Here is a 70,259-nt window from a genome sequence, read left to right as displayed (position 1 = left end):
TGTATGAGCTGATTGAAGTACTATTGAGAAACAAAAAGAAAAGGGAAGGGGAACTAATACATAATAAGCAGATATATCTGATTTGAAAAATTAAGAACATTTTTTTTATTTTTTTTGAAATTTACTATTGGGGATGTAAGATGCGGTTGAACTTAACTTTGTATTGCCCATATGCAGCTCCATAAATCATATGTTATGGCTTCTTCAAAGTAAAGATGGCCTAATATGTCTACTTAAAGTAAGTATTTCGATTTTACTTGATGAATGGCTTCTGAATTGTGGCCTTCTGTGGCAAGTCTAATATCTCCAACCCTCTCTTTATATCTCTTTCCTTGCCCTCATAGATTATATGCCAATATTGCCATCAATATTCATTTGGCTCATCTTTTTGCAACCTTTCTAGAGTTTGATTTATTTTTGCAAACCTTTTGTACCCTTATAAGTGCAGTAGCAGAGTTTTGGTGGTGCTACTGTGAGCTAATTAATATATGTAGAGAAATGATATCAAAGGTTTGTTCAGTGGTTTGTCTACAGTACAGTATATGGATTTTAATCAGATGTCTCCATTTTTAAGTTGTTTAAGGGTAGAATAGTCTTTTTGTCTACTCCGTTATCTTTTCCTCACAACACCCTTACGTTTCTTTTGCCTCCAATCTCTTTCTCGCCGCTCCCTCTCTAAGCCCCTCCACTCTCTAAAACCCTAGGTCCTCTGCGCCACCTCTCTTCTGCTCCGACCCCACCCTCTCCACTCCGACTTGACACTCTCCTTCACAAATCGCTACTCTCCCTCAAATCACTCTCTCCACGCAGGGCACTACCGCATCGCAACAGATAGAAGTGCCTTCTTTTACTCACATGGATGCAAACGCAGGTTTATCTGCTCTCTCTTGTCTCTTATTCTCGATTTTACTAACCTAAGTCTCAATTCTTTTTTATTTGTATTTTTCAGATTTTGATGAAATTGATATGAGGGAACTAAGTCCTTGCACTGAACTGAGAAAACCAAAGCTTAGTCTCAATTTAATGTCTACTTTCACTCGATCTCCCCCAAACTGCATTTCTGGTATATCCAAATCAAAAAATTTGAGTCCCGCTAGTATAATTCAAGTCAAGTTGGTACAAGTATGATGTCTTGTGCTTTGTTTTAAATCAAACTTTTAAGCCTCTAATTATATTGGTCCCAGTAATGGATTTGAAAAATTAAAGAACAATATAGGTCCCACAATTCATGGAATTCATGGAAAAGAAAATGAAAAAAATTCAATGATTTATTACACCAGCAAAAGAGCAAAAATCTGTCAAATGTTCCTGCAATGTGGATTGGGTCAATTAAAACTTCTTGTACTGTTCATTTCTGTTTTGTGACGTACCAGTAAATTTTGAGCCTTAGCATATACTGGTAAATAGAGAGAATGTCAGAGGCACAACAACAATGCTACCAATTCACCCATCATTGTTCGCTATTCAGAGGCATAGAAGGACATAATACAGAAGTCCTGGGATGAATACTTGAATGTCTAGTGCATAATGTGCTCTGCATCCAGGTATGGTTTCAACTAGTTTGTAATTCAACTGCAGAACTTGGGAGTAATTTGAACTAAATGTGATGGTGCTCATTGAAGAACATTGCACAATTCAACTTTAGTTTGAGCAAAATCAGGTCACAACTGCACAGTTGTAGGTATATGGCGCTTGATTGCATAAATGATGCACAATTAGGAGGGTAATTTGAGCTATTGTGAAGAATAATTATGACAAATAAAGTCCAAATGGAGTGTCACAACTGACAAGTTATGAAGTACTGCACAACTTGAATGATAATTTAAGGTTTAAGAAAACCTATGTTTGATGGAAACTTATTTGCACAATTGAAGAATAAATGGGGTTTAATAGCATAAGAGATGCTAAGTGTTAGTACCACTGCAGAAAGCGAACTGGTGCCCTACAATACTTTTTATTGCTTGCTAATTATCAGTTATTTGTCAGGAAATTATTGCAAACTCCGGAAAATTTACAAAAGAAGCTGAAGCAGCTGACTTAATTCAACGCAGACAGCGGTCAGAATTCCAATGTATGTCCTTTAGGCCCTGTTTGGCCGTGTTACTGTTCCCGTGGGAAAAAAAAATTCAGTTCGGGCGTGTTCGGCCGACAAATGGGAATGGGCGCAGGCGCGGGATTTGAACTGAAAAACACTGTTCCCGTGGGAAAAAAAAAATTCAGTTGAACTGAATTTTTTTTTTCCCACGTGAATAGTGTTCGGGCCGAACACGCCCTTCAACTGAATTTTTTTTTCTCACGGGAACAATACTTTTCAGTTCAATTCCTGTGCCCATGCCCATTCCCAATTGGAGGCCGAACAGGCCCTTAAAGTTAAGATATTATTTTAGTGTTGATTATTGAAAGAGTGTGACATGCCAAAGGTTGATCATAGAATTTACTGGGTTCTAACTTATATTGAACCATATTAATTCAAACTCGGGGGCAAATTTTCTACATTTTATTTCCTTTTTTGGTCTCTAATAAAAGATAAGCTTTAATTGGTCATCTTTTTGCGCAGCCAGCATTAAAGACACCCTTTACAAGGCCATCAGAGTAAGAAATTAGTGTATTATTATCTGTTTAACGAGATATGCAATTTCTTTGTTTCTCTCTAATCTAAGCTCCTAATCATCTGTAGGCAAGTCCTGATCTTGTCCCATCTATTCTAAAACTATCACTAAATGATGCTATGGCATATGACAAGGTGACATACTGAATGCTATTCTGAGATAATATATCTTTTTATTACTTCTGTCAAAATTGACTCTATTAAATTATGATTTAGGCCATAAAATCTGGCGGACCAAATGGATCAATAAGGCTACGGTAGAATTTTTCTTTTTCTTTTTTCATGTGTATATATTTCAAATACAACAATACAAAATGTTGGATTTTGATGCCATGCCAATCATTTTGTTTCTGTTATCTGCCGCCTTACCAAAATAAACATGAAAACCTAGTATGCAGTATGCTTGAATCATTTCTCTAACGTAATAGAGGTGGAATATCTGGTAAGCTTACTATAATCATGTAAGACCCACTACTGTGAAATGGGGTGTTACTGTAGTCCTTAATTATATCTGGCTGAATTTTTTTATATTGTCTTTTTATTTTTGGTAAAATATTAGCTTTTAATTTTTGAAGGAATGGGAAGGGAGAATGAATGTAGGAAAGTCCAATTCGGTTACAACTGAAATAAGAGCTAGTTAAAGGGATGGCAATCGGAAAAATTAAGAATACTGAGAAAGCTGACCGAGCCACTGTTGAGCAGGTATGTGGTAGTAAAAGCCTCACCTTTTTACATGTTTCTGTTTCTTCTTTTTGACAATAACAAACAGTTTGATTCCTTACAATTGTTGCAATGTAATTAAGGAGCTATTTATTACTGGTATAATCCCACTATTATTAAGCATTAAACCATTCCAAACTGTCTTCCTCTTTGCCAGCACTTAGATTTGAGGTGACTCTGAATTGAATGAATTAAATAACAAATAAGCTGGTACCAGATCAGGTACGACTTTGATTTCAATATGAAATCGGTGGTATATACCACTATTATTCAAAAAAACAAAAAACAAATAAGCTATAGGAAAGAAATGAAGAACTTAGAGGAAAGAAATGAAGAACTTCTAAGGTAACCCAACTTATTGGTTTCTTTCTGCCTGATGATACCAAGTTAGTTTATATAATAATCATGCTTGACAACATTCATCTTGTAGGCTATTGACCCAAGAGCATGAATGGTTCTATTTAAGATGCTAAACCGTGGTGTTTTCAATGACATCAATGGTTGTATTTCTACCGGGAAAGACCGAAAGAGGTACTTTGTTACCTTTTTTATTTAATATACAAATGAGATATGAGGTCCTTACTGGGTAATTTTTGTTGTTCATGCCTGCTGGAGCATCAAAAACTAATGTATTAGTTTGTACTTATCCAGCTTGACCCTTTTCTTAGGCATTAATGATCAAATGCAATTTTTCTGACTAGATGTTCCTGATCATCCTGTACAAGAGCATACTCTTATTTCATCTCCTATGCCTGCCGTAGGCTCATAATTAAATAATTGTTTGTGTACAGGCTAATGTTTATCATGCCACAAAAACTGATGGTCAGGAGCTAGCTATGAAAATCTACAAGACATCTGTTCTGGTCTTCAAGTATTTATTTTATATTTGTCTGTTTATTTTTCATGTTACTTGCCAGTTTTTTAGTTCTTTTCTGTTAATTTGGAATGGTCTAATAAAGTTTAATAGGACAATTTGTCACCTGAAAAGGTAGTATGGAGAATAATTATATGCAGTTGGGTAGTTTAAAATCTGTTGTTTGCTCTTGCATTAGGCAGGGTTTTTATGAGCATTGTAGCAGTAGAATATTCTTTTTCTCCTTTCTATGTCATTTTAAAATTTTGTTCTACCGGTCCTGGTTAGGCTTTGTTGGGAATTTTTGGCCCTTAAGCCCTCTATCAGTTACAGGATTTTGTTGTCATGCCTGCCCTGGTCTGAACTTGTGTTGATGAATTTAGCTATTCAGAACATAACAAAGGGTATAATATTTTTATTGGTTTTCAGGGATAGAGAACGGCATGTCCAGGGAGATTACTGTTTCAGGCATGGATACTGCAAGCACAATCCCCGCAAAATGGTCAAAATTTGGGCTGGGAAAGAAATGCAAAACCTTTTGCGGTAAGGAATCCCATAAATATTATGTTAATGGAATTTCTTGTCATTATCATTTTTTTGTTTCTTTTTTTCATTAATGCATGTCCTTGCTTTAGAATGAAAGCTGCTGCTGGAATAAGATGCCCGACACCTCTTCTGTTAAGGATGCATTTTTTGGTGGAGTTTATTGGTAAGTTAATTTTTTTCTCTTAGCTTTAGCTGATATATCCAAAGTTGTCTTGGTTTTGATCTTAACTTATTTATTTAAAAAGCAAATGAAATGTTACATATGGAGTTGCTAATAATTATAAAAAACTTATCAGGAAAAGGAGGATGGGCTGCCATGCCTCAAGGATGTGAATTTATCTGAAGAGAAGTTGCGTGAGAGTTATGTTGAGGTACTTCTGCACCATTCTTTCTTGCATGTGTGTCTGTGGTGGGGGTAGGGTTTGAGGAGGGGGGGCATTCTATACTATCAGTTTTGGTACCATCCTTGTGGATTGGTGCTCGATTGTATAGTTTTAGGGAATATTTGGGCTTCTTGTTGCTATAACGGATAGTTGTGCATTTTAAAATTGGGTATTTTTTGGGTCTGATCTATGCAGTGTGGGGCGTGTAATAAAACTTCTGGGGCATTTGAGCTGTTGTTGCTGAGTAAATAGTTTTGGTGCAGTTTGTACAATTAATATGATAATGCAGTATTTTCTTTTATTTAATTCTATTTGTTCTTTTTTTGTAGATTATCACAGCAATGAGGACACTATATCAGAAGTGCAAGCTGGTACATGGAGATTTGAGCGAATACAGCATTCTTTATCACGAGGTAGAACTACAATCTTCAGACAAATAAAAATAAAAAATTGAATATGTTTGTTCTCAATTATATTATGACTGTATGACATGACTCTTTTACAGTTGTACCCCGCAAAGAAGCTTACAATATTTCTTGCATCCCTAATATACTCTCTTTCCCAATTTCAAACCTGATATTTGCAAGCAGGAACTGATACCTCATCCAATACAGTAGAATCGGCAATCACTCTTCTATTAAACAATCCTGACATACTAAAGAGGGCATCAGCTGAAATCGATGCACATGTTGGTACCAAGCGGCTCGTTCAAGAATCTGATACGCCCAACCTGCCATATCTTCATTGCATCCTCAATGAGGTGCTCCGCCTCTATCCCGGTGGCCCGCTTCTCGTACCGCATGAATCTCGGGAAAGTATTTCTATCGGAGGGTACAAAATTCTGCAAGGTACAATGCTTTTGGTAAACACTTATCACATTCACAGAGACCCGAGTCTGTGGGACGAGCCAACCAAGTTATGCCTGAGAGATTTGAAGGCGATAATGCAGATGCCAAGAAGATGCTACCGTTTGGAATAGGACGGAGGAGGTGCCGGGGTGAAGGCCTAGCGATACGCGAAGTCGGACTTATGTTAGGGACCTTCATTCAGTGCTTTGATTGGAAAAGGATTGGAGATGAACTCATAGACACAAGTGAGGGTTCTGGTTTGACTCTTCCAAAGGCTGTTCCACTTGAAGCCATGTATCGTCCACGCCAAGTCATGATGGATGTTCTCTCCACCCTATAATTAAAATTAAATGTGGCAGTTAAAGTCGATCTACTTGGTTTATTCCGTTTTTTGTTTGCTTATCTTTAATTATTGTAAGGATTGTGTTGTAATTTGTTTAAGTGTTAGGTTACTTTATTTTTGTTATGCTTGTGTGCAATAACCAGGTCAATCTAGCTACTTACGTTGTTTTGATCTGAGAGATTAATTTGTTTGATCTAGAATGCATTGCATATTTGTAGTTTGTTGGTATTTAAATATTATAATGTAAGTTTTATTAGTAAACTCGATATTTTTTGTGTTTGCTGTGATCAGTATTTGGTTTTTTATTGTAATTATTTCTGACATTTACTTTTTTGCTAGTATTTTTAATACATCTAAATTATAAAATATTTTATCTATTTTATTTGATATTCTTTTTAGGTTATTCAAATTGTAGTTTCTCCATTTATTTTTAAAAATTAAATAAAATAAAACCCGAGCTGAATTGTCATTTCAGCACATAGGAAAAACACAGCCAAATTGCTGTTTCGACACGTATGTGTTACGACAAACAAATTCAGTGGTCCTATCAGTTACGAGATTCATGAAGAAAGGCCTAATATAGAGTAGTACCTGATATATATTCTTACATGCCAACACAAGACGATCATTCTGAAAAGTGAGCCTATGTCCTTGGTCTAGCTACATTTTAATTTCAAAATCCGTGAAATATCTTGGACCAATTTGGCTAATTGGCACCAAAAAAAAAAAAATCGGACCAAAATGATATTTCAATACTTGTATTTTTTATAAAAATCAAAATAATCAAGTTAGTTTGGTAAATTATTTTTCTTTATTTATGGTTTCTAAAAACAATCCCACACTTGAATCCCTCTGTCAATTGCGGTCTTAATTAATACCCTCCAACAATGTTATTGCCAGAAGTCCATACTCCATTCTCCGGCGATTTTTATTAATATCCCTAAAACAAATCAAAATTTTAAAAATGTCCCTGCTCCCAATTTTTTTTTAAAAATGCCCTGACCGCCTGGGCTTCGGGCGGCCCAAAAAAGCCTGTGAGGCGCCACCCCCTGGGGCGGCCCAAAGCACAAGTGAGGCGCCACACAGCAGGGCGCCTCATGTGTGTGTGTGTGTTTTTTTTTTTTTTTTTTTTTAAGAGAAATGTTAGTATTTTGATTTGAATAATTTTGTGAAGAAAAACGGATTAAAATTCATAATAAATCCAGGAATTTAAAATTCAAATACATTACTAAATAATACAGTACCGTCGAGTCCATAGAATAAGGTAACATAAAATTCATACAACAACAACCAGTTCAAATATCAATTATACAAACCGTTACAGTTAAAACATAAAATACTACAACAACATACAATTGGGGTCTAAGCCTTACGAGACGAGGAGCTTGCTCCCTTTTTTTCCTCAGCCCGACGGACGCACGCAGGACACTCCCACGTAGTGAGACGAGCGTCGTTCAGCAGATCTGCATGCGGGTCCATGCAATTGGGATGAACAGCTTTGCCACATTTATAACAGAAGAACATATCCACCATATCTCCGTTCAGCTCACATAAGCAGCACTGTCCCCATCCAGGTGGAGGGACCCTGTCCACCCAGCCTTCCATCAGCATTTTTCTAATTGATGGATCAAGAGTGCTCAGAAATTCTTCATTATTTTTGGGTGAAAACAATCTTTCCAAATTCCTCATCGCGTAGGCTTCAGCCGTCCAAAAATTATTAATGAGTGCTCTTTTTGCTTCGCGTTCGGTTTCAGTTCTTCCTCTATTTTTTCCAACTTTGGGTGCCATTATAACTAGGGTTTCAAGTGACAGCAATTGATTAGGAAGGCTAATTATGTGCGTAATTAAATACTAACTGTACAGTAATCAACGGCTAATTAGAAAATAATTAGAAAATATATAAAAAATAATTGAAATAAATATTTTAAAAATAATTAAAAGAAATATTTAAAAAATAATTACAAAAAATATTTAAAAAAATATTAAAAAATTATTTAAATTACCTGTAGCTGTAGTCGCCCAGAAAATCGCCCGAAATCGCCTTGAGCGCTTTCTCCCTTCTTTCTGCCTTTGAGGTGGAAGGTAGACTGATGTTGGAGTGAGAAGAGAGAGAGAGAAAAAACGAATAAATAGGCATCCCTAGTGGACCGCCCGTGGCCCAGGCGGTCAGGACCCTAGCAAACCGCCCCTGTCACAGGCGGTCTGCTGGGAGTGTGGGTCGCAAATAGTGAAGAAATTGTAATTACTTGAATATAATTTCTTAGTTTGAATGTAATTACTTGAAGTATACATGTGCTGCTTTTAATTATATTGTTGAACTTTAATTGTATTGTTGAACTTTAATTGTATTGTTGAACTTTAATTGTATTGTTGAACTGTGTTATAATAATGAAATGTAAAGTGCAAACAACATAATACCAACATGAACATAATACCAACATGAACATAATACCCATGTGCTGCTCAGATGGGGGGGTTATAGATGGGCAGTGGGGCGCCAGATGGGGGGGCGCCTCACTTGGCTTATGGGGCGCCAGATAGGGGGGCGCCTCACTGGTGTTGTGGGCCGCCATTTGGGCCGGCGTCTCACAGGCTTTTTTGGGCCGCCCGAAGCCCAGGCGGTCAGGGCATTTTTAAAAAAAAATTGGGAGCAGGGGCATTTTTAAAATTTTGATTTGTTTTAGGGATATTAATAAAAATAGCCGTCCATACTCCATAGGAATATGAGATATCTATTCTCTTATCTGCTGATAATTAATCTGGTTTTTGGACAGGCTCTCTCGAGTTTTTTGGGCTGAGTTACATGCATTCTTGTATAATAAGAAACTGTTCTTTCAAGATATGATCAGCTAGCTGTTTACAATTTCTCCCAACTTCTTGTAAATTAGCATCTCTCTGTTTTTTTTTTTTTTTTTCCATTTCAACTCTCGTGTCAATGGCTGAATTTTTGGTTTCTTCTGTCAATTTAACCACGAGTGGGTTAAGGTATGAAAGGACAAGAAATAATGGACATGTCAGACATTTCATCTTCTAATAAACAGTAAAGGATACGTAAAATCTAAAGTTTGTAATTTAAAAATCAATAAATGGAGAAATAAGAAAGACTTAAATTTTAAATAGAAAAATAAGATATCTTATTTTTACAGAAATATTATTTTTTGAATGGAAAAGAAACACTGTTATATCGTTCAATTTTATCTTTACATTGGATGTGTACTAAGACAAAATGTAGCTTATTTGAATTTGTTCTGGAATCATTCTGAGAAAATGAAATACTTGCTCTTGTAATTTCATTATTTTAAGAAAAAAAATGTTGATTATATTGTATGCTACTAAAAAAATTTACTCATTTTACTGGAATAAATATTTTTTGAGGGTAGGGGGCAACTTACCATCCTACATTTTGATTAATAAGAAAGTTTTTTACAGAAGTCCAAGTGAACTTATAGTAATAGAATTATATAGATTACTTACAATCACTGTAACAGTCCTATTGTATAGAAGTAAAAAATGAACAATTATTAAAATGCAATATGCAATTCAGCAGTGACTCGCCCACCGTTGAATTTCCATAGCGCCTCGTTACAAAGGATGTGAATGGATTTTGATTTATCATTGAAGATTCTATTGTTCCTTTCTCTCCAGATTGTCCACAACCCCGCTGCCCATGCTATTTCCCATGTTCGTATACCCAGTATCTCAGTTACTATTTGCCTAAACCTCCATAGTTGGATGTGGTTGTTTATCTGCCGTACAGGCATGGTGCCTTCTAATCTAATTATAAGCGAGATCCAGAATTGTGCCGTAAATGGACATGACCAAAGGTGCACATCCGTCTCTGTCGTATTTGTATCACAGAGTGCACAACCGTGTGGCACCTGACATCCCCTTCTCCTCAGAACCGCCCTCGTAAGTAACCTGTTCTGTAACATTACCCAAATGAAGAATCTCACCTTCGGCGGAACCTTCAATTTCCACAGTTTCCTGTGGTGTCTCCAATTAACTCCGTTTCTCTGAATCATTTTATAGGCTGATGAGATCGAGAACTGCCCATTTTCCTCCCATCTCCATCTCGGCTGTACCTCATTTTGTTGTGTAACCGCGAATGCCTCGTAGAACGGTTTTAAACTCTTAAGGTCCTTTAGGAAGAAGGACTGACCTTGAGAGCTTCCCAAACTCTCTATGTCCTCTATCTTGTAGAGTAATTTCAGTGTCTGTGTCTAGTTGCTTAGAGGTCTGGACTGTAGTATCCAAATACATTTAGTCAGCAGGACGTCATTTTGGGTATGCAGCTGGATAATCCCTAACCCTCCTTCCTCCTTCAGTGCACATGTCATTTCCCAGTTGACTAGACAGTTGATCGGTTTGCATGGTTGGTGGCCTTTTCATAGGAAGTTCCGTCTAATCCTGTCTATGTGGCTAAAAACCCATTTGGGAATTTTAATAGCCTGCATGTAGTGTATTGGGATTGCGGAGAGTACCGATTTAACCAGGATGAGTCTTCCTCCGAATGATAGCATTGCCGACTTCCAACTTGCCACTCTTCTCTCCACTGCCGCAATAAGCGGTAAGTAGTCGGTCTTTCTGAGTTTCTTTGCTGATAGTGGTAATCCTAGGTAAGTGATTGGCAAGTCTGACCTGGGGCATCCTAGGATTGTTTCAATCACTCCAACTAGGTCCGGCCTGATTGCCACCGGCACAAAGAAACTCTTGGCCCTGTTAATTGTTTATTGTGAAAATCAAATATTATTCAAACAAATAATATCCTATTGTTTCAATCACTACTGGAATAAATATTATTCAAACAAATAATATCCTCTTTAATTCCGGCGTCTATTGTTGTTTATGTTTAATTGTTTATTGTGAAAATCGAGCATTCACATTTATTCCGATCAGACCTTGTACTCTGCTCTCTTTTAACATGTCAACCAACCAATATGAAATACATCCATTTTTATTCCAAGGCAAAGTCATACCTAGTAATTAAATCTAAAATGAATTTTCCCAATTGCTTAATAACGCCAGAAAGTACACCGAAAGGCAACAAAAGCTTTAGATTGGAGAGGAATCTTTGTAATGGAAGTTTGGTTTGCTGATAGCGAACCAAAGATGAAAGATGTCACTTTCAACAAATGTTTTTCCTAAAGGAAAATAATTTTTTTCACATTGGTTCCATTTTCCAAAGGAAAAATAACATGCTTGAACGAATGTGATAACAGGTGATAGTGTGAAGAATCAGTCTTTGATTATTAGTAATATCAAAATTCCTTTATAAATATTAAATAAAAATTAATAAACTAGACCTTCATCTTTTTATGTAAAAAAAATAAAAAATTATGACACTCCATTGCTGACAACGTTCATTATTTGCCGACTTGCAGAGGAAAAGAATTGAACCAAGGAGTTGGGGGCGATCCAATGTTCGATCAGGGCCGTCGGATTTATATCAAAACTCGAACGCATTTAATCTGTATAAATCATAAAATTAACCATGTGAATCTTTTTTTTAAAGGTTTCTGTTACATCGCAGTATTTCTAACAGGCTAAAAATCATGTTTGCAACCTCTAATTTATTCTTCAATTTCTTTTCTTTGAAAACTACACTTTTGTAATGCTCATCTCTCGTGAGTAGGGGTGTTCAAACGGTCGGTTCGGTTAAAACCGAACTAATTTTTACAAACCAAAGTTTTATTCGGTTTTGAAAAATAGAACCGAACCGACCGAACTAAACTTTCAAACCGAATTACAACCGAACCGAATAAACCAAAGTAAATTTCGGTTTGTTCGGTTGAACCGAAATTTGATAGACTCAATCAAAATATTAAAAGATTAGACAAAAATCAGACAAAAAATTGAAATACACAGCCTTCAAATTCTTCGATGCTTCCTGCTTTTCTCGTGCATTGCACAAATTACACAAAAATTACAAAATGAAAGAAAGAGAGGAGAGAAAAGACAAAATTTTGATTAAAAAAACCTTGAAATCGGATGGGAGGCAGAGATAGTGAAAATAGGGTGGCATTGATTAGATGTTCGTTGAGCATAGAAAAGGAGGTGGATTTCTTTGATTTTGTTTCCTAGGGAGATTCAAATGGAGGTGGCAATAGGAGCTCAGATGAGACAAAGGGGAAAAGAAGAAAAATGAGTTGGGAGGGCGTGAAAATGAAGCGAACCCAACAGAAGCGATGCGATTTCATCAAAGAATTTGGTCGGTTCGGTTCAACCGATTTAAAAAATTTCTAAACCGAACCAAACAGCAAAAACCGAACAACTCTAAAAATAAAACCGAACCGAACCAATTAAATCAAAAAACCGAACCAATTAAACCAAATTTTTCCAGTTCGGTTAAAAACCAAATAAACCGAACCATTTGAACACCCCTACTCGTGAGTCGTGACCCATACTTTTAGTTTTTACTCTGAAAAAAGGTTCTTAAATTGACATTGTTTACCTTGTTTACATGAGGTGGTGACCACCACCTTCTCCACGTGGTGCATTTCATCTTCAACTTGAAGTTGATATTTTTGGAAATATTCGATAAAATTTAGAATGCCGTACATTTCTGAAAATAATATAATTCGTCGAATTCGAATCATGACAGAAAAAATAATGAATGGGCATCCACAAGATCTAGGAGACTGCTCCATTAACACAATGGCAATTTGCATCAATGTGGACCAGTACTTTTTAGAAAAAGATGTGGTTTATAAAAATTGATTTTGGATCCTTCTAAACCATGAAAAATGGTACATAGTAAAACAGGGTTTATCTTGTCGGGCATTCATTGGCAGACAGCGAAATTGATGAAGTAAGATTCGTGCCACATCTTATAATAGAAGGTGCAGATTTCTCGTTCTACAACGTAGGACACCCGTTGTAGAAATACCGAAATTTTTAAAAATACCATTTTTCCAAAAATGATAAACCAAAAGACCACGATTCTGTGAAATATCAAAAAATCGCATGGCCGTATCTAGAAAATGCGGCCAATTTTTTGGTGGCCGCATCTAGGGGATGCGGCCACCTTTTTTTTTTTTTTTGCCTTCTCGTGCGGCAGTTCAATCTGAAGAGAAAAAAAAAAAGTTGGCCGCATTTAGGGGATGCGGCCATGCAATTTTTCGAAATTTCACAGCATCGTGGTCTTTTGGTTTATTATTTTTGGAAAAATGATATTTTTAAAAATTTCGGGTACAAATAGAATACCCTGCTGAATCTGAATTTTGAAATTGAGAGGGAGGGGCGAACTCAAATCAAATCTAGATGCTAAATTAACTCAAAGTTTGAGTTCGAATCCGGACCATTCAAAGAAAATTAAATTTTATCACAAACTAAATTGGTTTGAATTTGAATTCAAATCCAAATCCAAATTTCAAGTTACTTTGGAGGATCCAGACCCACTTAGATCTCACGCGGATGTCATTATTTAATATTAAATTTAAATTGTCCGTTATATAAGTTTACATGAATTTTAAAACATATTGTTCTGTATTAATATGTTACATAAGTTTCAATCAGGTACGATTTTTTTAATTTATCTGATTTTGAACAAATTTATAATCTTTGGTACCTCGTCTTAATAGTCAAAAGCAATATTTTTAAATACAGTTTCTATGTGATATGCGAAAGATCATTGCATACCATATATATAGTATGTGACCACATATATATGCAAAATTTTATGTAGATTTTAAATGAGAATTCATGCAAAAAAAATTCATTCGTATATAATTGTAACATCTCTATTTTTAGGGTAGCAAATTTAGAGCAGAGGAGAAGCAACTATTTTACTTGGAACATTAATTCTTGAAACACCATTTTGAATTCAATTTTTATTGTGATAGATGTATTAGTGTTGTATCGGATACGACCACAAAGACATATCCTACAATAATACGCCGTATTTTTTTTTTTTTTATGAATAATGCGCCGTAACTTTAGAAGTGTCCATGCTAAATAACTAATCAGCAAGTGTATCTTTCTGAATGAATCTTAAATTCTTCAAAAGGATTAATATTTTAATTTGAGTGAGGCTATGTTACTATGCATAGTATATATTTGGACCGCATTATAGACATAAATTTTCGATTTAAAAGTTATCTGAATCGTTCAACATAATATCTATATAAATATTGAATATGTACTTGTAAACTAAATTTTACTATTTTTTAAATAGGTACAAAATTACTTGATATGAAAATTCATAACCATTCAAGAACCCTAATTTTCTGCCCATCTAAACAAATACATAAATTTAAAAAAAAACTTCAATTTTTCTAAATTGGATGTCCATCAATTATTTTTATTTTTGGTAAGAAACTGAATTGGCTTGTAACACGTGTGTACTTGTGACGTGTCTTTTTCTTTATCCAAACTTCGGTAAAAAAAAAAACGTTAAAATGGAATTCTCATGAATTCGTGATTATTTGCTTTATTTTTTTTTTATAAAGATGTTAAAAAGAAAAAATTTGACACTTTTAATTTACAAGTATATATTCATATGGATATCATGTTGAACGGTTCGAATTGATAATTAGAATTTTATTAATTCTAACATTATTTTTTTAAGAAAATAATTAAATATTATTTTTATTATTTTATATTCATATTCTTGCCCCCACCTCTCACTGTCGTAATTATGACTTTGTTCCTGTGTGTGTTGTGTCTTTAATATGCTTTGTAGATTTACAATATGGGCATGTTCGGCTGCTCCCCACAAAATACTATTCACGAATGAATTTTTTTTTTCCACGTGAACAGTAAATTTCAGTTAAAAAATTTCCTATTTCTATTCTCATTCCCATTGTGCAGCCAAACAGGCCCTAAAATTAATAATCGATTGTACTCTGTCGTTATTTACAAATTTTATCACCAAAAAAATCCAGAATTCTTGTGCATCGATTTGAGCATGTACATTAACCAAATAGAAACCAAACCTACTCATGGATATTGCCTTCAATGGAGCTTTTTCTTTGATATTTTTTTAGGCTGTGTTAATTTTGTTGCAATGTTAGTTTTTGTACAGGTTTCATTTTGTCAATGAAAAAACAAAATGTGTGATATAACCAAACAATCTTTGAGAGGGCATCCATACTTCCAGCACTGGTGTTTGTAATTTCAAAATAGATTGCTCTCTCCTCTCTCCTCCCTTCTTCATACCTCTCTATTTCGGAATGAGATCCAGTGCTTTTATTTCCATGCTATTCCCGTGCTCTTCTCTCTATCTCTCTCCTCTTACTTTGGGACCCACGTGATTCACTTTCTCTTCTCTTCTTTGAAGAAAGATATAGAGAGCAAATGGATAGCAGCCAGCTGCTTTTCTACTAAGAAAAGCAGCGGATATGGATCCCTCTATTTCACTCTTTCCATTCTTTCTAATCATTATCTCTGACATAGCAATATTGTCTCTTCTCTCTCATTTCTATCTCCGCTAGCGGAGAGGAGAATGAGAAAGAAAGAAGGGAGCCGAGTCAACCGGAACCAATCGAAGCTGAAAGTGTGGTATCATCAGAGCTCGAAGCGTAGAGTCTTTATCTTCATCTTGATCAGTACGGCGGTGAACAAATCTGATCGTCAGAACGCAACTGCTATCAAATGAAATCAGATTCGGTCGTGAAAAGAGATTGATAAATTGAAGAAGTAATGGGTATTTAGGAATGTAAATAAGTAGGATTAATTGATTATGGTAATTTATAATATTTTATGAGAATGAGTTCAGATCTAAGAAGGAAAATCATTTTACTCGTTGTAACATGTTTTTTTATCAATGAAATTATTAGTAAATATTTAAAGTCACTTATTTAAAAAAAAAAAAGAGTTAATAATATAAATTTGAAATTCCAATTTACACTTTTTTTTCTCCAATCGCACAAAATATTGTACGCTAACGCACCCTTCAACTTTCAAGAAATTCAGTATAACCTTTAATATACGCCTATTTTACATCCAGTCCTATAATCAATTACTACAGCTGTTCTATGACAATTTACTTATGCTAATTTGGTAACTAGTAATTGTTCAAAAATTAAAATTTGGTCTACAAATTATCACAAATAACTAAGAACTATAATTTATCATATAGATGTTTACTAATTGAAAAATTGTGCACCGTTGAGTAATGCGGACTAGGTACGATGAGCATTGGATCTACTTTAGGTTTGATGGGTTTCAAAACCGTCCGATTCATTTTTAAGATCTGTGTGTTTTGTTTTAATATGTGTGCAAGTCTGTTTCAATTTTCGTGTATACAGATCTTAAGACGAAACAATCAGTCTTGGAATCCAAGCGCATACAAATCATAATTGATATGCTACAATTCTTTATGTTCCCATAAAAAGGTCAATATAGATCAAATCCGAGCGTATAAAAATCATTAATATTTTTTTTTACAAATGCAAATATATTTGAGGAAAAAAATTATTAAAGAATTGGAATCCTCAATTTTCAAATTTTTGCTTTCTAGAGGAAGGGTGTTCAGTTCTACAACAAAGAGTTGGAAGCAAATCAAGTGATCCAAAATTGAAGCAAAGTTTGGATATGATATCTTTCTACATTTTCTATCTTGTTTTCTAATCTGGTAAGGATATATTCAGGTCGGTGACATGGTTACAAACTTACAATCTCAAATCCATGTCGACACGGCACATAACCACTGCCTGTCTACATCACATTTCTTTGCTTAGTATCAGTCTTGGATGTCATCTTTCGGCCCCATATACTTAATTTGATGCATGTTTCCATGTCGATATGTACAGTGCTGTGATTATTTGGCAGAAATTAGTGTGTAATTATTATTATTATTTTAAATTCAAAGAAATATATCAAGAATTACGTATTGAAATTCAAAATTGTTTAAAATCATTTTTTTTTTTCAAAACTTGCCAATAAATTTCGACCTAATCGATCACCTCTCTAACCTCCCCGACGTGTTGCTCATCACAATCATCTCCTTCTTTTCCTTCCAGACAATCAGAAAACTAAAACTAATTATTATCTACGGTTCTAAAATATATGATATTGTGGGCTACAGTTTTAAAATACATGATATTGTGAGCCAGGATTCTGAAAAACATGATATAGAGTTCATAAAAAACTACAAAAAATGATATTGTGAGGTTATGGTGATTTTGAGAGGGAGGAGAGAGAAACATGGTTTTTATAGTGTCAAATAAAAAATTAAATCCCAAACCGTAATATTTTGTTGTGGTTTGGGTATTTTTAATAAAAATTTAAAAACTTAATTATTTGTAATAAAATATATTAAATATTGGATATTAATAAAAATATCGGGAATAAAATAAACTGAATAAAGAAACATTTTTATCCAAATAAATTAATCCAGCAGTAAATACCACAACCTGTCTTTATTTTTACTAATGTAAATACCACACTGTAATATTGCTACTTGCTAGACTGTTCTTTCATAATAAAAAGGTGGAGCCAGAGCCTATCTTTTCGTTCAAGAAAACAAACTTTGAATCACCAATCAAAATATCCATCCGTCTACCACACAACAGCATGGAGCACACGCTTATTCAATATCTATAAGGAAAAATTAAGTAGAAGCAGGGTGTTGTTAAGTTCATGAAATTATTTTTGTGAACTTAATTTTAAAATTTATTAGATTATTTTTAAATGACGAATCTAAATCGTTGAAATCCTTGCACATTACAATTGATGCATTTACATGTAAAAATTTTAAAGTTTCAAATTAATTTAGTATAAAGTCAAGTAGTTAAAATTGGAAGGTTTATAAATTAATTTTAATGCATTTATTTTTAGAATGTCTTTTGACCACTTGACTCTATACAAAATTAATTTAATTTTTTTGTATGTAGACGCATCACTCTTAAGGTAGAAGAGTTTCAATAGTTTGAATTCGTTATTTAAAGCTAATCTGATAGATTTTAGAGTTGAGTTCACAAAGAGACTTTGTGAACTTAGGAACACCCTAGTTCTACTCAGAAAAATTTCATTTGTGCCCATTCAAACTTTCAAAATAGCCGATTTTTCCATAAATGCATCCAATATCTCCATATAAACTTAACTTTCTTTCTTCAATCCCTTTTCATTTATTTTATCATTTATTTTAAATTTTATATTGACTAATATGTCATTTTTCTAAATGGAAATGTCTATTAAGCTTCTAAAAGTAATTGAATTAGAGCTAAAACCATAAAATTATTCATTTTCCTTTCTTCCTCCACCTTCTTTCTTTGGCGTCTCTCTAGCTTCTCCTCTCGTTCGCATCTCCTATCTAAAACTACAACGTTTATTTCTCTTTTTTGATTCACAGAATCTCTCAAATAATTTTCATTGAAACTTTAAAGGCCAAATTGGTGAAACCATGAAACTCAAAGGTCCAAATGATATTATCAAATCAGCCCAAAAATTCACTTTTCAAACTGGATGGAAGGATTTTGTAATTGCTAATAATATCGAAGCAAACGACCTTTTACTCTTTAAATTGGCAATTTTTCATTTCAAGTTCAATCATTGGATGTGAAATAATGAATGTGAAAGAACTTCATTTTTCGCTCAGAGAGATAAAATACAAGCGCAAGAAATGAATGATAGCTCCGTAAAAATAATTGGACCACCTTCCCATAATATGCATTCAGAAAAAGAATACTATTTTTGTTCCTCAAGCAATTCAGAATACAGTATTGATGATAGCACACAAGTAACACCCTGTTTGGATTGAGAGTAGAGAAAGGAAGGGGAGGTGAAGAATAAAAGGGAATGGAATGAAATAGAAAGAAAGATAAATATATTTAACTTCTTCGTATTTTAATGATTAATGAGAGATAAATTTAACTTTTATTTTCGTCTTATTTCTTGTTTAATTGGTTGATTAAAATTTAGAATATTTGTGACAAAAAATTTGTACGAGAATTATATTGGTAAGATATAGGGTTGGATATTTATGTTATTTTTCTAAAAATATTTGCAACAAAATTTCTTTCCGTCCGTCACACCTCAAATTGGGAGGAAAATTGATTTTATTGATTATAATGATACAAGGTTAAACCTTTCACCTCCAACATAATTTCGTCAACCAAACAATTCGATTAAAAGTTTTATTTTCTTTCTATTCCCTCTCTTCCTCTACTCTTCATCAAAACAAGGTGTAAGAATATCAAGAGGACGAACAAGTGAGTTTTTAAAATTAATTTTTATTTATCATCTTAAGTAAAAAAATAATCGGCTACATTATCAAGGGGCTTCTCATTAGTTAAGGTTTTAAATCTTAGTTTCTACCACATGCATCCAATCAATTAAAATTCACTCCGTTGATAGAAGATTCATTGGGCTCGTATTGATAGCTTCCGTCTCAGCTCACATCAGGAGAAAATTTAGATAGGCACGATTTTATTAAATCCATGAGAAAAGAGGAGAGGAGGAGATAGACACAAAAGAATGAAGGTCAAACTAGCGAGGAAGATGAAGTGTCATTTAGAACTTTAAGGGACATCTCCATTTTAATAAATAGGTATATTAGTCAATGCAAATTTTAAAATAATTAAATAAATGAAAGAGGATAGAAGAAAAAAAAAGTTTAAGTTTGTATGAAGATATTGAATGTTAATGATGCATTAATGGAAAAATTGACTATTTTGAAAGTTTTAATGGGCACACCAAAAATTTTCCCTATCTATAAATTTACAAATTTGCCTGCAGCTAGGGAAAAGAAAATGAAGCAAACTTACTGTGATTTTCGAATTAGAATAAATTCGTTCGAACAGTAAAGTTGCCAGAAAAATTTCTATGCTAATAGTACTTTCTACAAAAACATACCATATCTGTGAGGAAAGGAAAGAAAAATTAGACAGAGAGTAGTAATTTTAAGTTGGTACTTTATTTTTATTTTTAGTTTCCTCGTCAAGTAGTAAATTTACATTATTTAACGTTAAAAAGAAACTCTATTATACTGTTGTTTTGGAAGGATGAAGTTCAGAAGTTAGCAAATTATGTCAGCATAAGAATCGTTTCAAGTGTTCATAAATTAAATTTGTTTCTATTGGCATTATTGACTTCATTCACAAGTTTATCGAATGCACGATTCTTATACCACACTTCCCTTGCAAATAATACTAGAGTTTTATTTTGTTTTTATGAAAAATTAGGATCTATTGACATCTTAATACTGAAAAATTGAGCTAATATTTTCATGATTTCACAATTAGGACCTATTGACATCTTAAAAAAAATTGAAATGGAAATACTAAGATATTTCGTCATAACTAATAAAGTGGATTTAGGCTATGGTACTGAGAAATATAAATTTGCATACTGCAAAATCTTATAATATATATATTTCGACTTTGTAGTGGGGTATATTTTTGTTTTATTTTTAATATCTTTTTGTTTTTAAGGAGAAGTAGGCAATCCCCCAATAAAGAAATCTACCCCAAAATAATTTTCAGGTTTAATTAGAATAAACTTGCCAGCAGTTTTATAGTTATCCATCAGACTCCGTTATACTTGATCGATACAGTCTCTCCTGTGCAGGTGAGATCTATAAATTAATGAATAAACCTGACTCATTGCAGACACAGACTCTCTTAGCATAAGACGCTGTATGTGGCCGACAATTAATATATATAGTGTTTTACGTATTCTATGATCCCGGTTCATGGAAATACTTGAAAACGTGTCACTCCGTCGTAGACGAGTGCGTATCCTCTGAGATATCTCAAACTTTGCGTGACTTTATGGAAAATCCAAACCGTTTAAATACGTTTAAATACGTTTTGCACGAATCTCAAAGCACACATAATTATGACCCCCTACATCACCCCCGAATAGGCACCGGACACGTCAGTCACGCAAAAGTTGAGATATCTCAGAGGATACGCACTCGTCGTAGACTCGGTATTAGAAGGATAAATAAATGAGCAGCTCCTGCCTCCTCTCATCTCGCATATAGATTAGACGAGAGAGAGGAGAGAGAGAAGGGGAGTTTAGCGAGTGATTTCCCCGAAGAAAAATTACGATTAATTCAAAAATGCACCTTTCAATCCAAAGGAACTCTGATTTCATGAATTAATCAGCTAGAGTTGGAGTTTCAAAACGTGGGGGAATTTGTCGTTCCATTGAAACACAAGGAGCGGAATAGCGAGATCTTGTCCCCTTTTCTCTTGCTGGAGAATCCCCAAGTTTTTTGAATTTTTTTTGAATTTTTTCAAAGTTTCTGTGGATTTGAACTGCATGTTGTCTGATCTGGTGAGGAACTGGAGTCAAGTGTGAATTTTGCATATTTTGATATATCGGGGGTAACAGATCTGAAGGTACTTTGTGATCTTTTTGCTCTGAGATTTTAGATTTACTGCTGCTGCATTTTTTCTCCCTATGCCGAAAAGTTCTTTAATTTATTTTTTCTCCTCTGCAGATAATCAATTCCAATTAGATCCCTAGCTTATTTACATTCCTTCGCATTTTACTTCCAAATTAAGCTGTCACAGCTCTAAAGATCACCAAAGCATGCACCCGAAGACCAGAATCCATGCAGACCCGTCTCTCCAAATAGATCAGTTTGATCGTTTACCTGATTCGCTTCTCCTCCTGATCCTAAACAAACTAGCTGATGTAATATCCCTCGGCCGATGTGCTGCTGTTTCAAAGAGGTTTAATTCTCTAGTCCCTTTAGTACATGACATTTACATAAAAATAGACCGGGTTGTGACAGTAGATGGATCCGATCCCGACGAAACCCCAAACACACCAAGCCCGAAACCGCGAAACATGTTTACCAATTTCCTAAAGATGTTTCTTTCCGTGATAAAACCATTTCACCACATAAGAAGCAACACAAGTGCAGCCCGGGGACCCCCGTTTCCTCGACTCTCCTCTCAACACTCGGCAGCCCAAGTGCTCAGAAACTTCACCCAGGTCAGAAATTTGCATATCGAATTGCCATCTGGCGATGTTGGGACTGAAGATGGGGTTTTGTTAAAGTGGCGTGCTGAGTTTGGGTGCACCTTGCAGAATTGTGTGATTCTAGGTGGGACCCGTATCGACAAAAAATCCTCCCTCTCGTTGGACCAAGAAAATGCAAATTTGAATTCAAACTTGAATTCTGTGCAAGAAGATAATGGTACCATGCCAGAGTCTTTCTACACAAATGGGGGTCTAAAATTAAGGGTAGTATGGACAATTAGTTCTCTGATTGCCGCTTCAACAAGGCATTATTTACTTCGACAGATAATTAAAGACCACCCCACATTGGTTAGTTTGGTACTTACAGATGCTGATGCACAAGGAACATTGATTATGGGTTTGAATCAATTAAAGGAGGTTAGAGAGAACCAGTTGACATGCTCAGCCTCTTCAAATCGAACCCAAGTACCAGCTTGTAACATGAAGTTGAGGTATGCACCTTATTTGGAACTGCCAGGTGGGGTCGGGTTGCAGGGAGCAACACTTGTTGCTATTAAGCCTTCATGTGAGGGTAGTGGTAGTGGTAACGGGTCGAAGAAGGAAACCGATTCGTTTGTCATGGGAGCATTTGATGGGGTCTTTAAGACGGCTGTTAAAGCATTGATGAAAAGAAGATCTTACCTCTTGGAGATGAATGGGTTTTAGACTTTTAGGTCAGTTTGATTTGAGATTCATTGTAAGGTACAAATTAGCATCTATATTTGTAGAACCCTTCAAAATATTAAGAGAACTTTCATTTTCTTACTTTCATTCTCTGTTAATTTCCCTTTGTTATGCTTGTACAGCGGAGTCATCATATTTTGGTTAATGAGAACTATATGCCATCTTCTTCCTCGTTCTTTTTTTGTTCTTATACCACTTTTGATCTAAAGATTCTTGAAAAATGTTTGGTTCATCAAGTTTTAACTTGTGGTGTTATGAATCCAATTTCACCAAAATTCCTTGTTAATTGCCTATTTCCATTTGACAATGAAGACAATTTTTCCCCAAGGAATGTCCAAAACAAGATTTGATATAATTTTTACGCTTATTATTTTGTAAATGGGACCAATTGACGTTATAAATCTAGAGGGTTGTGTTACACTCTTTTCGTGGATTATAACTTTACAAGTTGTTCATTGGTTGGTAAGAGGAACCTGATCTAAATATAAAAGCGTTTTGATTTGGTGTGATTTTCTCCCTTTTTGCGATTGCGTTGAGAATCTGGTTAGAGAGACAAAATTTAATTGCTTTCTGAGATTTCTAGGGTTTTGACTTTTGAGACAACGACAGCATCATGACCTCTATCGAACCAAATAAATTATAAATATAAACATTCATCGTTTTAGCCTTTTAGGGATTAGATCCATAATTCTTTAATAATGTACTGTAGGCAAGCAAGTCATAACAATAAATATTAGCTGCTGAAACTTATTTAGTAGTGTCTATTTTGCTTATACTTTAATCATCAGCCATATTATTATTATTTTTCCAATTTTGTGTTCTTTGAAACATTAGTTTATATTGACTCGTGCCTGGAGAATAATTGTGTGAATTAAAAATATTCATCTAACAAATCCAAACTTGTAAGAAATGATACTATAATATAATTCTTTAATAATAGATCAAAAGGATGTATAAAAATACTACAGGATAAATAGAAGGAAATAGATAACACTTTCCTGGTGCTGTTATCACTTATCAGTTTGATTGGAAATAAATCTTCTACGATCCTGAGGAATTGTAGGGTCCTACGATTCTAAATCCAACCATTTATTTTTTGAGTTGTACGAATCTCCATATATATTGTTTTTTATGTACGAATCTTAACACAAATGAAAGGTTAGATTTAGAATTGTAGGACCCTACAATCCTTTTAGGATCGTAGCAAATTTATTTCCAGTTTGATTATAACGTGGATTCTCTTGAGCAATGTTATCAGAATCGGACCGGACATCGACCCGGTAAACCTTCGGGTCAATGGTTTACTGGTTGAACCGGTGGATCAACCGGTTCAACTGCGGATTTTAAAAAATAATTATAATTTGTTAATCTATAATCTGAAAGACTAAGATATTTACTGATACTTGACACATGTACTTCAAAATGATTGTACCAAGTTCAAATTTATCGATGTAGTAGAAAAAAAATGTGTTATCGAATAAAAATCCAAGTAACCTCATACAAAAAGTTTAACATTTTAGAATTAAAATTAAATGATTTAGACTTTTATATTACATCTGTCCCTCTTCACAAATATGCAAAATTTGAACTTTGATTTTCAAATCTTAAAGACAAAACAATAGTACAGCGTTGGTATTAGGGAATAAGCTATATATGCCTATATATTATAAATATTATTAAATATAATCATGAAATGAGAAAAAAAAAGTACGGCAAAGTTGAAAAGCTACACCCAAGTACAAAAAGCTGAAGGTCAAAAAGTTGATGCAGAGGGTAAGAAACAAAAAAAAAAAGGTAGTAACTTATTAAAAACCGGGTTCACTAGCAGCGGTTTACAAAAAAACAGTCAATTTAACCGGTCTAATTGCAGGAACGGTCTTTTTATTGAACCAAACCGGATTATAGTCCGGGTCCGGTTTTTTCGGTTAAACCACCGGTCCGGTCCGGTTTTAATAACACTGCTCTTGAGTGTGCATACAGTTTGATTATCATACTGTCATTACTGGCTCTGTTTCTGTTAACACTATTTTACCTGTTTTGATGGTACACCGCCTATGCTGCCATAGTGCCATGAAATTGATGGCGCTACTACCGATATTTCATGCATCTATTTTGGAGCTTGAATTAATAACAGTTGTACTTGCTAAAATGGCAATCTATCATTGCAATACCCTCCATTTTTTAAATCGGTGCGTCGGCTTTGAGAGTTGAGACCCAACAATATTATTTTGTGTAGTGGATAATTTTTTTAATTAGTAGCGTGTACCTAGTACCTACTTCTGTTTTTAAAGAGTATGAATATTTTTCATCAATAATGGGCAACTTTACCTAGGTCACCGGAGCTTGAAATGCAAGTGATGTTCTTATAATTGAATGTTAACTAAAAAGCTGGCACTAATCTTTTTATTAAGCAAACGCCAACTACAATTGTGATGAGCTGTTTAGACTTTCGGACTAATAATGCATAGATTGGGCATTAATTCACTCGTCATCTCAGAAACAGGCTGTGGCGCTTAGAAATTTTTTAAAAATGAGCATCCTTTTAGAGTGCTCTTTTTAAAACTAACAATAGAAAATTTGAAATACTAGGGTGGAAATCACTTACTCTTTTTGTTCAAATTTCAAATTTTAAATTTTGAAATGCTGCAAATTTTCTGAAATAAGTAACATCAATTTGCTACCGTGGTAAGAAATACCCGCATTTGAGAGGAAAAAAAAATACCTAGTTCAGTGTTCTTTAGTCTTTACCCTTCCATTTTGTCACGCTGCACATCTATTATATTGTGAGGTTTACTAAAGCACCACGGGAAGTTCTTACTTAGCAAAACTAGTTTAATGCAAACGGATAACTCGCAACTGTAACACCTTAGTTGAGACAAATGCTAAAGGTAGGGCAAAGCTAAATTATCAGAGAAATTAATGAATCACTGTACAAGAAAAGGCATGCTTTGGAGCAAAAGAATGTCAAGAACAACGCAACACAACACAACACCGTTAAAAAAAAAAAAAAGACTAATTCACTTTAAACAAAAACAGTAAAACCCCCTAAAAATGATTGTTTTTCTTTCTTCTTCTCGAGAATAAAGTTAGCCATCTTCAACAAGCAGCATTTATCAGCTTCTGCTCACATTTTTGTCAGCTCTTCTTCTGACAAAGGGCAAAATTGGAAATTTAAGCACATTTTATTTCAGTTTCATAGGATCATCATGTGTACTTGCCGAGATCAATCTTCTTCTTCTTAATCACCTTTTGACCATGATATATGAAAGAATCGATGATTCCAGAAACAGTAAATACACCTGCAAATTAACATCAGGTGTTATTCTTTGGTCCAAAAAATATAACATTATATTGCATGCCCTAAATTGATGGACCAAATTGGCCCCCTTGATGAGAAGTCTATATTATATAATACAAAGGCGTAAGTCTATGGTACACTATGCATAGCACATATTAGTCTGGTAATATAGACACATATCTTCATTTTAAAAATCCAAATAGCTGATCCAAACCATTAAACATGATTCTCCATATAAAAATGTACTTGGAGACCAAATTTTACATATTTTTTATGTTCTTTTTACTATTTCTTTTAGATAGGTAGAAAACCACTACTTTCCAATGGTTGAGAATCTTTAGATCCAGCGATTTTCTACCTATCTAAAAAGTAGCAAAAAAATTCTAAAATATAAAATTCAGTATACAAGTACCATTTTCATAATGAGATCATATTGAGCAGTTCAGATTGATTGTTTGAACTTTGAAAATTGAGATATAGATCCATAGTATGGACCAATGTTCGCTATGCATAGTACCGTGGCCTCACTCTAATACAGAGAAAATACTTCTCCCTGTACCATGCCATGAAAACCAATTCATGACTGTATTTTTTTAGATTTTTATGGTACTTCTCCATGATGAGTGACTTCTTTTCTCATCAACTTGTCATTAATATTACTTTTTGAAAAAATATGGTTGAAGCAAAAATAAAAATAAAAGGTAAAATAGTTGGTTGAGTCCTACCTCCGACAATAGCGCACAAATTCGTCAAGTAGTGCATAAAGGATCTTTTCCCTTCTTTGAAGATAACCTACAAGATTAGTGAATTATAATGTAGCTCCAGGCATGAAGACACAAATATGCATGTGCACGTGTCTTGTGTGGAAAATGACGGACAAAAGTATGGTCAAGTACCTTTATTGGAGAGAAATCATAATAGATAACAACACTAGGTTGAGATTTTTGCCTAACATTTCCATCTTTAAAGTGCTCTGTGACAGAAAACTGCCAAACATATAACAAGAACATGTGACTACTTGCCTTTATTATGTATTTTCTAAAATATAATTATTATTTTAAGATTTATGAAAGAGAAAGCTATTTTCTAACCTGGTTCGACTTGATTTCATGGCCTGATACATCAGTGTAAATTGTAGGCACCACCTAAAGAAGAAATAAATTCTGGGTTAGTTCAATCTCCTTAACCAGTAGCAGCGGGTTTAACCCAGGGAAATAGTAGCCACATTATTCAATTGAAAACAAAATAAAGAAGAAGACACATAATTAAAAGCCAAAAAAAAAGGTTCGAAGGCATGCCTTATTACAGTTGTTATATCAAAAAAAACATATTAATGGCTCACCTTAATAAAGTATTGGTATGTCCCAGATGAATCTGTTTGGGTCCACGTTGCACTGAAATTGAGAAATAATAATATTTTAGTTAAATAGTTATTCAGAAAGAATAGAAGTTTCTTGGAAGAAAAAAGGAGTATAGGAATGCAAGTTACTCATCAAGAGGGTTCACTACACCAGGAATCTTCGCGCCAAAGGAAAGCTTGTTTATCTTGTGAGTAATCTGTTAATTTCACAATTAAACAATTCAAATACACATTTTAATATGCCACATAAAATAAAGACTTGCATGTCTGTCGGTCTGTCCTCATTACACAATTAATGCTACCGTTTTCATTCTAAAATACGTAATTCTCTCTTGCAAAAGCACAAAATCATTCTTTACCATAAATTGATATAGGAAAACCAAAAAATAGAAAATCATACTTACATTGAAATTGTCTAACTTTAACTCTGCTAACTCTTGCAATTGTACATTGGAATGGTGATAGCCTTTTCCAGGGGTGAAGTGGACATTTCCCGCTACCTTGCTAACATCGAGAAACCCACCCACATTGCATCCTTCCCCTTGCTGAGTTTTTACTCTTTCAACAAAGCTCTCTCTTGCACACTAATATTGAGAGTACGAAAAATAAATTTAATGGTTTGGTTATTTGTAGATATCTCATGAATGTTACGGATATACCAAGTAATGTTTTTCATCAGGAACAACTGAATAAAAAACTAAACGAATTTCCCACAATTATGAAGAGAGAAAATGAGGAGAGCAATAGTCTGGGCATATTTTATATAAAGGTGAAGCGGATCATATAGGATATTACTGTGCATTACAAGGCACATGGTAGTGATAACACGTATTATATGCTTTTAAGGTGCAGTATGGCTACTAGAAAATACCCAAATAGCCTAATAAGTACAAATTAAACAAAGAGACGAACAAATATAACAGCCTACTTGCTCAAATTAAAATTTCATAATTCCACAGTACCTGATCAATTAAGTCAAGATTAGGCAGAGCCCAACCCTTCTTCTTATAAGCTTCTTGTACTTCTTCGCAGTTATTACAGCATTCTTCTTCGGTCTGTTTAATTAAAAAAAAATCAATAATATCTATTGTGCTTATAAATACAGATTACATGGAACTTTTGATCATGTGCTAAAAACACCCAGTAATACACATTTGCAATCAACCAACACCATTCTATATAGTTTATTGTCAAATAACACCATAGTGCTAAATTACTCCATAAAAACTGTGTTTGGGAAATTTGAAATTACTCCCAACAATAGTGTGTTCTTTTTCATTGGACCATAATTAACCCAGGTAGCTTGATATAAAAATTCACGAAAAAAGACTGCCCTTGGTTTATCACTAAAAAAAACTATACATGTGGAATTTATTCACTTTTTGCTTGACCTGACCTTAGTTTCCAAGTCTGGCCTTGACTACTACTTCAAATAAGCACCAAAATCTCACAAGACCAAACTAATTCAACTCAAAAAGAAGCACCCCTTATTCAAATGTTTGAATACTTACCGCTTCTGCACCATAACAGGTGCCACAGTACTTCTCATCATGTTCTAGCCTTCCTCCATGCTTTTGCAAAGGCTTATCGATCTATTATTTCAAAAAGATAACCATTACTTGCATGCATGAGAAACATATAAAAATAAAAATAGATGTCGCAACTGATATGACTAACCTTGGGAGCACCAATGCCATCTCGTGTAGCCTCGATGACATAACCATGTAAGTGCAATCTTTTCTTTGTTATGTCATGTCTCTAAAAAACAAACAGGGTAATTAATTCGGAGAAGATAATACTTTTGAGGTTCTTATAATATAAATTGGTAAAAAAATGAGAGAACTTACAATATCATAGTGTTGCTCCCCGCTAATATCTTGGGTATCTACGCTAAGAAGTGTGCATGGAACTTCTGGAAATGTGAGGTCAAACTTCAAAGAAACAAAAACAAAAAGAATAATAACTGTTAATTTCTGACGACAATTATATGCTCCACAGCATTTGCGAATTTTCTGACAGAAAAAGAAACATGAATTTCCATCTGCATTATCGTAACAGTTTGACAGGTTAAACAAACTAAAAAATATAAAAAATGAAAAAATGCAGAACGAAGAAATCGTACATAGGCTTGAAGTCTTTCCCCTCTTGATGTATCTACTACTAAGTTTGTTTCAGTTACCGCTTGAAGGTATAGTCCTAAAAATAAAAAAAATTACATTATTACATTAAAAGATTGTGCTTATAATTAACCCATCTAGAGGATGGTAAGGTGGTAGTACTCTAAAACCAAAATTTCATCCTGGAACAAACGCCAGACATAATAGTGAAACAGATTTAGCGCGTGCAAACCAAAAAAATCTAGTTCTCGGCTTACAAATCTCTTTATTCAAAGGTATCACAATCTTAGATCAATTCGAATTTTCAGGTAAGAAACTCTAGCTTGTAGACGGAAAAGCTACAAATCAAAATAAAAGTGACACTAGCAATGGAAATAAAATCCATCAACAAGAAAACAGCGCAAAAGAACCTCCATTAATCTACATACTGCAAAGGGAAAAAATTAAAAGAAAATATACATACTGGTTTCAGAGATAAACAGTAACAAGATAATAAGCCCGGATATGGCGGTGATGATGCCACCGGAGAGGGTTCGCTTGTAGAAATCCTCGTTTATTTTCGGATAAGCATCCAAATTCTTCAACTTGTTCAGAAAACCCATATTGTTCATTTTTCGGTTTCGTTTTTTTTTTTTTTTTTTTTTTTTTTACCCGAACCCTAGATTGATCACAGAGCAATCAATAGCTAGGGTAAGGGCCTAGGTATTTATTCCTCCCCCCTCTCCCCTTCTTTCCTTTTTCTTAAGGATTTCCTTACAAGTCTTCCTTAAGAAAATGAAGAAAAATTGAGAAGTAAAAAGCTGAAATTGGGGGAAAGCGACTTAGTTGACCGCCGTCTAAATAGAAGGGATTAAATGAAATTTATAAAAGAGCGGACCTGGTAAGTCTTTTATAAGATCCGGTGTGTTTTATTTTGGGTAAGACAGTTACGCTGCGAATGGACCCCACGTGACGCTTTTTATGGAAGGCTCCGCGGTTTTCGTTTAGCTGTATGATCCCGGTTTGTGTTGCGTAGATGAGGTAAACAGCGAATGCTTCGACACGTGGTGGTGTTAAGTGGGTTGTTATACCGTTTTAGGACACCAAACACCCCCAGCCCCCACAGGACCCAGCTGATGAATTATACAAAGGTTGTACTAGAGAGTATAGTTCCTGTATTACTTGCGAACACCTGGCATAAATGAAAGGATTTCAAGTTATCGTCTATGGGTGTACGGCCCGCAGCTCTTACTCGAGATTTTACTCGCGGTTCATAGGATGCGGTGTGTTCCATGTTTAAATTTGGATTGTTTGGATGGGGAAGAGCAGAGTTAATTTAGGATTTTAGGTGCAGTGGTGCACCAAGAAAGTACATTTGTACACGTGGTAAATTTTGATTGGTTGTGACACGATTTAGGATACCAAATGCACGCGTTCTTTATGCTGCGTGGCCAAGGCCAACTAGGACAAGCCACGTCCCGGGTTGTGAACTATTTAGGATTTGTTGTGGCCATTCTGTGAATCGATCAGTATGTAGTTTAATAGTTTGAAGACTTTGAGCAAATGCATTGATTGTTTTATTCAATTCAGTTTTATCTCATGAAAATTAACAACAGCAACGTTTTATAGACTAATAATTGCATTACCATTATTCATTTGAAGGTAGATCATTTGACAATCGTTACCTTGATAATATTAATAATGTTTTTAAATCAATTTAAATAAGGTTGGGAATAGAAAAAAATATTATTGAACACATATAGTCAAACAATAACATTTCAGTCAATATCAAAACACTTGATCATCGAGAATCATTAAATCCTGTCTGTTAAATTTAATCACTTGGTCAATTGTTTACAATATTACATTTTGATTTAAATTTTATTTTGAAAGATTATCAATATCATCAAAATAAATAATTATCAAATAATCCATCTCATATAGATTTCGTTCTTCGGATACACCTATTAAAAGCGACTTTGTCTAATTAAATGTCCGATTTTTTAGATTTTAAATACCGTTGGCTATTGCACTTCATAAGTTACCATGATGTTATGTATTGTATGTATAATCCCCTTTGACTAAATTACTTTTCAAATAATTATTTTTAGAAAAGTATAACATCATGACCTTTACTCACTTCACAAGTCCAACGGCTCGAAAGTCATAAGCCTATAATTCTACACTGTTGGTAGAGTATATTAATGAATAGTAAAATATATTGACAAATTCAAGGCGGATTTAAAAATAAAAAGGATAAAATTGTCAACGGTCCGTGTGAATTAGGTGTCGTGGTAGGCAATCTGCACCTCGAAGTTTCTTATCAAATATGTGATTTTAAAATTGTGCTAAATTTATCCATGCAAGATTAGGAGGAATTTAAAAATGAAGAAAAGAAAGTTATATGACGCTAGAGAGACCATACAAAATGAACTAGGTATCTCTGGCGTATTAAAAAAAATAACTTGTATTATCTTAGTTTCTTGAACTTTTTTTCATACTTTATACATGCTTTTAACTACGTAGAATAACAAATTTTCTGATCCCATCCTCTCGTACTGGTTAATGAAACCAAAATTCCAATCTAATTTTAATTAAATTTCAGCAAACTCTAGATTGGCGTTGCTAATTCTCTCAACCAAAAGTCTCTTTATTCAGATCCTGAACAAGGTTCACTTCGTTTACTCACTTCTCTAGAGGTGAATCTAGCATACTGCTGGAATTTCAGAAATAGTTTCAAGAAATCCGATTTTGAATTTTGTTCCACCTTGAAAAAATAAATGCCCTATCTTGAATTCTAATTTTGGAATTTTATTGAGTTTAGATCTTTGATTTCTAATGATTGTTAGATTGAATTTTTAGATCTTAGAATTCTAATAAATTTTAACTCAACTAGTTATTTAAATCCAATTCGATATTTTTTATCCTATCATGATGAAAATCTTGCATCTTGCACTTCTCTGTGCTTTCTGAACTTTTTGTATAAAAGATAGAATCGAATCTCTCAATAAAAACACTCTTTACTACCAAAATTTATATCTTTTTCAGCATATATGGAACGGTGAAGAGATAAAATTGAGCATATTTTAGAGTAGGCAAAAAAAACTTCTATTTTATGAGTTGTTCGAGAACATTTGGAAAAAAAATCGTAAATAGCTTGCTTAATATAAGTTCGAGCTGTCTCATTTTGATTCAGTCCCTCATATGACGAGTTCAAGCTTAGCTCGTTCCTACCTAATTCATTGACGAATCTGTCTAAATCAGAGGCGGAGCTAGACTTTCGAACTATGAGAATAAAAAATATACGGGGGTTAATCATATACAATTTTTCTATGGAGAATGAGGTCAATTCTATAATATCAAGCCATTTCACTCTAAATTATATAGAAAATCATATCTAAATACAAAAATAAAAAATGGGGTCAATTGACTTTCATCTCCTCTTAGTCCCTCCGGCCCTGATCTAAACCGTTGATTGTATCTTTATTTAGTAAAGATTATTGATATGTCAGAACTAGATATTATCTCATCTCAACTCATGTTAGGGCTAAATATTATCTCTCAAATTTTGTCTAATTCGACTCGACTAAGCTCATTTATAGTTCTAACCAATGTTTTAAAATGAGGTTTTATTCATGCATGCGGAAGGCCACTGCATACCGCATAAGCAGTATGCGGACGCATATGCAAATTTTAATGCGGATTTATATATGCAGATTTTAAAAATAAAATTTACGTATATATATATTTGTAGAGTGGGGTTAAAATGCACCCTCCTTTTTGTGCTCCTAACGTGCACCCTCCCCTCGTTTCTTCATTTTTAAAGTTCAAATAGTTGATTTGAATCTACCAACGTGTTCTACGTATTAAAATGTGCTTGGAGACCAAATTTTACATTTTTTGGAAATTTTTTACTATTTTTTCAGAATTTTTTATTAAACTAAACAATAATAAAAAATTCAGCACAGTGATGATTTTAAAAAATTCTGAAAAAATAGTAAAAATTTTCCAAAAAATGTAAAATTTGGTCTCCAAACACATTTTAATATGTAGAACACGTTGGTAGATTCAAATCAACTATTTGAACTTTAAAAATGAAGAAACGAGGGGAGGGTGCACGTTAGGAGCACAAAAAGGAGGGTGCATTTTAACCCCACTCATATTTGTATTCATATAGTTGAATTTATTTCCACATAATCAACATGAAGTGTGCCTTATTGTATATAAAAAATACAATAATTTGGGATGGGATAGTAAAACTCCGCATAATGCATATGAACTTTTAATTACATGCGCTGCATATTACGTTTTTAATCCGCATATTCGCATATTCCGACCACATACTCAAAACTGCATGGCATTCTGAACATGACTGCCGACTCCACAAGCACATGCAGCCGCATTTTAAAACACTGATTCTAATTGTGCCCCTCAATAAAATAAAAAGTTTGTTCCATAGAATAAGAAGGGACTTGAGTCTAATGTGTTATGTTGCAAATTTGCATAATGTAATGTTTGTTTCGTGATTTTTTTTATTCTAATTATATTCAGCACATATTTCAACATAATTCCTGTGTAATTCCTCAATCTTTTTTTTTTCCAAACAAGTTTCGGAGCAGGAAAATATGTTGTTATTTCTTGGGAATAATAGAAATTTGTTATTCTGATCTTTACCGTTGATCTTCATTGAGATCCGTGAATGAAAAAAATTCCGTTGAGTTCATACATAAAAGTAAAATTGAATAGTTGAGACCGGAATAACAACTTCGTGTTATTCCCGAGAATAACAGCATATTTATTGATTTTGTGCTTGTAACTTTTTGCAAAAACAATCTATGTGTTATATTGCTATATTAGTGCTAGATAAAGCAATCAAACAATTTCATATGTGCATGGAAATCGAATATATAATCTGAAAACTTCTATGAACGCTGAGCTTGAAATCTGAAAACAATTCTAAATATGTTATATGTATGTTACTTTTAGACAAAGCAATATAAATAAATTCTAAATGTGACAGAAACACGGAACCGCATTATGTGAGAATGCTTCTTCGCAAGAAGATTTTGGAGGGACTTGGAACTCATCTCAATATTGCAATCAGGAACAATGGTGGTATCATATAAACTTGGATTCATGGACACTATAATATATCACCGAGACAGAGAATGCTGGAGTACTATAATTTGAGCGGCAGGTGCATGAGGAGAGAAATATAAGACTCTTCTCTAACAAAAAAAATTAATGCATAGTCTCATCAATAATATGACTATGGAGATTTATTTTAATATAATTGTATTACACTAGGAACGTGTATAGCTAAATGAGTGTAATACTAAAGCCCTGTATATAAACTTTTTTGTATCTATGTATTTGTTGACATTATTTATGCCAACCATAAAAAAAAAAAAAACAGCTGGCCATGTCAATTAAATTAGCAATTAATTTTGTACACAAAACTTGAATTTTATTGTGCATGGAAGAAATAATTTTCTTTGTGTATAATTTGTACTTGTTTGACAATACCTTAAACTAAAAAATTTATCTAAGCGTATAAAATTTATTGATTACTGCAGCCTTTACTACGTGTTTTTCTTTCTTTGTGTATTATTTGATCATTGATAAAATATCTCACTTAATTATTCAAATCACTAGATTGACGATCTATTATTCTTAATTAGTAGGTTTCCAATAACAAATAAATAATTTCTCTACGTTTACACATATATGTGTAAACTTACGAGAGCAAATATCTATATACTTGATAAATAATATTTTTACATAATAAATTACACCAAATGGACGACCAGTTAATTATAAATTAAACCAAATTTGATAAATATTCTTTTTAAATAATAAAAAAACTATCTACATCATAATAAGTTTTTTATTTCTAGTATGTCAGTTTTATAGTTGTTAAACATTGATGTTTTTCTTGCTACAATATTTTTTTTTTTTTTGAAAGATTCTCGATACAATCTTATTTGAACAGTGATGTTTTTGTTGAAACGTTGTTATAGCTGTTTAAAACATTGCAAGTTTTAAAGCAAGGGCTTCCGAGTAATTTCCGAAAAGCCCGTAGTATATTGTATTGGCCCAATAACAGTAACATTTCTATGACCCAAAATTCCGACCCTAATTGAGGGATAATATAGTAATTGCACACGCTTATATGCCCTATATATCTTGGTTATAAACTTACTAGGGTTTTGGTTGCGGCGCGGCAGGATCGAGTATAGCCTTCCAGGGTTTCTCCAAGTCCATCTCCTCCCGCCTTTATACAGACGTTTGCAATGGCGCCGGTCAAGAAAACGGTACCGTCTTTTGCTCATCCCTTGATGGATTGATCCATTTGTTATCAATTTTCTAATTTTGTTGTTAGATTTGACTTCGAAGAGTTTCTAATGGTTTGTTTTGATCGATCGAAATGCAGAAGAAGAGCACTGAGAGCATCAACAACAGGCTCGCTCTCGTGATGAAGAGCGGGAAATACACGCTCGGATACAAGACCGTTTTGAAGACTCTCCGCAGCTCCAAGAGTAAGATTTCATCTGTTCACTTTTCTCCTTTGGTTTTTCAAAATTATCTAGATTTGTTCCGTTTTATGTTTTTGGTCAGTATGATTTACTTGCACCTGGTTCTGTTTCCGATCCTTAGCTAGTTGTCCATGAGAATTGGCCTTGCTTATGCAATATCAAAATAGTGTCATATGGTACTTAGTGGTATATGAAGTTGTGAAAAATGTTTTTAGTAAATTTATAGCTGTTACAGGGTAACTATTGAAATAATTACAGCGTCTTTTAAGATTATTAGCTTTTGAAGTAGCTCACATTCAATGCTCATGGCTTAGGAGTTATTGTATTGAAAATTTTAAATTGATATACTATGATTTATCTGATAGTACATTTTTTTCTTGAAATAATGACATTAGGCTAAAATGTATTGCTATTGTTTTTCATCATCTACTTAGTGTGTCCAATGTAATTTTCATTATAAGATGGAATGGGACTGAAGTTTGGCTCTCTGGCTATTTTGTTGTGCCTTAGAGATGAATATAGCTCCCAATAGTATTTCTCCTATTCCTTTATTAGTTCCTCTATATCACAGTTATTGATTTGGGGAATAGCTTATGGGTGATACATGCCGTTAATATGCAACCCCTTGATTTTTGCTATAAAGTTGCTATACTGCTTTTAAAATCATATGCAATGGTTAATATATATTGCATTAGATGTTTAAACTGTAAATAATAACTGAGGTGCAAGGCTTGGATTAATTGTAAGCATTTTCTGGTCAACTTTTGAATGTTTCATTTAATCATATGATATTTCATACTTTTTATGAATAGGTAAGTTGGTGATAATTTCAAACAACTGCCCTCCTCTGAGGAAGTCTGAGATTGAGTACTATGCTATGTTGGCGAAGATCGGCGTGCACCATTTTAATGGAAGTAAGTATCGATTGTTCTTATCAATAATTCAAATTGTTCAGTAGATGCTTTTAGATTCTCATAGGTGTCTGTCAGATGTCAAACAATATGTCTGTCAGATTTAACATAATTTAATGGTGACTATTTATGGGGTTATTTTAGATTTTGCATAAATAGAACTTTGATTATTTATTGGGTTATTGCATGATTTATAGTTTTAAAATTTCTATTGCTGGGTCTCAACTTTGGAATGTCATGAAATTATTGTCCCAATATATTTATGAAAATTATGTTTTATTTTGTTTATGTCAGATAATGTTGACCTTGGAACAGCATGCGGGAAGTACTACAGGGTCTGTTGCCTTAGCATAATTGATCCTGGTTTGTTTCTCAACCTTTTTTCATAATTTTTAATCTTGCAGTCTCAATATATTTCATTATCTAAATATGGCTTTCTATGTTCTTTAGGTGACTCTGATATTATCAAGACTCTACCTGGTGATCAGTGAAAAGCAGAGCTGGTTCTAATTTTAGTTCCTTTCTGTTATTTCCTGTTTATGTTAAAACTTGTGTTGAACATTAAAATTTTGTTTTTAAAATGTTTAATGATGGAGCTTAGTTTTTTTTAATGGTCAGTTTGAAATTTTGATGTTGTCTCAGTTTGTAATCTGTCATGCGTGTTCTGAACACTTGCATGCGAATATGCCTAAGGTGCTGGTTCTAATTAATTCGTAGAATGTTTTTCAGTGGTTAGTGATATGCACAGCCAACTATATCTAGGAGATTGATTTGAATTGGGCTCTCTTTGGTTGAATAGACATTTTAGCCATTTCAGAATTTACTGATGGCGATTGAACAGACTGAAATATTGAAACGACAGTTCTTTTATAAGGTTCTGATGGTAATCAGATGATATAAACCTTCTCGTATTTAAATCAGTATTTTTTTCAGATGGGTCGAATTTAGATAACCTTCTTTGCTATCCATAGCATGATACAAGGTATTGCAAATCCTATAGTTTGTGTTTGGTTTGTAGTTTGTACTATAGACCATTTTAAGGAATGTATTATTAGGTAATATCATTTTAAGGAATGTGTTATTATCATGTTTGATTTGTACATGCTATCGTTTCAGCATTTTAACTAAATATTGTCCAAAAAAGCTTATATAGTTTGCATAAAATATATACTGAATCAATCATATTCATAAATCAATCGAGTACATTTAGTTCGTCTCAGTCATATGAGTATAAAGTTTAATATTATAACCAATAATTATTAAATCATTAGTGAAGACTCACGTACAAAAATTATTTACTCATTAGTATAAAAATTGATGAATGAAACTGAGGCTCACGTGTTTGGTTACATAATCAATAAAAATTTAATATTATGACAAAACCTTTTGGATCCTTTTTGCATTGATTCATAACAAAATGAAAAAAAAAACGAAATAATAATAAGCCATTGCAAGATGTACCAGTAACATACCGGTTGCCATATTCTTTCTTGGCACATACCAGTAACACCTTGGAAAGCCTGAGCAGGGTGTATGCGAACTATCAGATGTTAAAAAATTAGAAATAAATAAGAGGCTCAGTAAAGTTTAGAATAACTAAAATAACACCCCTATAAAGCGGCCATTTTTATTAATAACCCAAAAAAAATAGTTTTTTATAAATATACCCTCAAAATATGAGTTTTTTCAAATATACCCTAACCGCTCGAGACACGGGCGGTCTGCACCGCCAGAAACACGGGCGGTTTGCTCTTTTTGTTTTTTTTTTTTTTTTTTAGAGATCTGATTTTTTCTTAATATTTCCATTTGTGAAGTTTTAGTTTTTTTTTTTGTTTAGGATATTTGCCAAAAAATAAAATATTTGATATATTTATAAGTGGTGTCGTAACTCTCGGTCATTTTTTTTAATACCCAACATAAAAAACAAATTTACCAAACTAAACAATCTTTTGATTTTTTTTATATCTAACCAGACATGCTGGTGGTCCAGATCTATAATGAACCGCCAAGTGGTGGGGCGGTCCACTAGGAGACCTGACCGCCCACAGCCCGGGCGGTCCACTATGCATCAATTGTGATAACTGTCTCTTATTATATTTTTTCTGCAAATGCTTTAGTGCACATCTTGATGGGTAACTTATATAATCTGGGCCGTCGGTTAAAGGATTTTCATTCAATTGACTTCTCTGAAAATAAAATTCTCAAGTGCTTCGTAACCTCAGACACCGCTCGCAGGGGGCTGCCGCCCCTCTGCCACCCCTCGCATACTCCTAGAATCAGGTCCACATACATAACACTAGGTGCAATATTTTTTATTATTGTTTTTAAGGAACCTTATGTATGTGGGCCTGATTCTAGGAGTATGTGGGGAGTGGCAGCCCCCTGCGAGCGGTGTCTGAGGTTACGGTTGAGCCCGGAGAATTTTATTTTCAGAGAAGTCAATTGAATGAAAATCCTTTAACCGACGGCCCAGATTAATATAAGTTACCCATCAAGATGTGCGGTTCAGATTAATATAAGTTACCCATCAAGTTAAGTTAAGTTAGCCATCAAGATGTGCGGCATAAATTCGACTTTCCTAGCCAAAGTTATGGGTGTTTAAAGTTTTTTTGAAAATTAAACTTTGGAAATTCATAATTTACTGTAGAAAAATCCAAATAAGTTGAAATTTATATCAATTCTGTGTATTTTTGAATGCTCTACATGCTGTATCAATCCATACTTGAAATTCATAATTAACCGAGAGTTACGACACCACTTATAAATATATCAAATGTTTTATTTTTTGGCAAATACCCTAAACAAAAAAAAACTAAAACTTCACAAATGAAAATATTAAGAAAAAATCAGATCTCTAAAAATAAAAAAAAATAAAAAAAAGAGCAAACCGCCCGTGTCCCGGGCGGTTAGGGTATATTTGAAAAAACTCATATTTTGAGGGTATATTTATAAAAACTATTTTTTTTGGGTTATTAATAAAAATGGCCGCCTATAAAGCAAGGTACTAAATTGCCCAATAAAAAGGTACACACACAACTAAAATGACACCAGTAAGGTCATGGAATTTTTTTATTACCAGCTTCGACTAAAACATAAAGTTTGGAGTACAAGCACTTCACAACAACATGATTAAAAACATTCTATACTAGCATCTTTCCTAATCTACCTTGGAACCAGTGTTGTAAATAACGGTATGCTGTTATCGGAAGGACAGGGTACCGCCAAGCGATTAGTCGGAAATAATCAACTATAATCGACCGATTAATTGAAAAAATCCGTGATGGTTTGATTACCGCCAACGACTAATCGGCCTAACGGATATTTTTTACAACCCTGCCTGGGACTACAAAAAACAAAATAACAATACATAACATATCATCTAAAAACATAATAAAAACTAACAAATTTCCTAAACTACCCTTGAGACTACAATCATGATACCAATTAGGGGTGTTAATGATACCCTTTTAACCGTTTACCCAATCTGTACCGTATTCGATAAGATGGGTATGAGTAATGTTTTTTTTTTTTCGTTAGCTTATTGGATATAGGTATACGTATGGGTATGGGTATGGGTATGATTAAGGATTTCTTTTCGTTAGCCAAACAGGTAAAGGCTATTTCGTACCCGTTACCCTATAGGATAATTATATAAAATATAATAATAATATTATAATGTTTGAGCAATAAATTAGCGAGTGCTTTTGTTATTTATGTATTTTTTTTATAAGAAAAATATTAAACATATTACTTTTATTTGCATTTTTTGTTCTTTAAGTAAATAATTGAATTTGTCGGAGGATATATTATTGTTTTTGAATTCTCTTGTTTTATAAAAAATACAATTTAGTTGAAATTGATTGTATATTTTTTTTTATTAGTAATGTCATTGCATATGTGCGAAAAAAATGAGTTTTGATGTTCTATTTGTAAATTATAATAAAACTAATTATTATACTAGTATTATTTGTTATTCATCCGCTACTGTTTCGTCAACCGATAATTTTAAAGGATAAGAGTAGAGTAGGATAAGATCAATTCTTAATGGGTAAAAGTGGAGTATGAATAAGGTCATTCTTAATGAGTATGGGTATAAAAATACTTTCACCCTACCCGTATCGTACCTATTGACACCCGTAATACCAATGCATAACATATCATTTGAAAAGCATAATAAAAACTAACAACTTTCCTAAACTTGCCCTGAGCATGATACAAACATGCATGAAAAATTGAAAACTGAAAATGTAGCTCACTTCTCAAGGTGTGATATGGAACCATCTTGGATCCAGCGTGGATGCAATTGGTCTATTAGATAATATAGCACCTCGGTATGGGTGTAAGAAATTTTGAAACACAAAATATTTCTCTGTTGTTGCGTTGGTGGTGGAGACTATATTAACATGACACATCTTTATGGGTGTTTTGGGCAACAAATGGTTGAGAAGTACATCGATCGTTCTTTTGGGCACAATTGCTCAGTATCAAGTCTATTTTCCACTGGAGTACGTATTGGAGTATTGGTGATGGAAATTCTATTTCTTTCTGGTTTGACACATGGCTTGAAAAACCTATGCGTAACTTTGAAGACGGGCAATTTGCACGCTCTGGCATATCTCCGTCAGAAGTAATACATAGCTTTCAAGAGTTGCTACCTCAACAGGTTCAGTCCAAGCCACCAATTCTGACAACTACAAATGATATTCTGATTTGGAAGTGGGAGAAATCAGGAATATATTCTTCTAAGTCAGCCTATCATGATATCTTAATCGGGGGAGGGCAGATTAAATGGAGATTCAATAATTTATGGTCAGCTAAGTGCCCTAGAACAACAAAAATCTTCATGTTTTTAACACTCAGAGGAAGATTATTGACACAAGATATGTTACTAAAAAGGCATATATAGTGTCAGACGGGTTGTGTAATGTGTAATTCAGGACAGACTGAAACTGCGATGCATTTGTTGTTTACGTGCGGCTATGCAACCCGAGTTTGGTCATTACTTAATACTAATTAATCTGTGGGTTTGCATTATGAAGTCGCGGGATCGTCTATACAATAAATATGGATTGCATCTTTGGAGCTTTTAAACGTAGCAGGCCAGACACTAGAGCATATAGTGAAAAACAGTGGATAGTGTGGTTTATGGGCACGACGTGGTCTATCTGGAAGGAGGGAAACGAGTGTGTGTTTAGAGGGAAGTCGGTACCACACTGGTTATTGGTTGATAGGGTAGTAAGTCAATGTGAACTCTGGTTCAAATTTTGTTGAGTTAAGTTGATGTATATTATGTAGGGTATGATAGAGAGTTGTGGTAAATGACTACGTGGTCATTTCAGGGGGTGCAAGCCACCTTGTAAAACGTGCTATCATGCACAGTTTGTTCATGTATATAACCTGGCAGCATCTGCCACGGATTTTTCAAAAAAAAAAAAAAGATAATACAGCACCTCAAAGTATGAAGCGGTAATGGAAACTGCAACAGATATTGTGTAAAGATTGGTTGGTTCGTCTATGGTTTCACAGTGCAGGTTGAATTTATCTATATAATGGAAATTCACAAAAGATGATTATATATACTAAGAAGCAAGTATATGACAAGTCAAACACAACATAAAGAATTGTTAGGTAAAATAGCACCAATTAGATCTTTATTAGACAAATAATTTAGTTTTCTTGTGCAACCATATTATATCAATCTTATAGAAAACTGTCTCCCATATTTTCAATTACTAGAATGATCTTATATTGAGTAAACTGGCATTGGCAAAAAGTGCCATTACATAAATAATAAAAGTAAACCCATTTTTCAGATCAAATAACTGTTCGAGTACTATAACAAAAGCTGTACTTCTCTTTGCGCATACCATCCAGCTTGACTTCTCTCTTATTTCTCAGAAGCTTTATTCTTGATATTGCCAGGTTCAAGCATGTCTTGCTGTATATACAACATAATTCTACATCCTTAATGGTCAAAATGCACTAATCAAATCCTGACTCTATTGCTGAAATTTTAACCGAATTATAGAAATTCTTTTAAAAAAAAACAATCTATGGTACTTGAAAGTGAACCACGGTATAAAAATGACAAGAAAATATGCATAACTTGCTACCCATGTCTAATCCCTGTTAAACGCCATATTGTTATTTAGAAAGAACGCAACAATACAATGATGCGTCGACATTAATTGAATAATAAAAAAAAAAACTCACATTTATCACAGCAATATTAAGCAATGCATGCACCAAGGCAAAAACCTTGACCAGGAACCACATAGTTGCTCTTTTGAAATCATGCATGTCTTTGTACTGATTTACCTTTACGTTTCCTTCTATGTAAGGAGATTATATTTTGAGTTTAGCAACAGAATTACATTGTCCCCTAAATTAAACACCAATCAATCAGAATTTAAAGTTTTGTTGCTCAATTGAGACTAAATATTCATACTAGCGTACAGACAAATTAGACAATGCGAGAACAGTTGGTCCTGAAATCCTACTCTTGTCACAAAATCAGAAAATTGAGCAAACTAATCAATTAATAAGAGAAGAAAAAATTGAACCGATCAAGAATTCAGTGTAACACCAAGAAAGCTAGAGGCGTACGAGGCCTCTTGGGACGCCGCGCCACCACTGGTGTGGAGCGTCTTCTCCATGGATCGAATAATATAGTCTCTAAAACAAGTCAAAACCAATAATCATAGAAGAGGAGATAAGAAAAGTGCTTATATGTTGAAATCTTTCATTTATCAGGGACTCGGGAACCATTTGCCTTCGTGAATTGTTATTCATCTCATGAGATTTGAACCACCCAAATTTGATTAACGTCCGAATTAAAAAAAAAAAAAAAAAAAGGGTCCGCCGAGCTGCATGGCTTGAATTTTCTCTCCAACCCATACCCACTAAATTCCCACAGAAAAATAGACTGCCGAACAGGACTTTATAGTTCTGTTGATTTTTGGGATTATAATTCTTGGGTCAAATAGAGAATCGCGAATTAATATGGTCACCTGTTTAGGGAATCATGATTTTAAAATTGGTGAGATTAATTGTGGATTGCTACCTCTACTGCGTTTGAATAAAATGGAAAGCCACAAGTTTGACTTTTTGCATGATGCTTGAGAGAACAAGGCATTTCTTCTAAAGGCTCCTCGAAAAAAGTACGTTTTGTCAATTATAATGTATATCATTTAACAAGTGCTTAGTTCGTATGATTTACAAAATTAAAATATCTACCGTACGTAAGATTTACAAAAATAAAAGATTAAGAAAATGCACAAATTGGGAACACGCTAATAGTAAAAATATTACGGAATAATCGGATAAGTCATGGTACTCGTGCCAATTATGCGGCGTGATACACGTATCATGTACCATTATCATCATTTGAAATGAATGGCATGATACGGTATTAGCCATCACAACATGTGATCAAATATGACCAAAACAATAAAAAAAAATTATTTATTCCAAACAACAATTTTAAATATCGCACAATAAAAATTGTTCTTATTTATATCAATATTTTTTTATAACATTGTTTCTCTATTTTTATTGTTTACAATATTTTGAACCCTTTTTTTTTCTTAAACAAACTTTAAATTTGAAAATAATAATTAAATATGATTAACTCACTAGTTTTCTTATCCGATTCTACTAGGTTAATTCTGCTTTGATGCCTATATTTACAATTAAGCACCTTGTGACCAGAGAAGGAATTTTACAAGATCCACTTGTGACTAATATTGTAATCAGGTGTGGCTAGTTACGTCTGGTTTGATCAAGACGCAACTAATGTAGCACCATCATGCTTCACAATTTTATTAACGACACGATACAAATTTAATTCGAACCTAATACAGTGAAACGTACTGAACGAAACAAAAAGACAATATATTGGTTTTTCCCATAATAAGCTTCACTTTTAACGCTGAATACCAAACGGTTGAGCTCGAGATCTAGCCGAGTAATCTATAGCATCCGGATCAACGTTCTTTAATTTTTTTACTCAATATGGTTACATTAAACGGCTGAATAATGTGACATTAAAGGATTAGAAACGTAAAGATTCTAAAAAACAGCAACAACAGTAATAATAAATAAAAAAATAATAGTTTAATTTAATTTAATTTTTTTTGAGAAAAAACCCATAGGCCCATAGGCCACAGGGCCTATACAGACCAGTGTTTTAAATAACGTCTATTTAGGCCGATTAATCAACCAATTAGTCGTTGGCAGTTACTAAACCGTTGTCAATTTTTCCGACTAATCAGCCAATTAATTTCAATTATGACCGATTATTATCAATTAATTATTTGACGATACCCTGTCCGTCCAACGACCGCATACCGTTATTTACAACACTGATACAGAGCAGAATTCTTAAAAAAACCTCGTTGCATGGTTGAGAACGGTGGGACACATGGCATTAATCTAAGTACTGTAGAGAAGAGACGAATGCCATGTGTCCAAATGTCCAATGCAAGACGAATTCGGAACCCCTAGAGTAATTCAAAGTTTGTGTTTGGATACGGACTGTCCAATTTGACCTTGCACAAATATTAAAGAAGGTACATTTCATTTGGGGTCGACTTGCTCCGGATTTTGATCGGACGCTCAGAATAATAACTCGAAATTTGGGTTACTTCAGCGGATCTAGAGGCAAGACTGGAGAGGCGCGACTGTCTTAATTCGTATCCTCTGAGATATCTCATATTTTGCGTGACTTTCTGGGAAATCCTAACCGTTTAAATACGTTCTGCACGAATCTCAAATCTCTAATAATACTGGCCCCCGCACTATCCGTGAATAGGAACCGGACACGTCGGTCACGCAAAATATGTGATATCTCAGAGGATATGCACTCCGACTGTTTCGGGTCGTTCTGCTACATTTACATATATACCCAGTAGAAATTCTAGGGTTTTGCTACGTTCCCGAAAATTTTCCCGCTTCCTCGTAATTATTTCATTAACATCCCGCCTAAACCTTCTTCTCCTCTCTCGCCCTCGTTGAGAAGCCATGGCTCGAACGAAGCACATCTCGAGCACAGCAAGGAAAAAAGTCAAAGCGCGAAGATCCACTGGTATCTCGCCCTCCCTTCCTCCAGCCCTCTCTCTTTTCCCTTTTTCCCTCTCTTCCCTCTCCTTGTATGCGTGCTTGCATATGAACCCTTTGAAGCTTAAGTTGGCTGTATGCGAGCGTTTGTAGGGGTAATATGAAACGATACACAATTCGGAAAATTTGCTCGAAACCCTAACCATTATTTTTAATTTTTAATTCAGCTACTGTTGGAGGGAGCAGCTCCACCGCTCAGCCCAATGGAACTGATGTAAGTAGAAAATTGTCTTGAATTTTATCTATTTTTGTTACTAACTTTAAACCCTCCAAAATCTAGACTTCTAATTTTTCATTTAATTACATATTCAAGGCTTTACAGAACAAACAAGGGGAACGCAATGACGCTTCTACAACCCAACAGCCACGGACCCCGAAGAGCACTGCTCGCAAGAGTACACTGCCCCGTCCAACTCCAATAATGAACGGTTTGATTTGTTGTCTTAATTTTTTTCTGATACTTTACTTTCCTTTATAACCTTGATAGTAGAGAATGACTGTATGAAAACTGTGAATTTCAATATCGAGGAGGGATCGGTCACCATCTAAAATTTGACAATCTTGTCTCCCCTCTCACTGTCCACACCCCACCTTTTGCCTTATTTTCTAGAGTTAAATCTGATGTACTTTCTGTAATAAATTTCGTAATTGCTATTTATTAAATTAATTGTTTTTCTTTTCTTGGGCTGCTTAAACATAATTCCTGAGGTTGCATGAATACAGAAATTATAGTAAAATAATATTTTGTAAAACATATTTTTTCCACAGGTTTAAAAGAACGTACCTAAGGTTGTTCAAATATATAATTTCTGGTAAATTAGTATTTTCTGAAGCAAAAAACAATTGAATAATAGATGGGCATACATTATTCAATAAAATCAAGTTTCATTTATATAAACCAAATATTAGATGCACAGAAGTGTTTGATTGAGCCCTTTGACTCTGAAATTCTAGTACACTGTATTTGTTTAGTACAGTATGCACAAAATCTGCCTTCTAATATTCCCAATCAAGCTAGTTGGTTTAAACAAATGGGAGTAAGAGGTTTATATGGTGTTTATACTTTCATTTATCTTCAAATTTTGCACGCAACGTGTCAGCTAATTTTCCAAATGACACTGATAAAAAGTTGTTACTTTTTAATACTGACTCAATTTTATACTGATCAGGAAGTGGCCATCATACAAGACATCAAGAGACTAAGAAAAGGCGTCGATTTCGGCCCGGCACTGTCGCTTTACAGGAAATACGGAAACTTCAGAAAAGTACCAAACTGTTAATACCAGCCATTGCTTTTGCAAGATGTGTTAGTGCCATTTGGTGTTTTTTTCTTTTGCTTATTCGGTCTTCTATTCAATATTTTTATAATTGTTTTTTGTAATTTAGGCAAGGGAGATAACAGAGTTCTTGAATCCAAATGTAAACCGATGGACTCCTGGAGCTCTTCTTGCTCTCCAAGAGGTATGTATCATTCCTTTTTTTTTGTTTTTTCAATTGAAAACTGAACTTTGAGAATATTTTTCTCTTATTTTATTTAGTTTGTTCATGAAAATTTGGTTAATACTATGTAAGCACCAAAGACACAGACATCCACAGAATGACAAAAGGTTGGTGTCTTGTGTTTGAATTTGGGCTTTACTGAGGCACTTTAAGAAATCGTGTTTCTTTTATCAAATGCCCGGATATTCCTATTACTTGTTTATATCGGTAATCGTGTTTCTTTTTAAATGTCTTTCTACATGTGATAAACTTCTCACATGAAAAATTAAAATAACTTCAGGCAGCAGAATACTACATTGTAGATCTGTTGGAGGACACCAACCTCTGCGCCATCCATGCCAAGCGGGTCACTATTAGTAAGTTTTTTTTCTTGGTACAACATGGATTTTATCCGTTTTCTTCTTTAGATAAGCTTGAGGTTCCTCATGGATTCTGTGTGCATTGTTCCGTAGTTCATAATTGTTCTTGCCTTTGCAGAAAATTTGTTTTATCTTTTTAGTTTTCTCAGATTAGATGGAAATTCAAGAGTTTCATGACCAAAATGTTGAGACATAAAACTTGTCAGTGTGTCACTTTCCTTTGCACTCTTGGTCGGGTTCAAGTGTTCAGGCTGAATTCAAGTCTTGTTCATTGAGGCCATTTTTGGTCGGGTCTTTTCCTGGTTGTCACTTTCAGATCTCAGGTTATTCTGTGCTGATCATTTTGTGGTTAAGGTATCACGTTTCAGGTTGAGCGGGTATGGTTTATATTTTTCTGGGTTTTGTATTTTGGTTCTTGGGCTAGTTTGGACAAAGTGACCTTTGAGATGCTGCTTGGTCTTTTTGTTCAGACCGGTTATTTGCTGGGTTAGGTACTTGGATTGCATGGAATGTCCTGTTGGGTATATCAGGTAGGTTTGCAAGTTTGGTTTTCAGACTAGGTTTGATCTGCTTAAACTCATTTGATTTGGGTTCAAGATTAAATTGTGAATGAATGCGGGCATGCTTAATTCCGATACTAGTTGGATTGTAGTGGATGGGTTTGAAGTTTGCCAGCTCTACTGTGCCATAATTACCTGGTTACAGTGCTATGTGCTGTTTGGCACATCATGTTTACCAGATTTAACCAATACACAATTTGCGCAGCAGTATTCAATTAAATGGGGAAAAGTTGGAAATATCGACAATCAGTACAAGTCTGATACGGCCTGGGTCATACCTGAGCCATCTACCATGGTTATTTCCTACTTATTTTGAATTAACCATCATGTACCTTGAATTCTAACAGCTATTTCTGTTTTCTTGTGTTGTTTTCCAGTGCAAAGGGATATGCAATTGGCTAGGCGCATTAGTGGCCGTCGGATGTGGTGATATCATGGCAAGGTTTTAATTGTTTTTTTACTTTTTTTTGTCAATTAGGTTTTAACTTGTGCCAATAGAAATGGACACATCTAACATATTCTGGATGTATCTTTTGAATGCAGTATTAAAGTTTCTAATGACGAGGTGCGTTTAAAAAGGTTGTATCATACTCGGATTGCACCAGTTCGGACTGTTTGATGTAAAACGGACACATCTAATATCTTCTGGATGAATATTTTAAATGCAGTATTACTGGATATTTTGTGTCTCGTCTTTTAATATATTTTGAATTTTAAAGTTTCTAATGACGAGGTGCGTTTGAAAACGTTGTATCATACTCGGATTGCACCAGTTCGGACTGTTTGATGTAAAACAATACGTCCAAAGGATCCGGTAATATTATCTAGAATGTAAATTTTTTAACGTAAACAAAATAATATCGTAATTTCGGTGTTAATTGAGGTCCACACGGATAATGTATGAATTTGAAAAGCAAGAACTTGCTGTCGATGATCAACGGAAAGAAATTGAAAGAGCTTACAGCTCTATGCTTGGTAGGAGTGCACAAAAAGCTCACGACTCGAAACTTAGTTTGGAATCAATTCGGATTTAATTCGTTAATAACTCAAGTTGAAATTGACTCGGTTGATTTATGAGTCAAATCCAAGTTACTTCCAACTCAGTTAGATTCACACTAAATTCTAATTCATATATTTCTAATTTTTGTGTTCCCAAACAACTAAACCTTGTATGTTTGGTAATTTTTAATTATGTACTATTTTGATATTTTCATAATTTTTAATTATATATTGGCTATTGTTTAATTATGTATTATTTTGGTGAACTATGTAATATTTCTTTTATTATAATTAAATTAGATTGTCTCACAATGTACTAAATTATGAGTCACGAGTCGACTCACTTCGACTCAAGTTGCTCACGAGTTGATTCCAAATTAAAGTTTCTGACTCGAAACTGAATTAGCAACTCAGATTCAACTTGGCTCATGAATTTGCGAGTTGAATTCAAGTTGTCCTCAACTCAAACCCAACTCAGCTCATAAGCAGTCCTAATGCTTGGGCATATAATGGATGCACAACATACGGTACTGAAAATGGATGTAAAACAATACGTCCAAAGGATCCAGTAATATTATCTAGAATGTAAATTTTTTAACGTAAACAAAATAATATCGTAATTTCGGTGTTAATTGAACGGCACACAGATAATGTATAAATTTCAAAAGCAAGAACTTGCTATCTACGATCAACGGAAAGAAATTGAAAGAGCTTAGAGCTCTATGCTTGGGCGTATAATGGATGCACAGCACACGGTACTGAAAATGATAGATCGGATCTGAGCCCGGGTAAGGACTTCAATTCGGCCCAATGCTTGAAGTCTGCTGTTTATTTTGTTATCATGCGATTCTCCTCTATGCGTTTCATGTACGCCTATTCTTTCTTATGGATTCAAACTACTCTCTCTCTCTGTTTTTTTTTTCAGGAGACAGTTCAGTTTTTCTATCTTCTTTTTATGCAGGGCAATTGGGATCCTTATAATTACCTGACTGCATCCGGAAATCCGGTGTGTTAAGGAAAAAGTCTTGTAGCTCTTGATGTGATGCAATTTACATTCCAGAAATGAAAAACGAAATATAGATGCCAATTTAAGTTTACATCAAACTTCTTTGTCCCTCCATTGTCTTTCTTCGTGGAATTGATATTCTCGGTGATGTCTCATTGCATAGCAACAGTTCATATCATTAATCTGGGACTCAAAAGGATATTTCTGGCACCAGTCATTGTATAATCCAAATTTACAAAACAGAGAAGACAACAGAAAGGCTGCCGCCTGTCATTGTACAATCCAAATTTAATACATACACTATTTTTTGAATTTACTTGCCAAAATATGGTTATTACCAGTATTGTTTTAAACATAAGCTGGGGGATTTATATGTTCTATAGAGAATAAGAGAGCATTTTGGAGAGAGGGGTAACTCCACAAGTCCAAGTACCAAAAATTAAATTAAATTTATATGTTCTATAGATAATAAGAGAGCATTTTGGAGAGAGGGGTAACTCCACAAGTCCAAGTACCAAAAATTAAATTAAATAGCCACCTATGTATGTATGCATCATAGACAACGTCAACTTAAATCATGTCCAAGTGAGGCGGAGAACAAAATTAGTTGGCATAAGCTACTAATTAGGATAAAAGTAGTCACCACCAGTCATTGGATATTTTGAAAACTTATTGAATATACCATTCCACAAAATTAAAAGTGAGACAAGTTCTCTCAAGCTAAAACTTATTTTTCAATCTAAAATAAGCAGAATGCAAAAAACAAACCCACAACACATTACCTAATCTTTTCCTTCCTGTTCCATGATATGAGACCCAAATAAACCACCAAGGATAATTCTACCATCTTTTAAATACAATCTGCTACCAAATTACTTGGATTCATCCTTGTGCAAGTCCTCTACAAACTCTGGTACAGCTGCTGTACCAATCAAACTCTCTTTCTCAGCATCTACCACTTTCTCTCCTACAACCTTTTGCGAACCAGTTAGCCTTGCAAGAACCACAAAAGACATACCACCGAGCACATTGTTTGCGCACCTCAGTGCCACTACCGAGCCCTTAAATACTGATGGTGGTAATGCATTAGCCAAAACATATTCAATACCATTCAATGTCTGGTACCTGAAATTGCTACTCAAGCCCATATGCAACGCCCAAGTAGATGCATTGAGAAGAGTAGGAGGAGCTTTGTTGGGAGTCTCAAAAGCTGGGTCCATTTTCTTTCTGAGTGCTATCAGTCCATTAGAGAGAGCTGTACCCGCAACACCAGCAACAAACCCAACAGCTGCAAAGGTGGCACCTTTGTACAAGAAAGTGCCGAGTCGGGCTGGAATTGAATATGGCCCAGGTTCAAACATGTGGCTAGTTGGAGAGGAGGAGAAGATACCTGGTAAAGAGGCTGGTATTGAGGATGCGGTAGGTGCTAAGAGGTACATTAGCACAAAGTTGAGTATCGATCCAACAACTAGGGTTGAAAAGACAAAATCCAGTTCGTTTAAACCGAAATTGGGTCTTGATGCCATGTCGCCTAGTACGCAAGCGGTTACCCCAACTAATTCTTCCATTAGAACCTTGAAGGGGAATTGCGGATCGGCTAAAACCCTAGATCGCCATCCCTCGAAAAACGCACTGATCGGGTCGAACGGCCGTTTATTACTCGAGTTGGAATCATCGTCAGAGGGATTGGACGACCACTCGTCCTTCCCTCCACCCCCACCGCCGGTAAAGCGTCCACCCGATCCTGGAGGAGGAATATCACCACCGTCGGAGGCCAAGGATGGGAGATCGGAGGAGGCGGATGTGGAAATGGAAACAGGCAATGATGGTTTGGTGAGGGAAGGTGTAGATCGGAATGAAAGAGAGGTGGAGAGAAAGGCGTTGGGATTTGAACTGGGATTTCGATTGAAAAGGTGTGGAGTAGAAGCAGAGCGGAGGAGAGAGAGGCGAAAGGCGGCGGCGGCCATGGCGCTTTAGTCGGAGAGAGAGAAAGAGAGAGTAACGAGTGTTTCTGTTGGGGTTTGTTTTTAAAGGTTCGTCTGAATGCTAACTCTGGAATGTTTATCAATCGTAAATTACTACTAAATTCTGAGGTTTTGTACAAGGTTGTTTTTGTATGGGTAACAGTGTAATGGGTTATTTACAGAGCGGTTAAATACTTAAATAGTTAATAATTTACTTATATCCGTCAGTTGAAATGGTAAAAACACTTAAAATTTTATTTTAAAATTTAATAAAAATTTGATTGAAAATATAATCATTTTGTGACTTTGTGATTAATGTAAAATGAGTCCATATCATCTAAGATACCTCATAAAAAATAAAGTTCTTAGTCACACACGATCCAGACCTCCATTTCAATGAAGTATTTCAGAGGATGCGGAGTCAGTGATGATGGCCCACCCAGTAAAACAGTGAGGTTGGCGCACGTAATTTCTTTTCTTTTTCTTTTTGCTTGAAAGGTTGGCGCACGTAATTTCAATACAAACAAAGGTCCCTTTTGTTTCATTCAGAACTTTTTAATGAAAAATACTGAAAAAAAATATTCAAATTAAAAAACAAACAAACCGAACACATATATAAACGCACGCGTTCGTACTCAAGTTTGCTTCGTTATTTTTTCCCAAATGTTCAAATGCCAAAAATCAGCATAACATGCAAACGTCTGCGGTTCAGAAAGTAAACCTAAAATTATCGGAAGTTTTAAACTAAAGAAAGAATTTCATGGTTTGTGCTTTGTACAAGGAAAAAAATACCGTCCTACCACTGTAGCTGTGTGAAATAGCTTGATTCTCCAGTATTTATGTGTTCATATCCCGTGTGTCGGATTGTGGTGCTTAACACGAGCACCATTTAAAAACCCAACCACCAAACCCGTACCTGATTTAGTACATAGACCGTCCGGCAAGTATGAAATTATGAAATTAATGCATAGATAGTTCTGTAGAAGACCGGTAAGTATGAAATTATGAACTTTAAAAAGGAGCAATTTGAGGAAAAAGTATTTGAAATGGGCAATCTGGAGGAAAAATGGAATTTTTAAATTAACAACTGAGTATGAAGTCATCGGTGATCGATGAAACTAAACCTAGCCCTTCATTAACTAACAAATTTTATTTATAAATATATATTTTCCACTAACCGATAATTTTTGTCCTAGAATCAATCCGTTATACTTTTGATCTGAACATTTAAACGAATTGGTACAGAACCACAGATATCCCCATATTATCCTCAAAATACTTCAATAAAAGAGCCACAAAATAACCGAATATTGGGACACCCTTTTTTATATTAAAATATTGGGACCCCTCCTAACTCTCACAGCTAGTGCAAGTGTCAATTGTCCGTCGAATATTTTTTTCTTTTTTAATGTTACTCCACAACAACCCGAAAGGTACTTCAAACCCAAAACTGAATGTGAAACGATAAATAATAAAATAGATTCCTGACGTCAGAAATGTAAAATAAAATATTGTTACTCATCAGTCATCACTCGAAAAATCCTGGTCCCATCTTTATACTGGCCAGTATAATGAAACTGCGACGTCCCGTAAGAATTTCATTTCACAAAGAAACAAGACGTAAATCCTTCATTAAGCAGCGTAATAGATACTCTTCCTATTGCAGGGACGGAAGTGACAAAATAAAAGCTAACATATTTATAGAGCCTTATGATAACTGTTTATTAGTAACAGTAAAATATGAACAATATAGTTACTAGCTAGCCAGGTGGCCAGTTCATCTGTCGACCTCCAAGGAGATGTACATGCAAATGGTAGACCGATTGACCTGAAACAAATCAAATAATGAGAAAAATGTAAGGAAAATTAGGGGCTGTTCAAATATGAACCGTAAATTTCACTGACAGAAAAGACTGAAGGATTTTGGCCCATTTTGGTAGACCATAATTCCATTAAATCCTTATCTTCAGCTTATTTTATTTTTTTCTCTTTTATATCCACTTGCTCAAATTTTATGCCCTTATGACTGCAGGTTATTGTCCAACCTGTAGCCTAAACTTTCTCTATCAACTCAATTAAAAAGGCTTGGAACTTATTTTTGTATCTCTAACATGAAAGGGGCAGATTTGGCAAAACATGTTTCAAGATGGGGACACAACAAAGTAAAACAAAAGGATCGACAAAAAAGTATGTTCTTGTAAGACTGATACGAAGAACCACATTCAACAGTTCAAGATGTGCACTAAACAATAATGGAAAAAAGCAATTATAGCGCACTCACAATTTTTATATTTTGGATTTGTTCCATGCACTTTGTAACAAATTAAGAGAGAAAGCTAACACTCAACCTATTCTATTTATAAAGGTGTTTGCTATCATTTCAAATAACATAGCAGAAAATTTGACATATGGATATTGTTAACGATATTAGTCTTCTCATAAACCAATGTACCAATGGTTAATTACTTAATTGAGAAGTATTTACATTGATTGTAAATAGACGAACTTACTCTGCTAGAATGTACAGAACCAATACATTTCTCCAAAAAAATATGTCAACAAGCGGCAAATTTCATACAAGTTTCAAAACTTACATCCAAGGGGACCATCATTAATAACAACTCTGAAGCCATCATCAATGTACCAATGGTTAATTACTTAATTGAGAAGTATTTACATTGATTGTAAATAGACGAACTTACTCTGCTAGAATGTACAGAACCAATACATTTCTCCAAAAAAATATGTCAACAAGCGGTAAATTTCATACAAGTTTCAAAACTTACATCTAAGGGGACCATCATTAATAACAACTCTGAAGCCATCATCAAGATTTTCTTGTTTTGCTACCAGCTTTGCCACGTAAAGGAGATGGCCAAGTATCTCCACATGCCTCTCCTCAGCCTATTCACAAAGAAAATTTTACAGAGATTAATTGCCAATCCACATATTACACTCTCTAATTGCTTGGAACACCATAGAGGATCCTATCTCCTAACAACAACATTTAATTGTTACTTCGTAATTTAGTCTTTTGGAAATAAATAAGAAAAACAAATCAATACAAGGGAAAAATGTAGAGAACCAGAAGAGGTTAATGATTGCACCGGCATGGTACCAAAACCCTGTTGGAGAAACCTTAATGAGATGGTGTTAAACACTGAGATTACAGGAAGCATGTCTTATCAAGTTGTGAATCTCCACATAAAGATAGCAAAATCCACTTGATTCTGAATAAAATAATTGTTCAGGAAGTAACAGTTAAACCAGCCACTGAGTTATAAATGGAGAAGAAAGAAAAAGTCACCATTGAAAGCCTAGTTAGTCCATCCTTGACTTTCGGGATTATAATGATGTGTGTTGGAGCTTGTGGAGAGATGTCTCTAAATGCAAGAACCTATCATGTTATATTTTATTAGTAGAAAAGCCACCACCCACATAGCACATAAAAGAACTGGAGACTAGTTTCTTTCTATTGAAGAAAGCATATTTTTAAGCATTTTAAGCTACTTATTGAACCCAATTTTCCAGCAAATAATGTAATCACAAGTACCCTACACAGTGTTAATTAAGCACCACTTCTTACTGCACTTTCGTGGAATCAGAAAGTAGAAGAGATGCAACTAATGCAACATATGTGATTCCTGAAGAGTGCCTTCACAAGTTTGAATTAGTATTTCACAACTATGCACCACTTCTTACTGCAATTTCTTGGAATCAGAAAGTAGAAGAGATGCAACTAATGCAACATATGTGATTCCTGAAGAGTGCCTTCACAAGTTTGAATTGGTATTTTCACAACAAATACACCACTTCTTCCTGCACTTTCTTGAAATCAGAAAGTAGAAGAGATGCACCTAATATAACATATGTGATTCCTGAGGAGTGCCTTCACAAGTTTGAATTGGTATTTTCACAACTAATGCACCACTTTTTACTGCACTTTCTTGTAATCAGAAAGTAGAAGAGATGCAACTAATGCAATATATGTGATTCCTCAAGAGTGCCTTCACAAGTTTGAATTGGTATTTTCATAAATATAAGCAGTAACAATAAAAAAAATAAAAATAGCAGGCAATACAGTAGATATAAAGGGACGTACCCCTTGATATCATCCAGTACATTACCAAAACAGGAGCATGTGCCAGCTATTATTCTTAGAGGAGGATCACTGACAATGCCTAAATCTAAAAAACTTATCAATTAGATTGGACCATTAGATCAAGAGTTGATAAGTGGCAGGGATGCGACAGTCTTGGCAATGGAAAAGTTCATTTTCCTCACGTAAATGTGCAACTTTATCTCCTGATATGATTCAAGATTGTCAAATTTAGGCACTGTAAACTGATCCCGCCCTTCTTAAGTTCTTATTATACTGACATACCTTTTCATCTTCATAAACAATTTTGGAAGGTATCTCCTTGTTTATTATCTTGTTGAATCTGTAGTTAATAATTTCACAATTCAATTCACAATATCATAACTGCAGTATATCACATGAATTAACTAAAATTGATATCAGAAACAACTTCTGAGTTATCAGAGTTGAATCGACCCAATAATCTGTTGTAGTTTGAACTTCAAATGCATAAAGTTAACCCAAATTGGACCAAAATTAGCTTAATGGTTAAGGGTGTGCAAATCAATGTTGATTTTTGTGTGGTCTTATTAAAGGCAACAATTAGTGATATTCCACAAAAATATTAGAGAGGGAGGGGGGGCATGCAATGGGAATTGGATCCCCAGAAGTAACCGTTCGATTTGCTCTGGCACAGATATTACATGGGCCCCGTGTATTCCACCTCGGGCCGGATTGGCCCGAATTCTGATCGGATGGTCCAGATCTAAACTCAAAATTTGGGTTACTTTACAGGATCCGTACCATGCAACGGTAGGGGAAGGGATGGAATGGGTGATAAAAATGAGTTCACCTCCTCTACACCAGAATTTGGAGCAGATACAAATAGTTCATTTTGGGGGTAGAGGAGATGATTTTCCCTTCTGGTCCTTTTTATCAAGTTCCAGAGCAAGTGAGATTCAAACTTTTCTTTACCTTCCCTCTTCTGCACTCCTTCTGAAGCAAGGCATAACTTAACTTTAACAATTGAAATTATATTTATCCACAACTATATTAAGTTAAATATATACATGAAAAGGGGCCAGTACGAAGAAAATCTTACAGGCCCAAAGAACCACAGCTGAAATTTCAAAAGATATATATCGATCAAAATTATGGAAGTTCAAAACTTTGAGTGAAATTCACCTCTAAATATTGACTAATTAGGTAAGCAATAACTTGCGATAAGGATCAAACAACAAAAGGATCCAACCTAATTTATAAACGGTATGTAGATCGCTGGTTTAAATTTGTGCCACGCTATCATCATATCAACAGTTTTTAAGCTCATAACAGTAGAGCAAATCAAAGTTAACAACTTCGGCCAAGACGAAAGAGAGGGAGAGTGAGAGAGACTGACATGGTTGGGGAGTCGGAAGGGGTAGTAGTCAGAGCAGCAGCTTTCTCGTTAGAGGAGGTCGCCATGGAAGGAGAGAGAGAGATGGGAGGAGGTCGCCATGAAAATGAGAGCTCAAAACCGCCAATCTACTCCGCTTGCCGCTTTTATTTTCACTGCCATTTGTGGTGCCACTTTGCATTTCTAGCTCCACATCGGCTCTCTAGCTCCTCGTTATATTTTATTTTATAATAAAATAAAGGGAAAATTTCATATATACCACTAAAAACTGTGAAATTACATATCTACCGTCTAAATTTTTGTAATTGCCTTATAGAGTGATGCTTCTGTGCATACAAGGACCTATTTGTAAAATGAACATATTTTTATTTTCAAAGTTCAAACAGTCGATCTGAACCGTTCATCTTGTTCTCCATATTAATATGTGCTTGGAGACCAAATTTTACATTTTTCTGAAATTTTTTACTATTTATTAAGATGAGTACAAAAAATATCAAATTCAGACCATTGAATTTTGTACCCATGTTAATAAATAGTAAAAAAATTCAGAAAAATGTAAAATTTGGTCTCCAAGCACATATTAATATGGAGAACAAGTTGAACGGTTCGGATCGACTGTTTGAACTTTGAAAATAAAAATATGTTCATTTTACAAATAGGTCCTTGTATGCACAGAAGCATTTGCCTTATATATTTACCATCTAAAAATCTAATAACTCGCTTATTTACCCATATAACTTTAGTATATATCAAATATATTCAAAGCTCAAATTAATTATGTTTAATTTTTTTTAAACTATAATTAATCAAATATTAACTTAGCAACCTCTTTTTCTTTCCTTAAAAATAGATATTTCAAACTGAGCTAGTAACAAAACACAGATCCTCAAACTCAGTTACTACTTTGCTAACTGGTTGCAATATCAACATCGAATTCAGTATGAGTTATTTTGTTGAAAAAGTTGGAGTGATTATCTTGTTTTTAGACAATCAAGCTGGAATTAGAATCCTCATATTCGAGTCTGCTGCCACTTCTATCTAAGTTTAAGCGGGAGAGACGAGATGAGGAGAGAATTTAAGCAAAAATTGGAAGTTACGTCAAAAAAAAAACGGGGGAGGGGGGGGGGGGGGTATGTGTGCAGAAGAGGAATGAGCAGAGAAGGAGAAGAGACTAAATAACTTATTAATTATATTTTGTAAAATTTTAAACTTAATTAATCTCATTTTTTTATTAATTGGATAAATATGTGAGTTATTAAATTTTTAGATGGTAAATATGTAATTATAAAAATTTGAATGATAAATACTTAATTTCACAGTTTTCGAGTGGTATATACGAAATTCTCCCTAAAATGGGGAAAAGCAGATTCCTCTTTTTCCCTATCCGGTGAATCTGAAATGAAGGGATCGTCAGCTTTATCAGATATGTTATTTTCGTTTTATGTTACCTGCAGAACGAAGGTTGGCCAATATATATTAGATCCATTCACCTAATATTAACTGTCTGAAGACATTATGGCCAGTGCAATTTCAATTTCGGCTTCTCCCATAATTGCCTTCATGACAATTTTTCTTTTTGAGGTGAATTACACCTAAATTCAATGTCCTGGATGATATTAACCATATTGTTTTCTTTTTTCCTCTTACCTTCTTTTTAACCAGTTACGATTTTCAGAACATCTTGCTTGCAACCACCAAGTGATTTTTGGTTCTTGAGACTGTTACATGTATATATGACATAAAGAATCACGAGTAGTTAACAATTTTATCTAATTACTATTACAAAAAGCAAACTAACAAAAATATCTTAAACATCATTAAAATATTTTTTTTATATTGCCCTTAGTGTGTTCGTAGTACATCTGAAATATAAATTATTTACTGGAAATTATACATAACCAATTCCCCTTACATAAACAAGCGACTGAGAGCAACGTCAGGCAATTACTCGAAAACTATCATTAGCTGATATAAATAAGTCTTAAAAGTTTCACAGTAAAATTTACATGAAAGCAAATAAAAAAACTAAAAAAAATAATAGCAAATCTAAAGCTCACTAATACTGCAATAGCTAAACTACAAAAGTACCTAGCACAAGCAAATCTACAGATAAGAGTTAAAATAATATTGACAAAGTAAAACCAAAAAATCAGAAAGAGGCTGAACTAGTTCTTCTAAGTTGATACTTGGGTGCTGGTGGTGGACCGGCACAAAGTATCTTGTCGAGTACCTGCACCAGCAATTACACTATAAATATTAAATAAACAAACCAAAAAGTTAAAATACAGGTATAATTTATCAAAAGTTCGAACAGACAATAAATAATGCACTAAGATGAAGTTCCTTTGGTTTACTAGATATGTATATTGTACCGACCAAGTATTATGCTGAAATGGACTTGCTAGTACCAAATATAAAGTTCTGGTATCAGTGTGACGGCAGGATTAAACTGTTTTGCATTCCGACACTTTCTTTTTTTTTTGGTACGTAATCACACAGATAGGGTTGCTGTATTAGGCTGTTTATCCATTTTAGTTATATGAAGGCTAGATTATGCTAAATGGGGTTTAACTGGACCAATTTAAACCTAACAGAAACCAACTTTTGAACTGGTGTTTAACTGGACAAATCTGAACTCAATGGAAATCAACTTATGAGCAGGTTGGTCCAACACAAACCCGTTCAACCGTCATCAACCCATTTGCCCCAGTTGAACCATACATTATCAATCCAATTTTATGTTAAACAGGACAACAAAGTGCATGACCCCAGAACAAGATCAAAAACATATTTCATTAATGTATAGCAAGCGAAACCAACTGTTTCATAGCAAGACACACCTTTTGTTTCTTGAACCGCTCGTTCTCCTCTTCCAAGCGAGACACTTTATTCTCCAACTCATTTGTGTATGCCTGCCATTTTTTAAACATTTATTCTGTTAAACACAAACTTGTGCCAATTGGTACGAAACCAACCTCATACACTCTGGTCTTTATTGGTTCCCCTCCTGTAGGGCTCTAAATTAAGCACAAACTAAAATCAGGTCCCAATCCGAGCCGTTATGGATTTGTACTGATAATAACTTGCAGGTATAAGACAAAATACATTTTGGGAGCCAATATTACAAAAACCCCTTGTTCGCTAAACAATACCACAACCAAAGCATTGATTATTATTTTAATTTAGAACTGTGCCACATAAAGAATGCATATATAAAGGGTACCTGTTTCCTAGCTCTCGATCTTGCAGCAGATTCCCGATTTTTAATCATCCTTTTCTGACGCCTCTCCATCGTCTTATCCACTATCTCCCCTGAAGCAGATCCGGGTCCAGACCCAGAGCCGCCTGTTCTCTTCCTCCCAGGAGTTGCCACCTCATCCCTTCTCCCCCCACCTGGGTACATTGCATCAATAACTGTGCCTGGCCCCATTCCTCCAACACTTACTGAGGGTCCCATCTGACCTGGCATGTAGCTGCCCAAACCCGAGCCAAACCACTGCATCCCTCGGGGCTGCTGTTGTGCCACAGTAACTGTAGCACTACTGCCTGTGAGGTTGCCTGTATTTACATCCTTGCCAGGCCCTTCTAGTACTACCCCCGCTTTTATTAAAAAGGACTCTAAGGTCATTCCTCCCAACTGGTCGTCTCCAGTTTTGTTATCTTCCAGCCCCGAAATGCCTCTCCAGACCTCATCTACAGTTTTATTGCTTAGTGCCGGGGGCATGGTTATGCTTCCTTGGCGCTGAAGGCCTGAATCAAACCCGTTACTGGGACCAGGTCTCAACCCAGTAGCCATAACGGGTCTGGGAGGCGACTCTGACTCAGCAGTTCCTTCAGGGAATATGCTTTTAAGGAGTTCATCAAAGTTCATGCTAAGTAAAGGTTCTCCTAGCTGGGACTGTACTTCATTAAGTGTTAGGCTGTATAAGGATCCTTGCCGAGCTAGGTTTTGGATGTGAGAATCTATCCGGTGGGGCCCGCCCCCACCTTCACCACCTTGCATTTTTCGACTGCCCATCGACCAATTTATGTCCTCTCTGCTGATTTGGTTTATTGCGAAATTAAGAAACTCGCATGGAGAACTTGAATCAAACTGGAAAAATTGCAATACTCTTTGGTAGATAAAAGAAGTTGAATCAACTTATCTGCATTTTGATAAGGGCAGAGCTTAAGGGTACTGATGATAAATTGAATTAAAAAAAAAGGGTATTACTGTGGCAATAACTTGGTAAATCCTTTGCTGGTTTTTATAATCAACAGGAAAAAGAAATAAGTGTTTCGCCTAAATCCTAAAGCCCCGATTAACCTCCACTAAATTACTCTTACGGTCTCACCAGGTTCAATTTTCGTCACACCAACGATCAACCAAAAACAACCAAATTAAAGCTAAAAGCGCACAAAAATAAAAAAATAAAAACAAATTAACCTAATTTCGAAAATTGCAGGTACTCTAAGGAAGCGACCACACCTTTTCTATTACCAATCCCACTAATCGCATAATTCGCAATAATAAAGTTTCACTTCTGCAATAACTACGGAGATTAGGAAAAATTCGGGAGACCGACTTACATGAGATCAGATCGATTGAATCCTCGTGTTAATATAGGATTTTTTTTTTTTTTTTTTTTTTTTTGAGGACTCTGCCAAGAGGCGAATTGTGTAGCAAAGATTATTAATTAAAAGGGGGCACAGGTGACCTCTGACAAAGAAACACTCGAGTTGCATTTTTTATGGTTATATAACGTCATCGGATAAAAGAGAGAGGAGAGACGAGAGACAACGGGCCCAATCCATTACGGCCTGCCTTATGGGCTTTGACCCTTCAGCTGCATGATGAAAGAGAAATAATTCATAGGATGCAACAGGTGAGTGAGTACAATTCAAACGGTTAAATCTGATTTATTTCACAAATAATGTTTATAGGTTATATTTATAAAATTTTCAATTCATTTAATATAAAGTGAAACAGTTGAAAGTAAAAAAAAAATTTAATTCTAATGCATTTTTTATCGTTTCTTAGCTAATTAAATTTATACTAAATTAATTCAAAAATTTATAAATTTGACATGTAAACAAATTATTCTAAAGCTTACCAAATCGTTGGTGAGGTTAACTCCAAAAACATATCAGAATGTTCAAACGATAATTCAAATCGATCTACTTTATAAGTGATATGTTTACATGTCACATTTATAAACATTCAAATTTTTTTGAGTAAAGATTAGAGATCAAGCCATCCAACTATTTAATATTCACAAATAATTGCTTCTTTCGAGTTTCTAAACGGTGACCTCTCACACATAGAGCTATAAACACTCAAAATAATTTAGTATAAAGTTAAACAGTCAAAAAGAAGGTTTATATGTTAATTTTAGTGCGTTCATTTATCATTTTTTTTTACCACCTAACTTTATACCAAATTAATTTGAAAGTTCATAAATTTGATATGTAAATGCATCACTTGTGAAATAGACCGGTTTCTGTGATTTTAATTTATCATTTGAAATCAATTCAATAGATATTTAAATTAAGTTCAATAAAAAAAATTTATGAGCTTAAAAACACCCTAGTTCAAATAAATATAACTGAAAATTGACAAATACATTCTAAAATCATCTCTCTGTTAAAAATATCAAGTAGAACTAGGGTGCTCTTAAGCTCACCAAAGTTTTGATGAGCTTAACTCTAAAACTCATCAAATTGATTTCAAATGACGAATCCGAACCGTTGAAACCCGCCTACCTTACGTGTGATGCATCTACATGTGAAATTTTTAAACATTCGAATTAATTTGGTTAAAGTCAAGCGGTCAAAAAACGTTCAAAAAATGAATGCACTAAAATTAATTTATTAACCTTCTAATTTTGACCGCTTGACTTTATACTAAATTAATTCGAATGTTTAAAAATTTTATATGTAGATGCATCACACGTAAGGTACGCGGGTTTCAACGGTTCGGATTCGTCATTTAAAATCGATTTGATGAATTTTAGAGTTAAGCTCACCAAAACTTTGGTGAGCTTAAGAGCACCCTAGTTCTACTCAAAAATATCATCTTGTAGTAGATTGAAATCACTGTTACGTGTTAAGACATACTGAGCTGGAGGGGAGGAGAATGAGAAGACTTGAGAACGGATGAAACGAAGAGGATATAAATGGCTGGCGAGAAGGAGAAGCTATTAAAAAATAGTTTAAAATTTAAAAAAAATGAAAAATTTAATCTTCAAGCATATTTTAATATGGAGATTATATCGAGCTGTTCAAATCAATTATTTTAACTTTGAAAACAAAAATAAAAATATAGAGTATGATTGGAGCACAAAATCAATAATGCATATTAACCCTACATTTGTATCCTTTTTTTCCCTCTTGTGTTTCTCATAGTTATGAGCGTACATGCTTTGGTCTAGCTTTGAGATGACACGGTTATGGCTCTACATATTCACAGAAACAGATCGTCAGCATATTAGTGCATAGATTTTAATTTCTTTATAAATTAAAAAAAATTATAGGAACATGAATTGATTGTTTTTTTCTTCGATAAATAGATGGAATCATACTAATGATATGGTTCCACCCATGATAGATCGAGAAAACCACACCAATAGTGCTGTCTCGTAGGTTTTTCGAACAAATATGTAATTAAAATAGGGTTTAATGTATAAAAAATGTTGAAACCACACTAATGATGTGGTCCAAAAAACTAGCACCTAGTGAAATTGTATTATTGGTGTGGTTCCATCTATTTTTTTAATTAGAAAAGACAGCCATTTTCTTTCCTGAAAAATTAAATTTTGAATTTCTAAAAGAAAATCCAGTGCTTATTTTTGTATCATGATTTGTGCGGGTTCATGATGATTGCTATATACAGTAATGACGGTGGCCACTTAATTAGCAGCCAAAAATTAATGTCTCATGTTATTGATATTTATTATTCATTAATTAATTAAGTTATCATATCACTTATCCTAACCGCGCACTCGCATATATAATTCTTCATCATGTCACCTAGCTAGAAAGCATGCACCTCCACGGCTCCACTTATCTTGCAAACATATTATTTTAACACTAAAGTTACAATTAACATCCGCTCTGCGTCGGACCCGACATTTTTATTTTTACTCAATTAAAAAATTATTTTAATACTAATAACCAAGGTTTATGAAGAATTTTAAAATACCCAAACCGTGGAATTTTTCCACGGCTTGGAATTTTAATTCCCGCCTGTGGAAAATTTCCGCGGGCCCAACTCCTTTTTTTTTATTTTTATTTATTTTTTTTTTTACAAAACAGAAATTTGTATTTATTTTTTATTTTTTGTATTGAAATATTAGAAATGTTTGATATATTTCTTTGAAAATAGATGAAATACAATATAATTTGATTTATTAGAAAGACTGTAACAAATAACCCGGATCAATATTTTTCAGATCGGATTTTTCACGGATGTAAGAAAAATTAATATATTTCTTTATGTGTTATTGGAAAAAATAAAAAATGCTTAGATTCCGAGTTATTGATCCCCGTTCAAAAGTCACTTCTATGTAATCTAGAAAATATTATGATCTTTCTAGTACATTTAATTTATTAAAAGTTGTATCTATTTTGAGAATTATTTTTGAATAATAATCATTAAATAAATTAAAATTTTTGTTTTTTTTCAAAATAGATATAACTTTTAATAAATTAAATGTACTAGAAAGATCATAATATTTTCTAGATTACTTAGAAGTGACTTTTCAACAGGGATCAATAACTCGGAATCTAAGCATTTTTATTTTTTTCCAATAACACATAAAGAAATATATTAATTTTTCTTACAGCCGCGAAAAATCCGATCTAAAAAATATTGATCCGAATTATTTGTTGCAGTCTTTCTAATAAATCAACTTATATTGTATTCCATCTATTTTCAGAGAAATATATTCAACATTTCTAATATTTTAATACAAAAATAAAATTGTTGTTTAAAAAAAAAAAAAAAAAAAAAAAGTGTTGTGCCGAGTTCTTAATTCGGTCCAAAGAAAAAAATATTTGATAGGTTTTGTTTTTTGTTTTTAAAAAAAACAGAAATTTGTATTTATTTTTTATTTTTTGTATTGAAATATTAGAAATGTTGGATATATTTCTCTGAAAATAGATGGAATGCAATATAATTTGATTTATTAGAAAGACTGCAACAAATAACCCGGATCAATATTTTTCAGATCGGATTTTTCACGGATGTAAGAAAAATTAATATATTTCTTTATGTGTTATTGGAAAAAAATAAAAATGCTTAGATTCCGAGTTATTGATCCCTGTTGAAAAGTCACTTCTAAGTAATCTAGAAAATATTATGATCTTTCTAGTACATTTAATTTATTAAAAGTTATATCTATTTTGAAAAAAAACAAAACTTTTAATTTATTTAATGATTATTATTCAAAAATAATTCTCAAAATAGATACAACTTTTAATAAATTAAATGTACTAGAAAGATCATAATATTTTCTAGATTACATAGAAGTGACTTTTGAACGGGGATCAATAACTCGGAATCTAAGCATTTTTTATTTTTTCCAATAACACATAAAGAAATATATTAATTTTTCTTACATCCGTGAAAAATCCGATCTGAAAAATATTGATCCGGGTTATTTGTTGCAGTCTTTCTAATAAATCAAATTATATTGCATTCCATCTATTTTCAAAGAAATATATCCAACATTTCTAATATTTCAATACAAAAAATAAAAAATAAATACAAATTTCTGTTTTGTAAAAAAAAAAAAAAAAAAAAAAGGAGTTGGGCCCGTGGAATTTTTCCACGGGCAGGAATTAAAATTCCAAGCCGTGGAAAAATTCCACGGTTTGGGTATTTTTAAAATTCTTCATAAACCTTGGTTATTATTATTAAAATAATTTTTTAATTGGATAAAAATAAAAATGTCGGGCGTCGGACCTATGCGCTCTTTAGCATATTTGCTATTAGTAATTAATTACGAAGCAATTAGTTGTTAAACAAATAGATTTGCATAAAGAATGGGTGCAGATGATAAACATCATATAAGTAACAAAATCACAATCCTAATCAAACTTGAACTTAATAATGTAAGTGTCTAGTTTGAAAGGAAATTATCAAGGTTCTAAATAGCGCGCTATAGCGTTTTCGGACTATGAAAATTATGGTGCTATCGACGCTATTGTGCGCGGAATATAGCAGCACTATTTGGACATAACGTTGTTTTTTTAGTCAGTTTGCTATGACGCGATAAATGCTATTTAAACCTTTGGAAATTATACAGTTAAACTTATCATGAGAATTTATCAATTCAAAAAATAATAAACAACTGAATAATAAATTCCTTAAAAAAAAAAGATTAGTCCAACTAGCACTGAAATCTTGATTATAAATAATGTGACACTCTACATTTTCAATTTTAAATTTTCCTGATGTTGAGGCTATCAAGAAAATGCTTACAAAATACACAAAATAAAAAGCGAATATATAGTGGCTGCTGAAACATTCTGTTCTATTAGCCTTACAAATCAAATGTACATAAAATAAAATGTTAATAATTCCACCAGTCCTGCAAGTAACAAAAAATTGAATGAAACGATTTTCTTTTAGAGACAGCTAGAGACCCCTTGTACCGATTTACATTACCATCCTCTATAACTAAAACTGATTAACCGCATGGATCATAACGCGAATCAAACGGTTCTGAGCAGGCATCGGTCTGATTTGAGTCCGATGCTCATCGAACGCGTCCCCATGCTCCTTGCCGACAAGGACTCACATACAACTCTGAAAAATGATGACATCAGCAGGATGCGCCTTCTTTCTGACATTTGTCCGAGTTCTAATTCTTTTTATCTTTCTGGGTTCTCTCCAACTTTTATGTTGTCTCACTGTAGAATTCATAGTAACACCGTTTAATTCGCGAATTAAACGTTTTTTAGCTATCAGCGGATCAATCCGCGTTTAATACGATGATTCGCGTATTAAACGGTTAATTCACAAATTTTACGTTTTATTCGCGTTAAATTCGCAAAAAATCGCCCCCGCCTTTATCTTGAAATCCGGAGAATTTTAAATTCGCTTGGTATTCGCGTTTTCCTAGAAGTCTATGGCAGCTGGACCACGTGAAGTCCAAACTTTTTGCATCATGTTGGGATCCTCTCCAATTTGAAAAGCGTTCATTGCATACTTATTGAAGATCTCAATGGTTGAATCTGAGATTAATGGTGTAGATTCTTTTTAAACCATTCAACCAAATTTGAAAAATAGAAGAGCAACTTTGAGTGTTAAATATTTCGGACTATATGCTGTTTTAAAGTGTAGACTTGATCTTTTGTGTTCATTTTTGTATATAAAAGTTTGTATTCAGTTAGTTATTTAATGCTAGAATTAAAAAAAATCTCTGATTTAGAACTTAGTTTCGTTCCGTATTATTCCCGAATTATACTCGGATCATGAATTTTTGACCTCGCCAAACCGAACCCGAATAATTCATTTGTTACTATGGTAGAATCAATCAGTCAAACTAGTTTTCGATGCGCAATTCTTTGGTTCGTTGAAGAGAGAAGGTGAGGCGTTACAATGAATTTGAATAAAACTGAATTATATCCAATTAATAGTGATGGTGCTACATTTGCAGATACCTTTCATTGTAAAGTAGTCAAATTCCTCTTACAATACTTAGGACTTCCCTTAAAGGATAGAAAATTATGTGTAGATGATGGATACGAATCTGCTGTTATTATTCTAAGAATAGCAGCTTCGTGCTTTTCTTTATGTGTCTATCTCTCTCTTCAAAAGAGAAGAAGAGAGAAAGTGGAGAAAAAAGGTAGAGAAATAAAGAGAAGAGAGATAGAGAGAAGAGTATGGGAAGAGTATGGAAAGAATAGCAGCGGATCTCGTTCCGTAGATGATTGGCTATTCTTATTAGATAAAGTAGAGAAAAGATTGCAGCATTGGAAATGACAGCCTTTATCGTTAGAGGGTAGGCTTACACTTTTAAATTCAGTTTTATCATCTATACCATTATACACATTATCCATTTACAGAGCTCCTAAAACAGTACTTAGGAGATCATATAGTCTAACAGTAACAATATTTGTGCGAGGAATGAAAATATTTCGAATTGATGTGACGAACTAAATGTTTTTATTTTTAAATGCTCCAAATATAAAATTAGTCATATTTCCCATATTTACTACTACTTCTTTTAGTTATAAAATAAAGCCTCAAATTTATCCAGAAGTACTAACTCAACAATTAAATGTCACAGGCTAATTTCTTCAAATTGTACAAAATAAAAAGTTGAATAAAAAAAATGCTCTTCTTAAATGGTCCAAGGCATGTTTAGCAAAAGATAATGGAGGTCTAGGAATACTTAATTTGCAGAAAATGAATATTTCATTATTGCTGAAATGGTGGTAGAAATTTCATAATACTGAATATGCAGCATTATGGAAAACTGTTATAGTTCACAAATATTACAAAACTGCCCCTATGCCTCTTTCTTCTTTTTGGAGTGCAATTAATAAGATTAGTTCTTTAGGTCATCTAAGTGTAACATATCAGCCAAGTAATCAATCTACTTTAGAATTTTGGAATACAATATGGCATGAAAATTGTACATTGTCAACTAGAGTCCCAACCTATATGAGATCTGTAGTAATAAAAATATTTCCATCTCTGATGTTATGTTTTCACAAGGACATAGCATCCACTTTCATAGGAATATTACGGGTATATTAGCCATAGAGTGGAATCAACTTTTATACATCATTAGTACTTCTAGCTTTACTCACAATAATGATAAGATTGCATTGAGGTGGAAACACTAAGGAAAATTTACAGTTAGGTCCATCTACAAATTGTTAAACTTTAGAGGGGTCAATGATAATAAGTATGCAATAATATGATCTCTGCCTTTACCTCATAAAATTAGAATTTTTATGTGGTTACTTCTAAATAATAGAATTTTAACTAAGAACATCTCAAGGAAAAGAGGTTGGGATGGGATATCAAATGTCAATTTTGCCCTTTGCAGGAAATTATTTCTCATCTCTTCCTACACTGCTAACAGGCGCAAAAAATCTAGTTCTGGTTGGGACAAAGCCAACAACATTTTTTAGATTGGCATACTTGCTCTGATATTTTTATATTCTCTAAATCATTGTCTCAT

The 70,259-nt window shown here is 34.0% G+C and overlaps 8 protein-coding genes across 13 annotated transcripts in view; 4 read left to right on the top strand and 4 right to left on the bottom strand.

Annotated features, from left to right (window-relative positions):
* Positions 1–6,591, top strand: part of LOC144575544 (uncharacterized) — a 7,363-nt gene extending 772 nt beyond the window's left edge. Inside the window, 15 exon segments of the mRNA XM_078325733.1 lie at positions 178–871; positions 950–1,544; positions 1,987–2,071; positions 2,558–2,592; positions 2,678–2,743; positions 3,184–3,254; positions 3,256–3,310; positions 3,759–3,850; positions 4,119–4,199; positions 4,611–4,724; positions 4,817–4,890; positions 5,024–5,039; positions 5,041–5,098; positions 5,440–5,523; positions 5,616–6,591. Coding sequence (XP_078181859.1) covers positions 2,729–2,743; positions 3,184–3,254; positions 3,256–3,310; positions 3,759–3,850; positions 4,119–4,199; positions 4,611–4,724; positions 4,817–4,890; positions 5,024–5,039; positions 5,041–5,098; positions 5,440–5,523; positions 5,616–5,687 — 732 coding nt within the window. The 5' untranslated portion in view covers positions 178–871; positions 950–1,544; positions 1,987–2,071; positions 2,558–2,592; positions 2,678–2,728 and the 3' untranslated portion in view covers positions 5,688–6,591.
* Positions 6,592–21,203: 14,612 nt separating this feature from the next.
* Positions 21,204–23,071, top strand: LOC144575530 (F-box protein At5g46170-like). Its single transcript, XM_078325711.1, has 2 exons — positions 21,204–21,588; positions 21,690–23,071. Exon 2 carries the CDS (start codon positions 21,782–21,784, stop codon positions 22,880–22,882), a length of 1,101 nt encoding a protein of 366 aa, XP_078181837.1. The 5' UTR covers positions 21,204–21,588; positions 21,690–21,781; the 3' UTR covers positions 22,883–23,071.
* Positions 23,072–25,787: 2,716 nt separating this feature from the next.
* Positions 25,788–30,532, bottom strand: LOC144575743 (uncharacterized). The gene is made up of 13 exons (XM_078325982.1): positions 30,139–30,532; positions 29,681–29,754; positions 29,406–29,489; positions 29,236–29,316; positions 29,070–29,150; positions 28,521–28,613; positions 27,963–28,142; positions 27,688–27,755; positions 27,541–27,592; positions 27,290–27,343; positions 27,095–27,184; positions 26,924–26,990; positions 25,788–26,199 (listed from the first exon to the last, which is right to left on the bottom strand). Exons 1-13 carry the CDS (start codon positions 30,284–30,286, stop codon positions 26,105–26,107), a joined length of 1,167 nt encoding a protein of 388 aa, XP_078182108.1. The 5' UTR covers positions 30,287–30,532; the 3' UTR covers positions 25,788–26,104.
* Positions 30,533–35,813: 5,281 nt separating this feature from the next.
* On the top strand, positions 35,814–37,809 carry LOC144575733 (large ribosomal subunit protein eL30). The gene is made up of 5 exons (XM_078325975.1): positions 35,814–35,968; positions 36,088–36,193; positions 37,003–37,104; positions 37,396–37,464; positions 37,552–37,809. Exons 1-5 carry the CDS (start codon positions 35,948–35,950, stop codon positions 37,590–37,592), a joined length of 339 nt encoding a protein of 112 aa, XP_078182101.1. The 5' UTR covers positions 35,814–35,947; the 3' UTR covers positions 37,593–37,809.
* An 8,215-nt stretch (positions 37,810–46,024) lies between these two features.
* Positions 46,025–52,632, top strand: LOC144575703 (uncharacterized). 3 transcript variants are annotated; one of them, XM_078325948.1, is made up of 8 exons: positions 46,026–46,186; positions 46,386–46,432; positions 46,532–46,646; positions 47,388–47,524; positions 47,605–47,679; positions 47,999–48,074; positions 49,015–49,079; positions 50,598–52,632. In XM_078325948.1, exons 1-7 carry the CDS (start codon positions 46,123–46,125, stop codon positions 49,065–49,067), a joined length of 567 nt encoding a protein of 188 aa, XP_078182074.1. In that variant the 5' UTR covers positions 46,026–46,122; the 3' UTR covers positions 49,068–49,079; positions 50,598–52,632. The 3 variants fall into 3 exon arrangements, with proteins under 3 accessions (XP_078182080.1, XP_078182074.1, XP_078182066.1); XM_078325940.1 differs by lacking the exon at positions 50,598–52,632 and adding an exon at positions 49,181–49,393; XM_078325954.1 differs by lacking the exon at positions 50,598–52,632 and having other exon boundaries at positions 46,025–46,186; positions 46,541–46,646; positions 49,015–49,174.
* LOC144575694 (protein RETICULATA-RELATED 3, chloroplastic-like) lies at positions 51,295–52,717 on the bottom strand. The gene has a single exon (XM_078325930.1). The coding sequence runs from the start codon at positions 52,607–52,609 to the stop codon at positions 51,515–51,517; it is 1,095 nt and encodes a 364-aa protein (XP_078182056.1). The 5' UTR covers positions 52,610–52,717; the 3' UTR covers positions 51,295–51,514.
* A 1,504-nt stretch (positions 52,718–54,221) lies between these two features.
* On the bottom strand, positions 54,222–58,278 carry LOC144575722 (14 kDa zinc-binding protein-like). Its single transcript, XM_078325964.1, has 5 exons — positions 58,084–58,278; positions 56,991–57,048; positions 55,914–56,003; positions 55,393–55,510; positions 54,222–54,434 (listed from the first exon to the last, which is right to left on the bottom strand). Exons 1-5 carry the CDS (start codon positions 58,146–58,148, stop codon positions 54,367–54,369), a joined length of 399 nt encoding a protein of 132 aa, XP_078182090.1. The 5' UTR covers positions 58,149–58,278; the 3' UTR covers positions 54,222–54,366.
* Positions 58,279–60,024: 1,746 nt separating this feature from the next.
* LOC144575508 (ABSCISIC ACID-INSENSITIVE 5-like protein 3) lies at positions 60,025–62,853 on the bottom strand. Of its 4 annotated transcripts, none has more exons than XM_078325697.1 (4): positions 62,650–62,853; positions 61,304–62,225; positions 60,921–60,992; positions 60,025–60,310 (listed from the first exon to the last, which is right to left on the bottom strand). In XM_078325697.1, exons 2-4 carry the CDS (start codon positions 62,096–62,098, stop codon positions 60,230–60,232), a joined length of 948 nt encoding a protein of 315 aa, XP_078181823.1. In that variant the 5' UTR covers positions 62,099–62,225; positions 62,650–62,853; the 3' UTR covers positions 60,025–60,229. The 4 variants fall into 4 exon arrangements, with proteins under 4 accessions (XP_078181823.1, XP_078181803.1, XP_078181815.1 ...); XM_078325677.1 differs by having other exon boundaries at positions 60,025–60,327; positions 62,650–62,851; XM_078325689.1 differs by lacking the exon at positions 62,650–62,853 and adding an exon at positions 62,549–62,639 and having other exon boundaries at positions 60,025–60,327.
* Positions 62,854–70,259: the final 7,406 nt, after the last annotated feature.

Source organism: Carex rostrata, chromosome 2 (genome assembly GCF_964058835.1).
Source record: "Carex rostrata chromosome 2, lpCarRost1.2, whole genome shotgun sequence".
Classification (NCBI taxonomy): domain Eukaryota; kingdom Viridiplantae; phylum Streptophyta; class Magnoliopsida; order Poales; family Cyperaceae; genus Carex; species Carex rostrata.
Note: the sequence above shows the minus strand (reverse complement) of the source record. Positions and strands in the feature narration are given on the sequence as shown.

Excerpts from the sequence above, each read along its gene's own strand:
- LOC144575722 (XM_078325964.1), bottom strand. The coding sequence starts at position 58,148 with ATGGCGACCTCCTCTAACGAGAAAGCTGCTGCTCTGACTACTACCCCT. Across the intron at positions 57,049-58,083 it reads CCTTCCGACTCCCCAACCAT|ATTCAACAAGATAATAAACA; the intron begins GTCAGTCTCTCT and ends TATTAACTACAG. Across the intron at positions 54,435-55,392 it reads TAATGATGGTCCCCTTAGAT|GTCAATCGGTCTACCATTTG; the intron begins GTAAGTTTTGAA and ends GATTTGTTTCAG.
- LOC144575694 (XM_078325930.1), bottom strand. The coding sequence starts at position 52,609 with ATGGCCGCCGCCGCCTTTCGCCTCTCTCTCCTCCGCTCTGCTTCTACT.
- LOC144575703 (XM_078325948.1), top strand. The coding sequence starts at position 46,123 with ATGGCTCGAACGAAGCACATCTCGAGCACAGCAAGGAAAAAAGTCAAA. Across the intron at positions 47,525-47,604 it reads CCATTGCTTTTGCAAGATGT|GCAAGGGAGATAACAGAGTT; the intron begins GTTAGTGCCATT and ends TTTGTAATTTAG. Across the intron at positions 47,680-47,998 it reads CTCTTCTTGCTCTCCAAGAG|GCAGCAGAATACTACATTGT; the intron begins GTATGTATCATT and ends AAATAACTTCAG.
- LOC144575733 (XM_078325975.1), top strand. The coding sequence starts at position 35,948 with ATGGCGCCGGTCAAGAAAACG. Across the intron at positions 36,194-37,002 it reads GACTCTCCGCAGCTCCAAGA|GTAAGTTGGTGATAATTTCA; the intron begins GTAAGATTTCAT and ends TTTTATGAATAG. Across the intron at positions 37,105-37,395 it reads CGTGCACCATTTTAATGGAA|ATAATGTTGACCTTGGAACA; the intron begins GTAAGTATCGAT and ends TGTTTATGTCAG.
- LOC144575743 (XM_078325982.1), bottom strand. The coding sequence starts at position 30,286 with ATGAACAATATGGGTTTTCTGAACAAGTTGAAGAATTTGGATGCTTAT. Across the intron at positions 27,756-27,962 it reads TAAAGTTAGACAATTTCAAT|ATTACTCACAAGATAAACAA; the intron begins GTAAGTATGATT and ends TGAAATTAACAG. Across the intron at positions 27,344-27,540 it reads CATACCAATACTTTATTAAG|GTGGTGCCTACAATTTACAC; the intron begins GTGAGCCATTAA and ends TTTCTTCTTTAG.
- LOC144575530 (XM_078325711.1), top strand. The coding sequence starts at position 21,782 with ATGCACCCGAAGACCAGAATCCATGCAGACCCGTCTCTCCAAATAGAT.
- LOC144575508 (XM_078325677.1), bottom strand. The coding sequence starts at position 62,098 with ATGGGCAGTCGAAAAATGCAAGGTGGTGAAGGTGGGGGCGGGCCCCAC. Across the intron at positions 60,993-61,303 it reads GATCGAGAGCTAGGAAACAG|GCATACACAAATGAGTTGGA; the intron begins GTACCCTTTATA and ends AAAAAATGGCAG. Across the intron at positions 60,328-60,920 it reads AGCGGTTCAAGAAACAAAAG|TGTAATTGCTGGTGCAGGTA; the intron begins GTGTGTCTTGCT and ends TAATATTTATAG.